Here is a 72,089-nt window from a genome sequence, read left to right as displayed (position 1 = left end):
TATTAAGGCATCTTATTCTACAAACGTTCCTCTGACTTTATGAAGCGGACGCGCGGACGTGATTGAGAACACCAACCGCCAGCAGCTGATCCAGCAGGCTCCATGGAACTCACGTAGTCCCGTTTGTGTTTCTTCATCCTCGAACTCTTGCTAAATTTAAAAAGTATTGAATTGCATATGTCTACAAAATCGACTGGCTTGAAAGTAGACACTTTGGGCTTTACGGGCATATTCATATTTTTATAGAATTCGCTGACCGATAAACTTTTATTTCATGAAAACCTTCCCGAAGCACTGCGCGTTGTTATCAATATTGAATAATTCCTATTAAATTGACCCAAACAGACAGAACCGACGATACAAATGACGAATGCATAATGAAAATGAATCAATACTTTAACGAATGCACATGGTTTGACCCGTGCAACAGCTCGTTTTTGCTTTTAATACACCGATATAATTTTCGAACTAACACAGCCCGGCCATTGACTTTGAGTGACGTGGTCGAGATTATTTACTGTTTAACCTCCTATAAATAAATGACAGAATATCTGATGTATGGGTAAAGCATCTGCTGTTAATATAGATTTATATAGGCTTTAGTGGAATGGTTACGTTTAATTTCTTTGATGTTTTAAGGCAGAATTGGGAATAAACAAACTGGCACTATGCTTCTTGCGACTGTGCTCCATTGTCAGGAAAGTTGCCAACACCTCCAAAGATCTGCTTCTCTGATAATAATTCACGGAATCTGTCAACATTTTCATCAAAGAAACATGATTATCTGATATTTGACGTGGTATTCGCTCAAGTGTGAGTGACAACTATCTACACAAAACTAAACCTATCATTTAACATAGGGCGCATTGATGACATTCTTTTGTTCAGTGGCTGGTAGTCTATAGGAGCGTCGACTGAACAACATGACTACGCGTGAATCAACACATATTTCCCACTGCTATAAATGTTTAATGCGCAGTGATACAGGCTACATTTGTTACAACAGGAAACATTGCAATTGTTTGTTTTTATTTCAGATTTTCATCTGATATTTTTGCCCTGTAGCTCAAACGCCATCTTGGATCCCTTAGTAAAAGTCATATTACTTTTTAATTCATTTTCTGATATTAGGCATTTATGACTGTTTGCAATAAAGTAATTGTGACGTGTTATTTTTCCTAATATATATATATATTCGAATCACAACTTTTTATGTCATACTTTGCAGTTGGTCCATAACGTGACATAACACTGTCAAGCAGGTTTAGGCTAATTGTAGCAGGTGGTGTTTCCAATTTTGACCATTATTCAAGTCGTAGGATACCTAGTTATGCCAATAGCCTACTAGTCATCATAGCGTATGTATTCAAAATCGTATGAAAAATGTATTCAAATTCTTATGGAATAGACTGCACAAAGACGGACCACGACTATACAGTTTTGCTGTATGCTCTCTCTCTCCTTCCTCGCTCTGACCCTTTCTCTTCTCCCTCCTCCCTCTCTCAGATGAGTAGCCTATAAATGCGTGTGCGACAGTATGTGTGGGTTAGTGGGTGAATGAGTGAATTAGGGAGCGCGCTAAATGAACGAATGAATGCGCGCGCACTGTCGTTAGGTTTGTAGTGAAAATTCGTATTCACGCTGACGAGTGCCAACAGTGGTCGACCTCTTTCGGACGTTCATGGCCTCCTTAATCGATATTTGTCAATTTTCTTATGGTCACAGAACACTCAAAAGTGTCAGAAGAAGGGTAGTTCTTCCGTCGGGGGTTGTGCCTAGGGTTTGGTGCTGAAAACAGCACCCAAACGCACTTCTTGCGCTACAAGGCCACTCCCTCCTTTCACCGACAGAGGGACGTCTTTAACAATGGACGGACGGCCTGCTGGGTCAACAGAATCCATCGCATTATTCTTTGATTATTTGAAGACCATAATGAATCAGTAGTCATATGCGCCAACTGTAGGGTTTGTAAATTAATTGACCTATGGCTACTGTAAACATACCCTCACTTGAATCTGTGCAGGATCTACAGCCATTTGTAACACCTCGCAATCATTGCATAATAGTGCCATATTTGGGTGTTTTGCTCGTGTTTCTGATGTAAGGTGTGTTGTGATTGTTAGATGTAAGAAAATTTACAATTATTTATTAATGATGGTGATTGTTGTTAGAATGATGGAATTAGTAATAATAAGTAACATAATTATACATTATTCTCTGTTATTAATTAGAATTTTTTATCAATAATTATGACAGGCATAGGCAATCAAGAACTTATTAACTTATTAACAATGAACTTTTGCAGACAGTGCAGCCTAATGATAAGAACACTGTTAAGAAAACACAATTGTTATTCAGCATTTTTCTTATGACTGTCATGCCCCTATCCTGTAGAGCTATAATAATAATTACATATTTCAAAGCTTGCATATTCAGAAAACAAAGTTCACAATACTTTAAGAAGTATAGGCAAGTCAGGTAGTTTACAATACTTTAAGAAGTATAGGCGAGTCAGGTAGTTTACAATACTTTAAGAAGTATAGGCGAGTCAGGTAGTTTACAATACTTTAAGAAGTATAGGCAAGTCAGGTAGTTCACAATACTTTAAGAAGTATAGGCAAGTCAGGTAGTTCACAATACTTTAAGAAGTATAGGCGAGTCAGGTAGTTTACAATACTTTAAGAAGTATAGGTGAGTCAGGTAGTTTACAATACTTTAAGAAGTATAGGCGAGTCAGGTAGTTTACAATACTTTAAGAAGTATAGGCGAGTCAGGTAGTTTACAATACTTTAAGAAGTAAAGGCAAGTGAGGTCTAAGTTTGCACATATACGTCAATATATTCTCAGAGGAGAACTAAAGCATAGTGTCAGAAATTCTTAGTCTTAGTTACATCTAAATGTATCCCTTTGCCAAATAGTAATTTTAGCCTTTTTATTAAACCCTCCCTGGAGCTGGTGTGCGGTGCCGCAGTCTCAAAGTATTATGGGAAATGTCAATCTCCATGTTGCTCAAGTCTTGTGTGTTTGTTATGTATGGTTGCCATGGAACCATTGTCTTAGGGTGCAAACAAATACAGCAAATTGGATCTACATATATTACGTTATATGAAAAGGTTTCCATCTGAGACCCTCAACTGTAGTTAGATACTCTGTAGGCTTTTGTCACTTTCGAATACATTCAGATGAAGTGCACATGAAAGAGTAAATCAATTATCCTGAAGGTGCACTGTAAAACTATTTTGTTTGATGTTATGTCCTTACACAGTTGTTCTGTGTTCACTCACACGCATGCTGTTACTGTGTGTGTTTACTTTTGACAGTTGTGACAACACGTGCGTCTGTGTGAGCAGGTGACGGAGAACGAGTGCAGCAGCCTGCAGCACAACCCTCATGCACACACACACACACACACACACACACACACACACACACACACACAACGCCAAACAGTGAGCAGTTTGTCTGTATGGGGCACCAGCCAAAGGCTCTCTTTGTGAGTCACTCGACCTTCCTGCCCCCTAAATGTGTGTGTGTGTGTGTGCATGAGGGTGTGTGTGCATCTCCCCCTGAGCTGGGTATTTAGAGCAGGTAACTATTTCCACTGTGACAGCTGTCGCCCCCTCCCCCCCTGACAGTCCCCTTATCTGAAAAGCACCTGTGTGATGTCAGTCAAGCCAGCAGACTTAGTCTGATCAAGACTATTCTAGCTATTATAGTCCATGCCTTTGATCCACGATAAGGATATAACCATTAACTTACCCTTTATTGCTTTTGAGTTGATATGTCGTGTCAGCAGAAGTATGTTTCATTCCAGTTTAACACCGAAATTGAATATATAAGGACCGCTTTCAATTTGATCACATGCTATAACCATTCTATCACAGTGTTCTAAGGAAAGGCCTTTGATCTTTTCATCGTGTAGCAGGTTCCTTTCTAGAGCAGCGTACATCTTAGCTGACATCACGAGCACTGAAAACATTAGGCTACATATTCTACAGCTCTCAGTAAGTTAATGCAGTAAAGTTGTGTGGCCAATGGGCATCTTGTTTTTGGACCAGCAGCTGAGGTCCAATACTGTCAAGGCTTTTTCTCTGTTGGTCATCTAGATGTATCCTAGCTACCTCTTTCAGCACCGATTTGGTGTTGAGGTGAGATATATTGATCATATTTCACTGGAGCGTAGTTAAGTGTTATGAAACCATTCTAATCTTCAGAATTATTTTGTAAACCCGCAGTTATTTACGGAGCCTAACAATGTCATGATGTGTGAGCATTGGTTAAGCTTCAAACATAAAGCTTGGTTGCTGACTGACAGATATCACGACCTGGTTTGAAATAGTAAATCAAATAAAATTGTATTTTTCACATGCGCCGAATAGGTGTAGTAGACCATGAAATGCTTGCTTACAATCCCATAAACAACAATAAAGTTTTAAGAAAATAAGAGTTAAGAAAATATTTACAAAGTAAACTAAAGTAACACAATACAATAACGAGGCTTTATACAGGCGGTACCGGTACCGAGTCAATGTGTGGGGGTGCAAGTTAGTCGAGGTAATTGAGGTAATATGTACCTGTAGGTAGGGGTAAAATGACTATACATAGATAATAAACCGTGAGTAGCAGTAGTATTAATAAAAACAATGAGGGGGAGTGGGGACAATGCAAACAGTCCAGGGGAGCCTTTTGGACCTAGACTTGGCACTCCAGCACCTCTTGCCGTGCGGCAGCCTATTTGTTTTCTTTCAAATACTTAAGGTGCACTTGATTCATATAGCTTCCTGACTTAACAGAATGGAATCAATGGAAAAGTACAAACCTCGCCCATGCACCTTAGATATTTGAAAGAAAACAAATACTTTCTGGTCCCGGGCTTTAGCTCTGAAGTTGGTCCTTGATGTTAACTTTTCTCACCAACAGATGGCAGCAGCCTCCTAATAGGGGCACTAGAACAGTATTAACCTTAGCCTACATATAGCTTACAGTCTAGGGTGACCTCAACCTATGTTTTTCGCCAGGGCAGTCTGGTTTTTAATCTTGTGTCAGAAGGAAGATGCGAGATAGAAAGTAAAATGTAAAATCGCAAATATATGGGCAACTGCTCAGGTTTCTGCCAGTGATAAAATAAGCATTAGTACTGCAGTCCATTAGGGGTGCTTGGGTAAAATCACTGGGGAAGCCAAGCTAAAAATGTATGAAACATTTTGCAACCTATGTGTTTTGATAATTGCGTTGTTTGTTCTATAACTTGTTAGTTCATATGCCTTGCCACCGGGATATTTTTTTTAATTATTTTTTTATTATGTATGTATTTTTTGTAATGATATATAGGCCTAAGGCCGAGACAATAACAAGACATTGACAGAATAAATTCAACCACACCTTTGTTTCATTACAAAACTGGAAAGCAACATCTGTCTTGTGGAGTCCACAAAGCATATTTCATGTAACAAACAGTTACATGACCTGTCTACACCATGGTCAATCAAGTTAATGTTTCTGAAATTTTAGGAAAACTATTTATTTAGAACACCGGAGGGTGTTCCACAAGTCGCAAAAAACAGGAGCTGCCTCTACTATTCCTGCACCATTTCAACTTAAACATTTCAACATCATCAAATCAGCTATGCTTTGTCAAGGGAGGCCAGATGCTCCTAGTCAATGCTATGGGCGGCAACAGTACCATACTCTTTTTGACCAGACAGCATCAGATAGATGGGCTACACATACAGAGACAGAGGGGCGCTGTTTCACTCGCTCGGATGATTTCTCTGCAAGATACATTCAGCCTCTTGCGAAAGGAAGGAAAATTATGAAACACAGAGAGACAATAACTTATTTTATACAGTGCCTTGCGAAAGTATTCGGCCCCCTTGAACTTTGCGACCTTTTGCCACATTTCAGGCTTCAAACATAAAGATTTAAAACAGTATTTCTTTGTGAAGAATCAACAACAAGTGGGACACAATCATGAAGTGGAACGACATTTATTGGATATTTCAAACTTTTTTAACAAATCAAAAACTGAAAAATTGGGCGTGCAAAATTATTCAGCCCCTTTACTCTCAGTGCAGCAAACTCTCTCCAGAAGTTCAGTGAGGATCTCTGAATGATCCAATGTTGACCTAAATGACTAATGATGATAAATACAATCCACCTGTGTGTAATCAAGTCTCCGTATAAATGCACCTGCACTGTGATAGTCTCAGAGGTCCGTCAAAAGCGCAGAGAGCATCATGAAGAACAAGGAACACACCAGGCAGGTCCGAGATACTGTTGTAAAGAAGTTTAAAGCCGGATTTGGATACAAAAAGATTTCCCAAGCTTTAAACATCCCAAGGAGCACTGTGCAAGCGATAATATTGAAATGGAAGGAGTATCAGACCACTGCACATCTACCAAGACCTGGCCGTCCCTCTAAACTTTCAGCTCATACAAGGAGAAGACTGATCAGAGATGCAGCCAAGAGGCCCATGATCACTCTGGATGAACTGCAGAGATCTCTACAGCTGAGGTGGGAGACTCTGTCCATAGGACAACAATCAGTCGTATATTGCACAAATCTGGCCTTTATGGAAGAGTGGCAAGAAGAAAGCCATTTCTTAAAGATATCCATAAAAAGTGTCGTTTAAAGTTTGCCACAAGCCACCTGGGAGACACACCAAACATGTGGAAGAAGGTGCTCTGGTCAGATGAAACCAAAATTGAACTTTTTGGCAACAATGCAAAACGTTATGTTTGGCGTAAAAGCAACACAGCTCATCACCCTGAACACACCATCCCCACTGTCAAACATGGTGGTGTCAGCATCATGGTTTGGGCCTGCTTTTCTTCAGCAGGGACAGGGAAGATGGTTAAAATTGATGGGAAGATGGATGGAGCCAAATACAGGACCATTCTGGAAGAAAACCTGATGGAGTCTGCAAAAGACCTGAGACTGGGACGGAGATTTGTCTTCCAACAAGACAATGATCCAAAACATAAAGCAAAATCTACAATGGAATGGTTCACAAATAAACATATCCAGGTGTTAGAATGGCCAAGTCAAAGTCCAGACCTGAATCCAATCGAGAATCTGTGGAAAGAACTGAAAACTGCTGTTCACAAATGCTCTCCATCCAACCTCACTGAGCTTGAGCTGTTTTGCAAGGAGGAATGGGAAAAAATTTCAGTCTCTCGATGTGCAAAACTGATAGAGACATACCCCAAGCGACTTACAGCTGTAATCGCAGCAAAAGGTGGCGCTACAAAGTATTAACTTAAGGGGGCTGAATAATTTTGCACGCCCAATTTTTCAGTTTTTGATTTGTTAAAAAAGTTTGAAATATCCAATAAATGTCGTTCCACTTCATGATTGTGTCCCACTTGTTGTTGATTCTTCACAAAAAAATACAGTTTTATATCTTTATGTTTGAAGCCTGAAATGTGGCAAAAGGTCGCAAAGTTCAAGGGGGCCGAATACTTTCGCAAGGCACTGTATTTTATTCTTGGTCAATTTATGATACTGCTACAGTCAGTATTAATCAGACACACAGACCAATTCAGTGGTTTTGACCTTCCTGGTCAACCTAGGTTACAGGCATTGAGGATAAATATTCAACCTTCCACAGCAGTTCTGTGATTGCCTGGTTGCCACGGTGAATTGGATTGGTTGTTGTGTCCAGACACTAGAGTACTCTCCACTCTGTTCACTCAAAAAAAAACAAGAGTTTATTATTGCACTACCTCAGCTATTCCAGTTTTACCCTTATCATTGGAAACTGCTTAAAAGGAGCGAGACTTGATTCAACTCACTGAACAAATCTCTTTGCCCTGACACCAAAATGTCAAAACGTTGCATGATATTCTAAACAGTTCAGAACCTCCTATGGGACTTCAACATTGCAGAGATCTTGCAGAGCAATGCAGATCCCATGTGTACGTCTGGGTGTTGGAAAAACCTATCAACCTTGAGCAATTTTTCATCCTGTGAAAAATAACCTTAATGCATTTTACACTGCAAGAATGTGAACTCAAACTATCATATCTGTTTGTGCTCTTCCTCTTCCTCTTCCTCTCTCTCACTTTATTTTACTTGTTTTCACTCTCTTCTTCTCCTCTCCATTCTCCCCTCACTCTCTCCCTTGGTCTTTCTCACTTTCCCATGGTTTCACTCCTCTCCTCTACTGCACCCTCTCTCTTTCTTAATTTTTCCTCTTTCTCCCTCCCTATTCCTCCCTAAAGATTGCATAAAATAGGGCACTTTGGACTAAAACTGTGTCAGTCACTGACCCGATTCATTCGGCTGTCATTTTCATCACACGGGTGATTCCCCCCACTGCACATTAACCATCGCCAGGCATCTGAAAGCGAGAGGGTCAGGCATCATCTATCTTAATTCCCATCATTCAGCTCTGATGACTTTACCCCAGAGAGAGTGATCCCAAAACCAGCTTGTACCTTAATCTCGGGGCCTGTTAGCTGCAAAACATTTTGCAATGGAAAACATAGCGTTTCGTATTGGACAAGTTAATAAAATACCTTTGCTTTTCACTCCATTTAATACGGTTGTATTTCATTCATGACTACTCTTTCCTAATACATCGACTATACAGCTCTTTTCAGCAGCAGTTGCAAAGGCCTTGTTGATTGTGTTCGAGTTCTTTATCTTTCTCTCCTCTATATATGTATCTATATATGTATCTATCTATCTATCCATCCGCCCAACCTCTGCCAGCCTGCCCGCCTGCCCATCCATCCATCCATCCATCGACAGTATTTCTCTCTCTCATTCACTCTCTCCTTCTCCCTATCTCCTTGTCCCTCTCCTTCACTGAGACCCTTAGCTCTTGAATGTTGCAAATGTTATGTAAAATAGTTACTGGTTGTTGGTCTCTTTGTATAATCTGTACCCTTCTGCCCTCTCAAAGAGACTAGAGGAGGGCTGAGTCACAGGCCAGCACATTACTCGAATGAAGAAGGATCCAGGGTGATGGACATACACACACACGTACAGTATTTATATTACTCTAATGAAGGCAGAACTGTGTAATAGATACACTGTACACACACTCTAATGAAGAACAACCTGGTAGAAAAATGCTCATCCATACATCCACCCACCCACAGTAACACTTATAGGCTTGTATATGCTAATGAAGACACTCTTGCTATATGGGGTCACACATACACACACACACACACACACACACTGGATAAATACCTGCTTTAGTGTAGGCCGCACACGTTTAAACTTAGACATCCATTCTACGGAAACACACCATGATAAGCTGCCTTACGGACATTAGGGTCATTAAGCCTGTTAACAGAGTGCAGGCTGACTGGCGGTCTAATTAACGTGTGTTCCTCTCCGCCTGAAAGGCCTCGTTATTCTCCCCCGGGCCTCTGACGTCCTTGTTAAAGACAAACTAACTGGTTGTGTTTGGTCTTTCTATCGAGGTGAATAGAACAAAATGGGGGGCTTAAGTCAAACTCAAGTGAGGGATCTTTCAGTCAGTGAGGCCCAACTTGTGTTTTGGTCTTGAGGGTCCTGATCTCAACAGGACAAGAATGTTAGTTTATAGAAGATTCTATTTTGAGATAGGAAAGGTGTTAGTGTTGGGATGTTTCTGATGCTCCCACAGTTGCTCTATAGGATAAATATTTGTCTCAAGGCCAGATTGAAAGATTACATGAACCACGTTTCCATCCACACTTTTTATGCATGTACAATCATACCATGTAAAAACAAAAAAATCACGAAAGCTGTGATGGAAACGGTATCACTTCATAAATGCCGACAGATCATTTGTTCATTCGACATGGTGTGATCTTTTTGTGTAGGTAAAGTTAATTAAATCAAGAAGTGGCAGTGGAAACGCCATTATGCGCAAATACTGACATAATAACCATTATATCGGCGTTTAAACTTGGAGTCACACAACGATGGTGTGTGGTCCTCCCACTACGACTAGAGAAACCATTCAGTTTATTAGGCTACAGATGAAATAAATGATGATGAACTTCACCGGGTGGTGAAAGTGCACAGTGATCTTGATGCTCCTTCCCAATAAATAACAATGGTCTTATTCTGGTGACATGATGAGCTTGACTGCCGTTTGACAAATAAACATATTATCCATAATAATCTCATCATGTAGACTAGCCTACCGGCACAGCCTAACTGCATTGTATCTGCGAGCTGTTGGCTAGAACACACGTACCAAGACCAGAGAAAGCACATGTTCTATTTAACCAGTAGTGGTGCGTGGGTAATATCACTGAGAAAGCCAATCCAAGCCAGTGAAAAAGCCACATTACAACCTATGTTGTGATATTTACGTTGTATGCTCTATAACCCATTCATTAATACGCCACCTTAACATACAATAAGGCCATGACAACAAAAAGACCACAGTCACATTGGCTAAATAAATTCAACTACACATACATTTGTTTAAATATCCCTCTGGGCATCGTGAAGTTATTAATTACACTATGGATGGTTTATCAATACACCCAGTCACTACAAAGAAACATGCATCCTTCCTAACTCAGTTGCCAGAGAGGAAGGAAACTGCAAGGAGATTTAACCATGAGGCCAATGGTGAAATTTAAACAGGGTTTAGTGGCTGTGATGGATCAAAACTGAGGATGGATCAGCAACATAGTTACACCACAATACTAACCTAAATGACAGAGTGAAAAGAAGGAAGACTGTACGGAATAAAAATATTCCAAAAGATGAATCCTGTTTGCAATAAGGTACTAAAGTAAAACTGCAAAAAATGTGCAGAAGAAATTAACGTTACAGTATGTTCTGAATACAAAGTGTTATGTTTATGGCAAATCCAACATAACACATCACTGAGTACCACTCTTCAAATTTTCAAGCATGGTGGTGGCTGCATCGTGTTATGGGTATGAGGTTTTTAGGATAAAAATAAACAGAATGGAGCTAAGCACAGGAAAAATCATAGAGGAAAACCTGGTTCAGTCTGCTTTCCAACGGCACTCAGCAGCCCGGAGACTGCCTTGCAGAGGAACTATCAGCCCACTGGAGAGGAACACAAGATTGAACTTCGCATCGGAGTAGGATTCTATTGCGCACAACTCAGCCCGTACTCAACACAGACCAGTGCGGCTTAGCCAATCAGAGCTGCAGTAGGCCTATCTGCAAATAGACCATTGCCATATATGGATATGTGCCATTTACTTTGAACTTTTTGGAGATCAAAGCAAAAGCTGCATGTGCACATTGTGCACACGTGTGCACATTGTGATCATATCCTTTGCTAGTTAGTGAGTTATTAACTAGTTAGTGAGTTGTTAACCCAGTTATAGATCATTTGTAGTCAGCAACAGGGGAGCGGTTACAAGAACACCAAACGTGTAAATTTCTAGACATCTTTGAAAAGCAAGTCAGGTAATGAGCATTTTTGTCTTAAAGGGACAGTGTTTTATTTTGAGACAGGCTTGAATAAGCTAAGTAGCCAATAGGCAGAGGGTAGTGTAATTTGTCTGATTCTCTGTACTAATGGTATGGGAATAATAATGCTTTTTATTTTGTAAAGTGGTTTATTGCATCAAACAAAACAACAACATTTTCAGTCACCTCTTTGTCTGAAGGACAAGTGGATAATGTAACGTCTCTCGTCAGAATGAGGATCGGACCAAAGTGCAGCGTGGTAAGTGTTCGTGATAATTTACTCAAAACACTCTAACAAAATAAGGCAAATCACCTATACAGAAAACAACTACCCACAAAACACAGGTGGGGAAAAGGCTACCTAAGTATGATTCCCAATCAGAGATAGCGATAGACAGCTGCCTCTGATTGGGAACCACACTCAGCCAAAAACAACGAAATAGAAAACATATAAATAAAGAAACTAGAATGCCCACCCTAGTCACACCCTGGCCTAACCAAAATAGAGAATAAAAGCCTCTCTATGGCCAGGGCATGACAGATAAACAGGTTCATGTCAAGCCCTGCATGTTTTTTTTCAAAAGTTTCATGGAATTTAGGCCAACATTGAACACCACACACTGGCTGCTACTGTAGGATGAATGACAGGACAGCTATTTCCATGTTAAAATGTTATGGGATGCATTTTCTCCATTGTTTGTGATGGTAGGCCACCCTGGTAGTCCTACATTATGATAAAATAGCCACAGTATCCTACTTGGCCACTGTTGTAACTTTAACTTAAAGCCGGTACAGCCTCAGTGTTCACAGTAAACGCACACTGGAAGTTTTTTTTCACAACTTTCAAGTTTGCTCTCAGCAGACCTGAAATTTGCTCAGCGCCGCAAAAAGATTGAGGGAACATTGCTAGGAGATAAATGCACTTTTCAGCAGGACAATAACCTAACACTCAAGGCCAAATATACACTGGAGTTGCTTATCAAGAAGACATTAAATGTTCCTGAGTGGCCTAGTTACAGTTTTGATTGAAATCTGCTTGGAAATCTATGGTAAGACTTGAAAATGGCTGTCTAGCATGATCAACTACCATGTGCAAATACTGTACAATCCAGGTGTGCATAGCTCTTAGAGACTTACCCAGAAAGACTCACAGCTGTAATCGATGCCAAAGGTTATTCTAACATGCATTGACTCAGGGGTGTTTAATATTCAATAAAAAAAAATATGTTTCTAAAAACATAAAACATATTGAATCTGTTATGAATTCAGGCTGTGACACAGAAAAATGTGGAAAAAGTCAAGGGGTATGAATACTCTGTGAAGGCACTGTACATTCATCTGCCTGGAGAGTGTAGGACTGTGTCATTCAACCAAGATTAGTAGGTTCCCAACATTAGGAAAACGCCCAGTCAGACAGTGCTAAGAGTGCAGGTGTGTGAGCCCACCCAGGGGACCACCCATCAGAGACCACTCCATCTCTCACTGACAGGAGAGAGGCGTTGGTGGGAGGTCATCGGGCGTCATGTCTGACCTTAATGATCTGACTACATTTCACCATACTGTAACTGCTCTCCAGTTCCTGACTTGACATATTCATTTGAGTTTGCTGTGGTGCAAAGGGCCTCAACAGTGCATCTCCAGCAAACCTTGTTCTGGGTAGTTTTCTTGGCTTCACCCCAGGGCGTTCCTGCCTTCTTCACCTCTTCATTTGTCCTTTATTTTTCCCTTTGGGCTCCACTTCCTGAAGTCGACATCTTTCCGGTCATACCTGTGGGCACGATTCACTGTGTTAATGAGGTCTGGATATTGATGTTGTCTAAGATGACGTCTTTAGTCTGAATGTATTTACCAAGAGCTGGAGAGTCACAGTGTGTGGTACAATTACGAGACAAACAGAGAGAGCGAGAGAGAGTCTCTGTCTTGTCACTGGGCCAGAGGCAGAGCAGAGCACCATAGGAGCTGAGAGTTGGCACCGGACTGGGGACAGAGAGGGGATCATAGCTTATTGTTGTCACACATTGATGACCTCATACACCAGCAGGTCATAAATGAGCCACAGCAGCCTTACCACAGCTTTCAATTGGACACTAATACACCAATTCACTTCATAAGGCAGGATTTACTGTATCCCCAGCCATCCTCATTGTCCTTAAGAGAAGTGATTATGATGTATGCATTCGTGAATAATAATGTGTTCTCTGCTAAGGGGAGCTCCATCTGAAATAGGTCTGGTAATAGCACTGCTCCTACCACGGCTGTCCACACATGGGGTTACGAGTCGCCATTCATCAATCTAATGTTCTGACCCTTATGTTCAGGCCCCCATACAGCGGTCTCTTTGTCATTTGCATTCATTATGCATGGGATTAACATAAAAAAGGCTTTGTACTGGTATTACTTATAAGGATCTATTGTACGCCAGGTATTTCTGCCGAAGTGTTATTGCAGTGGTATTAATTTGTGTGTTACTACGGAGGGGGATTCGGTATGCCATCCAAACTCTGTCTCTCAGTTATGCGTGCCTGTTTGTGAGTGTGTGTGTCCGATTGCATGTGCTATAATGTCAAATCAAATTGTGTTGGTCACATGCGTCGAATACAACAGGTGGAGACTTTACAGTGAAATGCTTACTTACAAGCCCATTCACAACAGTGCAAAGTTAAAAAGTAAGACATGTATTTGCAAAAAAAAGGAAATAGTAACACAATAAAAACAAGTACCAGTACTGAGTCAATGTGCAGGGGTACGAGGTAGTCGAGGTAATTGAGGCAATACAGTATGCACGAAGGGGTAAAATTGACTAGGCAATCAGGATATATAATAAACAGAGTAGCAGCAGCATATATAAAGTGCTTGTGTGTGTGTGTGTGTGTGTGTGTGTGTGTGTGTGTGTGTGTGTGTGTGTGTGTGTGTGTGTGTGTGTGTGTGTGTGTGTGTTGGGTTAATAATCGTGTATGTTTTGGAGTGTCAGTGTAGTGTGTGGTTAGTCTTGTGAGTTTGCATAGAGCCAGTGTAAGGGAGTCCAGGCAAAACAATTAAGATAAATAAATAATATAGGGGGCAATGTAAATTGTCCGGGTAGCCATATGATTAACAGTTCTGCAGTCTTATGGCTTGCGGGTAGAAGCTGTTCAGGTGCCTTTTGGTCAAAGACTTGGCGCTCCAGTACTGCTTGCTGTGCGATAGCAGGGAGAAAAGTCTATGACTTGGGTGGCTGGTGTCTTTGACAATTTTTAGGGCTTTCCTCTGCCACCGCCTAGTATACAGTGTCTTCGGAAAGTATTCAGAACCCTTGACTTTTTCCACATTTTGTTACGTTACATACAGCCTTATTCTAAAATACATCATTTTTTTCTCTCTTCAATCTACACACAATACATAATGACAAAGCAAAAACAGTTTATTTTATTTTTTTGCAGATTTTTTGAAAATAAAAAACAGAAATACCTTATCTACATAAGTATTCAGACCCTTTGCTATGAGACTCGAAATTGAGCTCAGGTGCATCCTGTAACGGTCTTCTTCCTCCTCTGACGAGGAGTAGTAGGAAGGATCGAAGGACCAATGCGCAGCGTGGTAAGTGTCCATATTTTTAATAAAGAAATTGAACACTGAACAAAAACCAGAAAGTGAACGAACGAAACCGAAACAGTTCTGTCTGGTGCAGAATACAAACACTCAAGGGTGAAAACAGGCTACCTAAGTATGGTTCTCAATCAGGGACAACGATTGACAGCTGCCTCTGATTGAGAACCATACCAGGCCAAACACAGAAATCCCAAATCATAGAAAAAAGAACATAGACTGCCCACCCCAACTCACGCCCTGACCATACTAAAACAAAGACAAAACAAAGGAACTAAGGTCAGAACGTGACACCTGTTTCCATTGATCATCCTGGATATGTTTCTACAACTTGATTGAAGTCGACCTGTGGTAAATTCACTTGATTGGACATGATTTGGAAAGGCTCACACCTGTCTATATAAGGTCCCACAGTTGACAGTGCATGTCAGAGCAAAAACCAAGCCATGAGGTCAAATGAATTGTCCATAGAGCTCCGAGACAGGATTGTGTCGAGGCACAGAACTGGGGAAGGGTACCAAATATGCCTGCAACGTTGAAGGTCCCCAAGAACACAGTGGCCTCCATCATTCTTAAATGGCAGAAGTTTGGAACCACCAAGACTCTTCCTAGAGCTGGCCGTTCTCCCATCCTCTTCTGTGGAGATGGGAGAACCTTCCAGAAGGACAACCATCTCTGCAGCACTCTACCAATCAGGCCTTTATGATAGAGTGGCCAGACAGAAGCCACTCCTCAGTAAAAGGCACATGACAGCCCGCTTGGAGTTTGCCAAAAGGCACCTAAAGACTATCAGACCATGAGAAACAAGATTCTCTGGTCTGATGAAACCAAAATTGAATTTTTTGGCTTGAATGCCAAGCATCACGTCTGGAGGAAAAGCTGGCACCATCCCTACGGTGAAGCATGGTGGTGGCAGCATCATGCGGTGGGGATGTTTTTAGGAGGCAGGGACTGGGAGACTCTGGAGAGACCTGAAAATAGCTGTGCTGCAACGCTCCCCATCCAACCAGACAGAGCTTGACAGGATCTGTAGAGAAGAATGGGAAAAACTCCCCAAATATAGGTATGCCAAGCTTGTAGTGTCATACCCAAGAAGACTCGAGGCTGTAATCACTGCCAAAGGTACTTCAGTACTATGTACTGAAAACTTATGTAAATGTGATATTTCAGTTTTCTATTTTTAATAAATTAGCAAAAATGTTTTTTTTTTTATTAACAATAAAAACTATTTTTGCATTGTCATTATAGGGTATTGTGTGCAGATTGATGAGGGGCAAAAAATATTGAATACATTTTTTAATAAAGCTGTAATCTAGGGTCAATGTTGAGGCTGTGTTGCCTACCCTCATCACCTGGGGGCGGCCAGGATCCAGTTGCATAGGGAGGTGTTCAGTCCCAGGGTCCTCAGTGATGAGCTTGGAAGGAACTATGGTGTTGAACGCTGAACTGTAGTTAATGAACAGCATTCCTTTTGTCCAGGTGGGAAAGGGCAGTGTGGAGTGCAATAGAGTTTGTGTCCTCTGTGGATCTGTTGGGGCGGTATGCGAATTGGAGTGGGTCAAGAGTTTCTGGGATGATGGTGTTGATGTGAGCCATGACCAGCCTTTCATAGCATTTCATGGCTACAGATGTGAGTGCTATGGGGCGGTAGTCATTTACACAGGTTACCTTGGCGTTGTTAGGCACAGGGAGTATGGTGGTTTGCTTGAAACAGGTATTACAGACTGGGTCAGAGATAGTTTAAAAATGTCAGATGAAAACACTTGTCAGCGTCCCGGTAATCTGTTGGGCCCTGCGGCCTTGTGAATGTTAACCTGTTTAAAGGTATACGGAGAGCCTGATCATACAGTCGTTCAGAACAGCTGATGCTTGCCTCGAATTGAGTATAGAAGGCATTTAGCTCTTCTGGTGCTTGTGTTACTGTGCAGCTCTCGGCTGGGATTCCCTTTGTAATCAGTGATAGTTTGCAAGCCCTGCTGCATCCGACGAGCGTCAGAGCCGGTGTAGTAAGATTCAGTCCTGTATTGAAGCTTTGCCTGTTTGATGGTTTGTCGGAGTGCGTAGCAGGATGTCTTATAAGCGTCCGGATTTGTGTCCTGCTCCTTGAAAGTGGCAGCTCTAGCCTTTAGCTCAGTGCAGATGTTGCCTGTAATCCATGGTTTCTGGTTGGGGTACGTACGGTCACTGTGGGGACAACGTCGTCGATGCACTTATTAATGAAGCCGGTGAAGATGTGGTAGACTCCTCAATGCCATAGAATGAATTCCAGTCTATGCTAGCGAAACAGTCCTGTAGCTTAGCATCTGCTTCATCGGACCACTTCCGTATTGAGCATGTCACTGGTACTTCCTGTTTGAGGTTTGCTTGTAAGCAGGATTCAGGAGGATAGAGGGTGGGGGAGAGCTTTGTATGCATCTCTATGTGTGGAGTAAAGGTGATCTAGATATTTTAGCTCTCTAGTTCCCTCAAACTCATCTGGATCTTGAATCTAGTTCCACACAATGTGTTTCCCTCTAATCAGGGACTGATTTTGACCTGGTACACCAGTGTGTTGAATTAATATATGAGGTTGTACAGAAAACCAGCAGGCTCTGGAACTCATAGGGTGAGAGTTGAATACCCCTGCTCTAGTTGCACAGGTGACATGCTGGTAGAAATGAGGTAAAACGGATTTCAGTTTTCCTGCATTAAAATCCACTAGAAGCGCTGCCTCTGGATGAGCATTTTCTTGATCCATTCCGCTCGTTGAGTGCAGTCTTAGTGCCAGCATCGGTTTGTGGTGGTAAATAGACAGCTATGAAAAATACAGATGAAAACTCTCTTGGTAAATTATATGGTCTACAACTTATCATGAGGTATTCTATCTCAGGCGAGCAGAACCTCGAGACTTCCTTAATATTGTTAATAAAGAGACGCACACCGTCACCACTGATCTTACCGGACTCTGCCGTTCTGTCCTGCCGATGCATAGAAAAAACAGCTAGATTTACATGATCCATGTCCTTGTTCAGCTACGAATCCGAGAAGCATAGTATATTACAGTTCTTAATGTCCCGTTGATAGGATAGTCTCGAACGGAGCTTGTCCAGTTGATTTTCCAGCGATTGCACATTCGCCAATAGAACAGAGGGTAGAGATGATTCATTCATCTCACCATGGTGCCTGCACGCCGGCCACTGTGGCACCGTCTACAAGTGTCGGCGATTAGGGCCCTGTCTTTTGCATCCGAAACATTGAAGTAGAAGTCCTCGTCCAAATCGAGGTTAGTGGTTGTTGTTCTGATGTCCGGAATCTCTTTTCGGGCACAGGAAACGATGGTGGAAACATTATGTACAAAAAAACTTTAAGATCAATGCAAAAAAATACAGAAAATAGCATTATTGGTCAGGAGCCTGTAAAACGGCCGCCATTCCCACCATTCTAATTACAATGTGCATCCTAGTGTGTTTGAGTGTGATGTTTATTCACATTTGTCTGTTACAATATGTGATAGGCCTGCATGTAGATGTATGCATATATTCCTCCTGTTCATAAGTAGCTTAAGTGTTGAATTATTCTGTCTGTCTGTCTGTCTGTCTGTCTGTCTGTCTGTCTGTCTGTCTGTCTGTCTGTCTGTCTGTCTGTCTGTCTATCTGTGTTACAGATGTGCCTACGTGCATCCGTATCTGAGGCCGCAGTGGAGCTTATCCTCTCTCCCTCTCCAAGACGCCCTCCTTGCAGTGAGGAGAGGAGCTACAGCCAGTGGCCCCTCCTTCTCCGGTTCTCATTGGCCGAGAGGAGCCACCTCCCTCCTCTACCTCATTGGCATGCAGGCAGTGCAGTGTGAGTGAGTGAAGAGAGAGGAAAGAGAGAGCGAGAGGGAGCAGTCAGTGCTGTAGGGAGGAGGAGAGTGAGTGAATGAGAGCTGCTGGATCTGCTGTTTGATTGTTATGCTGGGCTGCCTCCTTCCACACTGTACTGGCACAACAGAGTACCCTGCCACCACTACAGACGCTGCTGATTACTCTGCTAGTTAGCCACACTGCTAACAGGAGAGCCAGGGGCCACCAGGAATCAGGCTAGCTGGGGACGTAGCCACGTCGTGGAGTGTAGGGGGCTAACACTACTGTTTAGGTACCCGCTTCTACTTCATCCAAACATCCCTCTCCCCACCACCACCACCAGCAGCAGCCCGCTCGCTCCTCTCTATGCCCTTGTCCTCGGCGGCTCCTCTCAACTCCCTGGCCAGTATATGGATAGAAGCTCTCTGTTTCAGCTCATACAAGAGCAGGTAAGCAAGCAAAGCAGCGATTGGGGGTTTCTATGGTTACCGTCTCCTGCCAGCAGCCAGCCGCTGTCTGTCTATCTAAAGATGTAAGTCAAGAGGCATCAGTGAGAACTGCTGCTAGGGGAGAGGGGAGTGGGAAAAGGGGCATGTCGGCACACTGGGGTGGAAAGTGTAGTAGACTGATGCTACTGAGGAATACTCAGGCAATATAGGGTCATAGAAGAGTATAACTTTGAAGGTGAAGTCAGATCATGGATCACAGTTTGCTGAGGTGGCTGTGGCGTATTTTCCTGGTTTACCTGTGCAGCAGTGTTATGAATTAATTGATTGTAGGTAGCGGTGGTAATGAGGTCATTTACCTGGGGATGGTTGGTCCTGACCTGATGATTTTACTGTGATCAGTGGGTCACTCATCTGGGCACTAGTTTTGGTTGTACCTGTGTTATTGTGTGCCATAGGTCTGTGGTCATAAGTCTAGTCTTTTTCCTAGTCCTTGAGTATCTCAAAGACACTCAGAGATGTTACTCTTGGCCAAAAAATAACCCAGAGGCGATGCTGTGCTCTGCAGTATCAAGGTCCAGCACAAAGACAGCCACAGACAGCCACAGCCTCAAGCACCCTTTCAGCTCTCTAAGGAGGCATTTATTCATCTTTGAACATTCTTCACATTTTTCAGTTCTAGTATTTAAAGTGTTTTGTTAGCTAAATCAAAGCCTACTTTATTGCTTTGTTTTATCAACTTTGTGTGTGTGTGTGCATGCTAGTGTTCATCTTATCAGTCTGCCCCCCCTAACCCTAACCCCCCCATCCCTCATTCATGTTATTAGCTGACTGGACCATCCCACTGTTCTGAGGCACCAGTGGGGGATTTGCCTGATTGATAGATAGAATGGGCAATCATTCTGCTGAGAGGGAGGCATTGATTATCTGCTGCAGGGTCTAAGGGTCACGAGGGGCCTATCTGTAACACATTGATCAACAGACTTAGAGGTGTGTGTGTGTGTGTGTGTGTGTGTGTGTGTGTGTGTGTGTGTGTGTGTGTGCGTGCGTGCGTGTGCGTGTGTGTGTGGATGCCCGTGTGTTTTACCTGACCTTTTTTCAATATGTGTGTGTTTATGTATGACAAGGAGAAAGCCACCAAGGAATATTGAGTGAATGTGAATGTGGTTAAAGGATGTGCTGTGGTCATGGTGGTGGTTTTCAAAGTTCGCAAGTAGCAGCAGGCATAGTGAATCGTTTATGAGCAAATCCTCGAAGATACAAAGGTGATAGCGTGATCATTTACTTGTAGCTTTAATGTGTGAGGTTTCAGTGGAGAAACACTCTTTATGTTAGAGGGCTAGTTGCAGGCACCTCTTTCATATTGGGCTGCTACATCAGGCTCTGCAGAGAGAGAGAGAGCGAGAGAGAGAGCGAGAGAACGCTACATGAGTGACTTTATTAGTCTTTGTCTGCAGGAGGTAGCTGTGCTGAGCTCAGGCTGTTTCTGCCCCCCCCCCCCCCCCCCCCCCCCACATATATTTATTTAAATAGCAATGACACTTAATAAGGAAACTGGGAGCTAGAGCTCCACCATCACTGAGCCATGCGATCATTAGTTGATAAATATCTCCTCTGCGATTCCCCTCCTTACAGAGTTATTTTCACCTGCTACATAAAGGACAGGGTTATACCGTTTTGACGTATATATGCCAACCACAGCATGGATGAGGTTCTTATGTTCCCTTTCCTTTTCCTAGAGGTCTGATACCGTCAGTGTGGTGCTTTTCATGCGCGGCATTTGAGGAATGTCTCTAGACGTTTTTTTGTGTGATGTGTAAATGGAAGAAAATGTAGTAATCGGTTCGAGAGAAAGCTGTTGTGGTGGCCTGGCTGCCACCATCTTGCAGTCAGTCAGTGCCACAGTAGCCTAGAATGCTGCAGCCGTATGATAATTACAGAGTGGCCCAGTCAGAGAACAGCTGGGAATACCTGGTTAGCTCAGACACTAGCGCTATGCTAATAAACTGCCACGCAAGTACTACTGAAACACTTATACTACTCTGAAAATACTGCAATACTCAGATGCTTCATGTGTACTACTACACTACTACACCACTCTAATACTACTACAGTACTATACTGAGTGTACAAAACATTAAGGACATCTGCTCTTTTCATGACATAGACTGACCAGGTGAATCCAGGTGAAGCTATTGGTGAAGCTATTGGTGTCACCTATTAAATCCACTTCAATCAGTGTAGAGGAAGGGGAGGTGACAGGTTAAGAGTCTTGACCCTTGAGACAACTGAGACATGGATTGTGTATGTGTGTCATTCAGAGGGTGAATGGGCAAGGTAAAATATGTAAGTGCCTTTGAACGGGGTATAGTACTAGGTACCAGGTGCACCAATTTAAGTGTGTCAAGAACTGCAACTCTACTGGGTTTTTCATACTCAACAGTTTCCCGTGTGTATCAAGAATGGTCCACCAACCAAAGGACATCCAGCCAACTTGACACAACTGCGGGAAGCATTGTAGAGTCCACGCCCCTACGAATTAAGGCTGTTCTGAGGGCAATATTAGGAAGGTGTTCTTAATGCTTTGTACACTCAGTGTATATTGCTGCACTCCTACTACTACAATGCTAAATTAGCACACTCATGTTACTACAGTACTACACTCCTACTACTTCATAGATAGGCACTGCACAAATAATTACTGAAAGTACCTAGAACTTCCTTGTTTTTATTTATGGCTGCGGTCTGTTCCCAGGTCAGGGTCTTCTCCCCTTCCCCACTGTAGTGCTGGTTGCTCAGTTAAGTGAGGTCTGCACTGGGGTCAGCCTCAGTGGCTGGTTGCTCTGCTGACGGTAATAGAGGTCCTGGGGGTTAACAGAGAGGTCATTCCCCTGCAGCCTCCTTCTCATCCACACTATTTCATCCCCCTATCTTCATCCATCCTCTTCTACTTGCCCCCACTATATTTTTCTTCACCCTATCTCATCCTCTTTCTTTTCGTTAACCCTTTCACCCTCTCCATTCCTAGGTACTGGTGTCACCCCCCCCCCCCCCCCCCCCCTTGGGCCCTTAGCCCTCCCCTCTTTCAACCTCCCTTTTCCTCATCCCATCCTTTTTTCCATTCCCCTCATTATCTCTCCAACCATCTATATCTATCTTTTCCTACTCCAGTGCTCCACCTCCCCCTCTAACCTTTCTTCATCCTCTCTCTTCCCTCTTTATCTCCTTCCGTCTCTTCTTCATACACACATATATTTATATAGCCATGACACTTAATAAGGAAACTGGGAGCTAGAGCTCCACCATCACTGAGCCATGCGATCATTAGTTGATAAATATCTCCTCTGCGACTCCCCTCCTTACAGAGTTATTTTCACCTGCTACATAAAGGACAGGGTTATACCGTTTTGACGTATATATGCCAACCACAGCATGGATGAGGTTCTTATGTTCCCTTTCCTTTTCCTAGAGGTCTGATACCGTCAGTGTGGTGCTTTTCATGCGCGGCATTTGAGGAATGTCTCTAGAATTTTTTTTGTGTGACAGTGCTGGATGTGTAAATGGAAGAAAATGTAGTAATCGGTTCGAGAGAAAGCTGTTGTGGTGGCCTGGCTGCCACCATCTTGCAGTCAGTCAGTGCCACAGTAGCCTAGAATGCTGCAGCCGTATGATAATTACAGAGTGGCCCAGTCAGAGAACAGCTGTGGATACCCGGTTAGCTCAGACACTAGCGCTATGCTAATAAACTGCCACGCAAGTACTACTGCAACACTTATACTACTCTGAAAATACTGCAATACTCAGATGCTTCATGTGTACTACTACACTACTACACCACTCTAATACTACTACAGTACTATACTGAGTGTACAAAACATTAAGGACATCTGCTCTTTTCATGACATAGACTGACCAGGTGAATCCAGGTGAAGCTAGGATCCCTTATTTGTGTCACCTGTTAAATCCACTTCAATCAGTGTAGAGGAAGGGGAGGTGACAGGTTAAGAGTCTTGAGACAATAGAGACATGGATTGTGTATGTGTGTCATTCAGAGGGTGAATGGGCAAGGTAAAATATGTAAGTGCCTTTGAACGGGGTATAGTACTAGGTACCAGGTGCACCAATTTAAGTGTGTCAAGAACTGCAACTCTACTGGGTTTTTCATACTCAACAGTTTCCCGTGTGTATCAAGAATGGTCCACCAACCAAAGGACATCCAGCCAACTTGACACAACTGCGGGAAGCATTGTAGAGTCCACGCCTCTACGAATTAAGGCTGTTCTGAGGGCAATATTAGGAAGGTGTTCTTCATGTTTACTACTACAATGCTGAATTAGCACACTCATGCTACTACAGTACTACACTCCTAAGGGTCTTCTCCCCTTCTCCACTGTAGTGCTGGTTGCTCAGTTAAGTGAGGTCTGCACTGGGGTCAGCCTCAGTGGCTGGTTGCTCTGCTGACGGTAATAGAGGTCCTGGGGGTTAACAGAGAGGTCATTCCCCTGCAGCCTCCTTCTCATCCACACTATTTCATCCCCCTATCTTCATCCATCCTCTTCTACTTGCCCCCACTATATTTTTCTTCGCCCTATCTCATCCTCTTTCTTTTCGTTAACCCTTTCACCCTCTCCATTCCTAGGTACTGGTGTCACCCCCCCCCCCCCTTGGGCCCTTAGCCCTCCCCTCTTTCATTCTTCCTTTTTCCTCAGCCCATCCTTTTATCCATTCCCCTCATTATCTCTCCAACCATCTATATCCATCTTTCCTACTCCAGTGCTCCACCTCCCCCTCTAACCTTTCTTCATCCTCTCTCTTCCCTCTTTATCTCCTTCCGTCTCTTCCTCATGCCCCAGCACTCCTAAAGGGGAAATGCAAAAGCATGTAACCATGGCAATGATGTGGCTTGTCAACGCGTCATCCTCCTGCTGTTGGATCGCTTCAATAACAGCGGCCTTTCTGCACCATCCCCTCCCTCTTCTCCTCTCTCACCCCTCCTCCCTCTCTCTGTTTTTCCCTATCTCTTTTCCTTTCTTCCTCTGTCAGACAGTCAGGAACCCCAAAAAGGCTCCGCTTACAAGCATCATTCACGCGACTCCGTTTTCCTAATTAAATGTATTGATTGTTAATAGTTCTAATTACCAACAAAGACCAATCCTTCACCGCCTCTTCACCTTCTCAGAAGATGGTTGCTCCTGGTACTTGTTAAACCAAGCTGGCGTCACAGACTAGACGTAACATAGTAAACAAAAATGCGGGATATTCAAATCAGTGCGATATGTTACGTTTGGTAGGCTTATATAAAGACATACGTTTACTTAAGGGAATAATGAAAAGAGAGTTGCGTGTTTGAATTTCATCACGGACAACTTTAGCATTTTAGCTATTTAGTAACTTTTCAACTACTTACTACTTTTCTACTACTTAGCTTGTTTGGTAACCGTAACCTTAGAACTTTAACGTAACTCCTAACCTTAACCTTAACCCTAAACCCTAGCGTAGCTTACATTAACCCCCTAGCTAACGTTAGCATTAGCCACCTAGCTAATGTTAACTCCCAGTAAATGATAGCAAAAATCTTTGGTTAAATCACATTATCTGGTGGAACAATCTGTAGCTAAGAGAACTGGTCATCAGCAAAGGATGGGAGAGGTGTTCATGATGAAATTGCCATTCGAAAGAAACATACAGTAAGTTCAGGGAACCCTGTGGGAGAAGTGTTGTCAGATCAAACTGCCATTCAGCTCATCTTGAGTCATCTTCTGCTTGAAATCCCGCATATATCCAATCCACCGAGAGGGAAACAGTTCTGCTACAATGACACACGCAGGCAGAGGAATTATGTTTCTCTACATGTATCCACACCAGGAAAAAGCCAAGGCACCACACAGTATTGTCTTCTAAAACAAAGAATATAATAAATTATACTTAGAGTTTGAACGACAGAGGAACTGTGCCAGCATGACAACATTAGGGTAGACTAGTTGAACATGCATACATGTGTACAGGCTCATAGATTACATTTAGATATCTAGCCTAATAGACCCCTGTCTGTGTTTGTAAACATTGCTGCAGGAGGGCGACGTGCGTAACTTGGTGGCAGAACAAAGGGGAGTTCTTATAGAACGGCAAAAAAAAGAGCCTCTATTTACATGTTGCTTATAAGTGCATTTCGCACTACTTTTGGATTTCAAGGCTCGTGTGAATGTCCTACTTAATATCATGTTTTTGTCATCATCGCAAATCAACTGCATTATACTTTAAAAAACGATCAAAACATAATTGTAAGCGTATGAGAACCCCAAAAAGCTATTTTGTCTAGATGTAATTTAAACATAAATCTAGGCTATGTTGAATGGGCGCAGATGGCGATGGCTTTCTCACTGCCGTCAAGAGTTGCACGCATCTGTGTGTGATGTCAGTGTGGTGGGTACTAGAAAAGGGTCTATAGAAACATGGCATAACTCTCAACCTTTTGCACAGTGACCAGACTGTACAAATGTACCTAGGTAGTTAGGCAGACAGTATCTAGCTACAACCATGTCTATCAGACATGCTTAGGCAAATATATTTTTATATAGTAAAACCAATTTATCAGTTTTAGAGATTTGTTGTTTCTACTCACTGTTAGCTAGTAAACTTAATAATTGTTATTTACATCTGTGATTTTGAAATCATAACCAATGTCAACCCTCATCAATTATGTTACATGTTACACAGCTGGCTAATACAACTATTTACAGTTAATGATACACGTTTGCTAAAAAGTTACAAACGCAAGGCCTGGCGCATAGTAACAAGTTAGCAGGTGCCAGGCTAACTAGCTAGCCATCTCCAGTCGTGCTAACGTTTGCTGGTCAACCTAGCTTTAGGTGGCTGGTTGTAACGTTGTAGCTTGCTGTTTAGTAGCTGGCCATATCTACAACTAAAGAGAGAAGAGGTTTTACAATCGAGATACAATAGATCTCCGATTGTACAACTAATCTACTTTTAGTCATAGACATGACTACCTGTAGTTGTTTAGCTAACTTAGCAAGCTAGACTAGCTAGCTACCTACCTAAGTTAGCAAACATAAAAATGATGTGTAACACGTGTTAAGTTAGCAAACAGAAAAATTAACTGTAACACATGTTAGCCAGCAATACACAATATGAGTTTCAGTAGATAAACTAAAATTAGCTAGCTAGGGGGCTTGCAGGAAAAAATAAGTTACTTAGCAAGCCACAATATTTGTGATCTTCCCTCTTGGTGCTGCCATTGGCTGTAGCTGAGCTTTTAGCTAAATTAAACTCTTTGTTTCAAATCCTCTTCGCTATATTCCGGTTGAAACATGTATGGTTGAATGTGACCATGTAGCAACAAAAAAAGGCTCCATTGTTGAATTCATGTTGGTGAGAGGAATCACTTGAAGCCATTGCGGTCTGGCCACTTTTTTCAGTTTTGACCAAAGGATTGTGTTATTGGTGTACGTCTCCCTTTCAAAAAAGCCTGCATTAGTGGAGGGACAGGGCAAGAGCACGAAGCACCACCCCACACCACACGGGCTGTAGTCTTTCAGAGACGTGAGAAAGCTGTCAGCTTGTATATCTAGCAATGAATCCGTTGATAGGAACATCATCGAAAGACTTCCAATGGCTCTATCAAACAAGGACAACCATATCAAGGACAAGGACAACCATATCAAGGACACCAGAAGCAGTCATAGGGTGTATCAGTCAGCGCGCAAAGCCCAGACCTTCCTCCTGGGCAGTTATGTGTGAAACACATTTCACTGACCTAGAAATGCCTCAGACATGATGAAAACAAGCCCAGATTCTCCCAGGGTGAAATTCCCCTTTAATGTTTCACAACTTTTATTTGTATGAAATTCACTGAGTAGGATGGTGATCCCCATCCTCTTTTGAGGAGCCTCCTGGATGAAGGGCTCTGGCTAGTATTACGTAGCCAGCTAGAAGGATGAATCAAGAAGCTAACGTTAAACGGAGCCTACCTTAGCAGGCTACTAAGTTCTCATAATAACTTTGCTTTACAGAGAATAGACTACTGAGACGGAAAGTGATGTGGCGCTCAGTGGTGAAGCTGAGGTAGGCTGCAATGCATGCAGAAGGAAGCAGAGGAGACAGAGAGAGAGAGGAATCAAGCAGAGAGAGAGCTTAGTACAGTGGTTCCCATACTTGGGGTCGGGGCCCCATGTGGTGACACCTGAGAAAATCTGTACTAATCTTATCAAACAAGTTAGGGGAAAGATACAGTATGTTTCAATATGAACATCTCCACATAGCCTATCTTCCCTACATTAAGATGCAAACAAAGTTATAAAAATGTTTTGGTTTATATCAGTGGTTGTTTACCTCTATATCACTGATATTAATACAGAATAGTAAGTAATATCCTAGAAATCAATGTGTATGTGATAATACGATCATCTCTGTGCTCCATTGATGTGTTTGTGCAGAGCTTGATTAGTAATGCCTCGGAATACAAACGTGAAGGCTATGTAGTTTGAGAAAAGAGATATCTATGTAAAGAGTTGAGGATTTTATGCAATTCATCATTACAACTGACTGAACAGTCGCTGATGCTATACGTGTCAGTGTGAATAATTTCTCATATTTCCCTTCTTTCAGGGAGAAACATTACATCTGTATAGCTAATAGGCTACGTGTTTGTAGATTGATTGAAGTGAATGAACCTACAGCAGCCAAGGTAATAATGGCTGGGGTAATGTTTGCTAACTTTTGCTGTTTTTTTTTCTCCCCCCCCCCCCCCCCCTTCCGAACCTCACTAAAACTCAAACCACGATTATGGTCATGCCCTCCCTTTCTCCCCCTCCTATCATCCTAGTGTCCTACACTCAGCCTGTGTAAAACGCTGGTTGTATCTGCACCCCTTCGCTCTCTCTCCTCGGCACCGGGGGCAGAATCGACTGTGATTCAACAAACCTCCATGAAACACACAGTAAGGGGATTAAGTAAAAATAGATCTGAGCCTTCTTTCTTTCTTGGTTCATTTTCATACATGCTTTCACTTTAGCTGCATTTCAGGAAGCCTCATACAAGCTCCAGGTGGTCAGGTCCAGCCAGTGAGGGGCCCCGGCGTTCAGCAGAGATTACCCAGTGTGTGTTATGTCACGAGTTGACTGATTACCAGTTTGTGTGTGTGTGTGTCCGTATCCGCGTGTTTCAAATCAAATGTTATTCGTCACATGCGACGAATACAACAGGTGTAGACCCTACAGTGAAATGCTTGTGTCCGTGTCCACGTGTGTGTACATTTGTACATGTGCCTGCCTGTTGGGATTAAAAATAGCTTTTACAACAAAGTGTGATAATGAAAACACAGGCATTTACAGTCATTGCTGCTATTAGCATTCAGAAAGGGTAGGGCGCTAACATTTGATTGCTAGTATCAACAGAGCTAACATGCTACCATCTGACTTGAACCATCATCAAGCTTACACACTAGTACATGACTGCTAGTACCCTGCCCCTGGGTTAATAAATAAATAACAAGAGACCTGGGGAGGGTGAACAGTCGATTCATTTGAATTAAAGAGTTGGTTTTGTTCAATTAAACAGCTGTAAACGCTGCTGAAATCAGTACAGTGGACGAGGAAAATAACTCCACAAAGAGAGAGTGATAGGCCTTCAGAAAGTATTCATACCCCTTGACTTATTCCACATTTTGCTGTGTTTACAGCCTGTATTCCAAACTTTTTTCTCTCACCCATGTACACACAATAGCAATAATGACAAAGTAAAAATGTTTTTTTTTTAGAAATGTTAGCAAATTTATTGAAAATGAAATATAGAAATATCTCATTTACATAAGTATTCACACCTCTAAGTCAATATTTTGTATGCACCTTTGGCAGCAATTACAGCTGTGAGTCTCTAAGAGCTTTCCACATCTGGATTATGCAACATTTGCCCATTATTAATTTTCAAATTCTTCAAGCTCTGTCAAATTGGTTGTTGATCATTGCTAGACAACCATTTTCAGGTATTGCCATAGATTTTCAAGTAGATTTAAGTAAAAACTATAACTTGGTAAGCAACTCCAGTGTAGATTTAGTCTTGTGTTTTAGCTTGTTGTCCTGCTGAAAATTGACTGAACCAGATTTTCCTCTAGGATTTTGCCTGTGCTTACTTCCATTTCTTTTTTATCCTGAAAAACTTCCCAGTCCTTAACGTTTACAAGCATGCCATAACATGATGCAGCCATCACTATGCTTGAAAATATGGAGAGTGGTACTTGCTAATGTATTGGATTTGCCCCAAACATAACACTTTGTATTCAGAACAAAAATGTATTGCTTTGCCCACATTTTTTGCAGTTTTACTTTAGTGCTTTGTTGCAAACAGATGCAGGTTTTAGAATATTTGTATTCTGTACAGGCTTCCTTCTTTTCACTCTATCAATAAGGTTAGTATTGTGGAGTAACTACAATGTTGTTGTTCTCCTATCACAGAAATTATACTCTTCAACTGTTTTAAAGTCACCATTGGCCTCATGGTGAAATCCCTGAGTAGTTTCCTTCCTCACCGGCAACTGAGTTAGGAAGGACTGGGTGACTGGGTGTATTGATACACCATCCAAAGTGTAATTAACTTCACAATGCTCAAACAGATATTCATTGTCTGCTTTAGGTGCAATAAGTTCCCTTTGTAAGACAATGGAAAAACTTTCCTGGTCTTTGTGGTTGCATCTGTGTTTGAAATTCACAGCTCGACTGAGGAACCTGTGTAGGGTGGGGTACAGAGATGGGGTAGTCATTCAAAAATCATGTTAAACACTGTTATTGCACACAAAGTGAGTCCATGCAAGTAATATGTGGATTGTTAAGCACATTTTTACCCCTGAACAAAGAGGTTAAATACTTATTGACTCAAGACCTTTCAGCTTTTCATTTTTTATTCATTTGTAAACATTTCGAAAAACATAATTCCATTTAGACATCATGGGGTATTGTGTGTAGGCCAGTGACCAAAATAAATCTTTATTTAAGCCATTTTATTTTCAGGCTGTAACACAACAAAACACACACACACACACATACACACACACACACACACACACACACACACACACACACACACACACTATGTATAAGGCACTCCCAAGGATTTTCTGATTGATCTTCCTTGCTAAATTGAGCTGTAAAGCTGTTGAGCTTGTGGCAGCTGCAGTATAGACTGGTACTGCCAGGCTCAGTGTTTATACAACCACTCTCCACTCCTGATCCTGAGGCAGTCAGAGAAATTACCTCTGCCCACTGAGTCACAGGGCCATCTATATTCAGAACGAAAGGGCCCAAACCACAATGGGGAACATTGAGAGTCCCTCCTATCTTTACACAGACTAACATGATACACACTGTGGGTGACTCCAGAGTGATGCAACAGCTGAAAGACCACTGTTCCGCCCTGGAGCGACAAGGAGCTGTTGGTTTACTCTCAGAAGACTAATGAGTCTACGTTAGCATTACAGGAAACATAGTAAAGGGCTAGGCACTGAGCGGTCGTCCCATATGGTCTGTTTGTGCTGGATGGGTTTGGCCTTAGGTAAACTCATACACAGGACTAGACAACTTAAACTAGACACCCTAATGAAAAACTAGCACGGGATATTAATGAGCCATTGAATCAAATTAAATTGAATATTTAAAACAGGAAGGAAAATGGGCAGTTGATGACGGATAGATACAGTACAAACATAAAAACACAGTCGGACGAGGGCTCATACACACTGTACACCACACGCACATACACACCCTATACTTTATGGGCCATTTTTAACCGGCACTATTTCGGACGGTTAAACTCTGGCGATTTTTATGACACTCCCCCGCTTAAATTAATCACGGGTAGACCGAGGCGTGCGAGCTTCAGCGGTAGTAACCCACAGGGGCCGGTCGCCTCACAGTGAGAGTGGTGATTAATGAAAACCACACTGTCCTGATTGGTCCACAAATTCAGCTAGAACGCGACTCACTAAACTCATTAGAAGGAAAAACTGTGACTTCGACTCCAAAATGAAAGGAAAGACTCCAGAGAATCTAATGCTCTCTACTGATTTCATTCTGTACAACGACATATGGTGACAGCGGTGGGATTTCAGTCGTACAATGGGTTCAGGTCACGGTGTACCATTTTGACACGTTGGCCCATTTTGGTTATCAGTCCTGCCAAATGACTGATGTTATCAGCCTGCTCTTTTCTTCTCGCCTGCCCATTTAATTCGAATAAATACAGCTAGCTAGTGTTCTGTTTTTAAGGCTGGTCTAATTCTTCCATTGACGTTTCCACTGAAAGTATGGCTTAATTAATGCTGCTCTCATTGACAGACTCTTCTCTCTTGGCTCCGTTACTCTCCATTGTCCTGGTCTGTCTGTTCTATTGTCTGTCTGCTGTCGACTGTTGTCTATGGACTAGTTGATAACCACAGTACCCCTCTACATAACTGTTGTCTATGGACTAGTTGATAACTACAGTACCCCTCTACATAACTGTTGTCTATGGACTAGTTGATAACTACAGTACCCCTCTACATAACTGTTGTCTATGGACTAGTTGATAACCACAGTACCCCTCTACATAACTGTTGTCTATTGAGCGCAATGTGCTTTTAAAAAGCACTGCAGATGAGATGTGTTTTGTATATCAAGAACGGGAGGTAGAGGAAGATAATTATTTGAAATGAACAGGATTCATTCCCTTTCAATTTACTCAACGTAGGAAAGGAATGTCACTTTTCAAATCTTGAGTTCCCTGAATTGAAATGGAATTGAGCCGATCCTTGCTATTAAGCCCTACTACTAGAATCGTCAACAGCAGCATTCTGATCAGCCTGCACTGATATTCATGTGTTGTTGTGTTTTGCCAGCTGGACCCAGACAACACCGGTTTCATTGCAGTGGAGAACTTCACTAGTCTGGTGGAGCACCATGAGCTGCAGCTGGACCCCTCCAAACTGGACATGCTGTTTGCCCTGGTGCAGAGCAACGAGGATGGACAGGTGTGCTACCAGGAGCTCATCGAGCTGGTGAGTGACAGGGAATGGACACACGCACGCACACACACGCACACACACAGAAGCACGTATAGTACGCACACACACAGAAGCACGCACGCACACACACACACACACGCACGTATAGTACGTGCACACACTTGCTACAGAATGATTTGAGGTTCATGATGTCAAAGTGTACCTGCCCATTGCAATCTTTAGTTCTTCAGAAAGAGGTTTGATCTTTCTAATTAAATGTAATTATAAATACACACAAACCAAATGTAATGATAAATAAATACACACAAACAAAATGTAATGATAAATAAATACACACACAAGTGCCACACACACACACACACACACACACGGTTATACATTATACTGTATTAGCTGTTGGTAGAGCAAAGGGGAAAATCCTGCCTCAATGTCTTCTACTGAGCAGTGTTCTGAGTTCTGATGCTGCTAGGAGGTCAGAGATATTCTTATTCATTCCTCTTCACTTAACCTGTCTGTGTTTAGACCTTTGTTCCGATATATCGAATTAATGCAAAGCCTTTTAAAGGGGCTGAGGTGATTCTTAGTCTTGAGTGTAGCTGTAGACCAGAGCATGTTTCTTCTCCTCGCAGCATATGGGTTTAAGCAGCGTGATTCATTCAGCACTATGCAATTCATGACATGTTTTCACTTCCCTAAGCTGGTTCCTTCCTTCGCTCTGTTCTGCTCATGGTTTGTAATGAAAGCTGTTCCATTTAGTTCCCCTTCCAAATGCTCAGGTCTAGCTTCTAGTGTGTGAGCAGCAATGCAGATGCAGGTGCTCTCGCCCGACATTCCAACCCCTTCCTTTAGTTTGCCCTTCTCCTATCGTCCACCCCTCCCTTTTTGGATCTTCATGCCTCTTCCTTCTGTTACTCCCTCCATCCCAGATGTGATACTCTTCCCTCCGACTACCCCCTTCTGCAAATCTTATCCTCCTTTAATAGTATCCCTTTATTCATAACGTACCCTTCTCTCTCCCCAATATCACCCCCCCCTTTCCTTTAGCCCCCCCCCCCCCGCTCAGATTTTATTTTCTTCTTCGTCACCCGTGTAGCTCCAGATCGTATGTTAAAACCCTCCCCAGGTTTAGGGCAGCATCAGCGAGACAGTTTAATATTCACCGTCAGCCAAATGCAAATGGGGTTCGATCAGCCCAGCATTGGTAGTAGCAGGCAGTGATCTAAGGTCATTTGAGAATGCTCAGCCTCACAGAGATATCGACATCCATGTCTGATTGGTAAAGATTTGTCTGACAAACGTGTGCGCACACACAGTTTGCATCCATTTTTCACCGGATGGGCACAGACGCACACTCACAGAGGACGTGCACTTGCTCACTAACACATGATCAGGGAGGCCAACACATACACACACAGACTCATTCACCGTACACACGCTCAGCGTACCGATTTGCTGACTCATTTGGATGATATTCAAATGCTGACGGGAATCTGTTCTCTTCTCTGTGTGATGTGTGTCTTATAGGAGCAGGTCTGGTTTAGTTTGTCGGGGAGAATATGCAAATGTAGCGTGACATTTTTAACCAGGTCATAGTCAAGCTGACACCAACCCCCCCCCCCCCCCCCAGCCTTCCTCTGGTTGTCTTCTTCTCTTTCTATCACGCTTTATTTTTCCTTCTCTCTTCCTCCTTTTGTCCCTTCTTTCTTTCTCTTTCCATCTCCTTCACTTTTCCTCTGTCTGCCTGCCTCTCTCCCTCCCTCTCCTTCAGGGAGAATTATAAGGGGGACACCACTGACAGTATGTGTCAGATGAATGGTATTCTGAGTTGGGAAGCGCACCGCTGCCATTATATTACCACCAGTGTCTAACGTCTGCCGTATGGCCTGAATTAAGACCTGGCAAAGAAGATAAAACACCCCTGCCTGTGGAGCTGGAGCAGTGTGTGTGTGTGTGTGTGCGTGTGCGTGTGTGTGTTTTCACACATCTGTGCACTCTACATACTGTACATCAGCAGTTATGTCTAGCCTTTTGGCCCCGAGGCGTGGGACTTTCATCCTGTTAGTCTGCTGAACAGGGATGTTCAACTTTCCTTCGCTCTATTGGTCTTCGGGCTCGGTGTGAGTTGTTGATCCACACATACTGTCTCGACGTGACTGGGTGTAAATGTGTCGGAAGCGAGCTCTTGGCCCACAAGTTCAGAAGCGTATGGCTGCGTGAGTGTGTGAATGTGTTTGACTTCCTCCGTGTTTTTCATGCCGGCTGATCGGAGCCAGAGAGCTCCATCAGACCAGCCTGGGGGGGGTAACTCATGCTCCGCTAAAGCCTCTCAGGGGGATCGCAGACTCCGAGAGGCCCACACACACTTACAAACACACATACACACACACACACTTACAAACACACACCTCATTGTCAGGTGACTGTGTTCAGGAAAAATCCCATTCCCTAGTCATTGTTCCTCCTTAATCGGAGAGATACACCAATACGGATCCCACTGCTGCCACCATCTGTCAGTGTGCGTTGTGATTTAGTCATGGCAGACAAATATAGAAAATGCTAGGCGAACTTTACCAAGCATGCTTCAGTCAACTACAGTACATAGTGAAGTGACAATATTTCCGGTTTTCTATTTAACATCAATATTGCTGCAGGGATTCTCTGTGTTTCTGCTTTGCTTGAAGAGGGGATGAGGTTGACACCCTAAGCCCAGAGCTCCATTTGTCACCTGTGACCTGACTGAAGCTCTCTTTGGGAGTGTTTTGTGTCCCCAGCAAGGCCATTTGGGATATTTAGTGGCTCCAGTGTGGTCGTTCTAGTGTTTTGAGACTTTAACGGAGTCGTGCTGACAGTGTTTAGTGCCCAGGGTGCATCTGTCTTCTGAGTTGACGAGCAGGGTCTCACTGGAGGGAAAGACAAAGAGGAACAGATGCACCTTATCATCCCTGTCTCACACACACACACACACACACACAGTGGCTGTTCATCAGCTCCACACACACACACCCTCGCAACACACAAACACACCCTCGCAACACACACACACACCCTCGCAACACACAAACACACCCTCGCAATACACACTACAAACTCAGGCAAGCACCATGTCTCTTTTAGGTGGGTTGCTGGCTCTAAAGTGGTGCACTTTGCTTAAGTGTCGTGGAGTGAAGGTTTTTCCAGTTTAGGTCCTGATGATTAAACCATGAAGGAGGGTTATGGCTATGGGCTGCTTGGGAGATAAAGGTGGGCTCTCATTTTAAAAGGGTTTTGGTAGAATGGCTCTGAGAATCTGGGTCAGTGGAGAAGGTGGGCGAACACAGTGATTTAGTTTCTCTTATATTACTGTGTGTGTGTGTGTGTGTGTGTTTAATAGCTTAATAATGCATTATTAATGACCAGTAAATGAGAAGTAAATGGTGTGCTGTTCCTGTTTAACAGAACTAAGTGATGGTGAGTCATTTACTGCATTGGTGATTCAGGACTTTTTTATTTAACCTTCATTAGGACATTAGGATTCCAACCTGGTTCTGCACAGTATGTAGTAAATCATTTAGTAACATTCATTGAATGAGTTCTGCATTGCTTGCTGTTTGTGGTTTTAGGCTGGTTTTCTGAATAGCACTATGTGGCAGGTAGCCTAGTTGCCTAGTGGTTAGACTAGTAACCGAAAGGTTGCAAGATCGAATCCCCAGGCTGACAAGGTAAAAAATCTGTCGTTCTGCCCCTGAACAAGGCAGTTAACCCACTGTCCCTAGGCCGTCATTGAAAATAAGAATGTGTTCTTAACTGACTTGCCTAGTTAAATAGGTGAAAAAAGTGATATCTGGAAAAAAAGGGCTTTATTAATACATTTGATTTGATTATTCATCTAGCTAGCATTTAGCAGTAGGACTCTCTGACTCTACACATGAAATAAATTCAGCTCACATTGTTTGGTGAGCATCAGGCCCAACTTTGGAAATGTTCTGGAATGGATAGCCTGAATAATTTAGAATGACTCTATACCAAACTCAATATACACATGTACCTCTATAAAGAGATGACTATGGAACAAATAGCATCTTTATGTTTCATTATTAATTCAAACTATTGAGCAGTACAGTATTGACCAAACACCAGTACTAATTAAGTCATGAAGGACAGAGTCTGGAGCTGAGCTGAGTACCAACATGTACTGTAACCACCTTGCTGTTTTAAATACACACGACTGGACACACACGTATACACACACCGATGTCAATTAGGTCCAATCCGGTCTCCTTGGAAGGGAATTCTATCTAAAGCTCCATCCTCAGACTTATCCTTAAATATCAATTATTTTCCCTGGCAGACGTCTCCTTCTTGTCAGGGGAGTTTTAGCAGTGGACCATGTTGATGCCAGAGTCTGAGGTCCTCGTGAGTAGTGATGGGATGGGATGTGATGCTAGCATGCCCTGCTAGAGTGCTCCTACTGAGTTTCTCAGGGCTCGCCAGTCAAGTCGTCAGCTCCCACGCTAACGTGCTTTATTGTCTGCCTCCCTCTCTCACATCCCGAATTTCAAAGGCCGCGCTTAACGCTCACGTTAGAAGCGGCGGTCCCTCGTGTCGGATGGAGAAGGCGGGGCAGAAGGATAAGTGTCTATCGGGAAATGTCTCCCGGGAACATTCAGGAGCACAAATGTCAGCGAGCGCGATGAAACGTAACACTAAGAGGAGAGGCAGCAGGTGTTTTGGGAGAACAAACAGATGAAACACTGGAAACACAGGCATCGTTTAGAAAACAAATCCCACAGAGAAGGAAAAAAAGACATTTGTGTATACATCAACCCCAACCACGCACAAACACCTTCCTTTTATCTTAAGTCTTCTAAGAAAGACATTATTGAAGACGGGTGGAAACACCCTAATTTCCCTTCCCTCCCTGGAAACACCCTAATTTCCCTTTCCTTACTTCCTAATGTCTCCCACCCACCCCCTCGCTTCTGCTTTCCTCTCCCTCCTAGCGCACGTACAGTATAATTACATTCCCTGGCCTGGGCTCGATCTCCGTGCTAAAATATGCTGTGGTGCTTCCACGGGAGGGCCGGCAGCGCCTCTCGCGCTCACGCTGGTTATCGCCATGCCACAGGCCCACACTCGCTCATTGTTCAACCCCGGCATCGTAATGACTTAATACGTGTCTCGCGGCATCCCGTTCCACTAAACTTCCCCACCACCATCCACCACTGCGCTACAGACGAACTATATTTCTGTTATTATTAAATGATTTACTTTAATATCCTCAGACGGCTAAGATCCATTTGTATGTGATTTGTTTGTTTATATATTTCTTAGTCTCCTTGTTTTTCTTTCTTTAATTAGCACTGTATTGATATTGCCCCCGATTTCTTTCATTATTATTATGCTCCCCACAATGTCCGGATGTAATGAGCCTGCACACAACAGCACCTAATGAATTACGGTTGGTTTGCTTTCGCTGCCTGTCTGGTGGAGTCTGTGGGGACTCTGACAACTGCTGCAGTACAGATGGATACAGTAGGAATGTGGCTTGCAATATTGCCTGTGTATCATCTTGGATTGAAGCATTTCTCCATTGTATAGGTAAACGCGGATCGGTTTTCAGATTGATTTTCGCTATAATATTTTGTATTTTAAATCTCACCTTTATTTAAGAGGACATTCATTTTCTTCCAGATGCATGATACAATATGTGTCTTATCTAGTAATATTTAGTGATATTTTGGGCTTCAACTGTCAGAGTGATGGTTGCACCAGGGTGTTAGCTCAAGGTCCTACCAAAGCAGCAAACACACATGGTTCCGTGTACCATGTCACGCTAGCCCCCAGCTGTGCCGTTACTGCTCACTTAGCAAACCTGGAGTCTCCATGATAACAGGAGCCTGTCACCCAGTCTCCCCACCGCATTCTCCTTCCCTCCCCCCCAGGCAAAACAGCTCGACTCAGCAAAGCTTTGCCCCTCAATGGCAAAATCGCGCGTTTATTTTGAGTGAAGAGAGGCGCCATGTGTACCTGTCAAGGCAAGGCAGCGCTGAAATAATCTCCTCCACTTTTAGCACTGAACGGTTCAAGTTGACGTACGTCTTTACTCTCCTATGGAAACTGGAGGAACGGAGATTCTCTTTGTTTAAAGTTAGCACGTTGAATGTCTTAGCCTCAGCTAGGCTACATGGCTTTTCGGTTCTCTGTGCCTTCAAAAGTTTGCTTCAGCACTTTTGGAAGACATGGGGTTACTGCAATGGTCGTGTTTCAACTTCTTAAAGCAGTTAAAGGTATTTAGCATGCCAATTCTAATTAGCAATCAAATTATAGCTTTCTTTGTTAGATTCAAAGAAATCCTAAAATCTTTCTCTCTCTCTCTCCTTCTCGCTCACTCCTTCTCTCTTTGTCTCTCTCTCTCTATCTTCCACCCTCCTCAGATGAGCAGCAAGCGCTCCAGCAGTTTCCGACGAGCCATCGCCAATGGCCGCCGCACACTGCAGCGGGAGATCCTATTGGACGAGACGGGCCTGGGCGTGTACAAGCGCTTTGTGCGCTATGTGGCCTATGAGATCCTGCCCTGCGAGACAGACCGGCGCTGGTACTTCCACCAGAACAGCTTGTGTCCTCCTCCTGTCTTCATGGCCATCATTACCATCATCCAGGTGAGAGGTCTAAGACGACTGAGATGCTCATTGTTAAGACCTTATTGCGTTGTGACCCACACGAAGATGTTAGTATTGACTTATGACCTTTAAAATAAGCAGTACAATGTTTCTGGCATAAAATATCTTTAGCTTGAGGAATGAGGAAATGGATGTGACCCAATAATGGGCACTGGGCAGTCTGGACACTGACCCACGCTTTGGTAAACAGTGGTTAAGGGTGCGTATATTCAATGCCAGACCTCAAAGGCAACACTGTCAAATTGGCTTTCATGTTCGGATTCTTGGATTCTTATCAGCAACTGATGTCGAACTGGGCAACCAAGCCAGTGGAATATTCTCTGGCCAGTTTAGTGATATTAATGGAACAATTTAGTGACGGGAAAATGAAGAAAACCACCAGACCACTTTAGCCCGGGTGGCCATGACTTGAATAGGCAATGCTATAAAGCCTTCTGCTACTCAACGAAGCCACAGCACTTCCTCTTCGAACTCACTGTCATTCTGAAGAAAGCCAAGTACTGTAAGTGCTCTTAAATGCTTCACAATGGCAGGGAACGGTCTGTAACGACAATTTGGCTACGATAAAGACTATTTCCCGTTCATTTAAATTCATTGAAATGATGATTAATTGATCTATGAAAAGCAGCTAATGGAATCGGACCAGCTGTGTGTGTCTCTCTCTCTATGTGCATCGCCTGTCGGTGCCAATGGAAGTCTTCAACCAACGCAAGGCCACAAAAAAATGAAAAGACAACATTCAGGGCATTTATTAGCTGAATCCCAATTGGCTCTCATAACAGAACTCTGTACTATGTGATATACAGTAAATGAGTGTCTGAATGAAGAGACGTGGGCGTGAACCCAGCGCGTGTGTCGCCTCTCCCGTCAGATCGTTGTGTTCATGTGCTATGGCATCATGCTGAATAAGTGGGTACTGCAGACATACCAGCCAGACTTCATGAAGAGCTCCCTGGTGTACCACCCCAGACACCGCCTCCAGGTGTGGCGCTTCTTCAGCTACATGTTCATGCACGTTGGGTAAGAAACCACCCCACCTCATTCACACACACACACACACACACACACACACACACACACACACACACACACACACACACACACACACACACACACACACACACACACACACACACACACACACACACACACAGTGCAAAGCAAAACGTAATTGATACTGCATTGACAGATAATAGACGGGGTTGATGGATAGACGGTGATAGATGACTTCTGTAGATACCTTTGATGAAGTGTCTAGACCAAAGGAGCTGATTTAAAACACTATGCATTATTCCTTTGTCATTGAGACCAGTGTCCACAGTGTCCACTGTTCACTGTGTCTCTCAGGTTGGAACAGCTGGGGTTCAACGCTCTTCTCCAGCTGATGATCGGCGTTCCCTTGGAGATGGTCCATGGCATCCTACGCATCAGTCTGCTCTACATGGCTGGTGTAGTGGCAGGTGAGTGTCACTGTGTTAGCGTCATTGGTTGATGTGATAATATCGTGGGTTAATGTGTTAGCCATCACTGTGTTGTACTGCGGGTAGTACCCTATTTTGGTACTTTGGTGTTTTAGTTTTGTGTTGGTGTGATGTTGTGGTCCCTTTGTGTATTAGTCTGTTCCCCATGGCTGATAAGTTAGCCATAAAGGGTAAGTGTGCACTACTGTTCTCATCCAACACAGTGGCTTGTATAAGTGTTTTAGTATGTGCACTTCAAAGATGACGTACTGTCGTGGTCTGTTTGATCCTTTTGATATATGAGACCGACCGGCTCGATTCGGTCTTATGTAGCAAAACTTGTATTGGTGTTTTCTACATTGGATAAAAGTAGAGACTCATTGAACATTGCACATCGTACACTACAGTTGAGGACTAATGGGAAAGCAATTCTGCTTTGAAAGTTGATCAACTTGTAACCCCACATTTGAGAAAATGGCCCTTGAATGTATTGGTATCCCTACTGGAGAGCTCTTCTTTGTCTACACCCATTCAGCATGGTTCACACGCTCTTAAGCCTTAGCTCCACCTGTCTCTTTAAGGATTCACATGTGAGGCCATGTGCTAAACAGAGTGAGTGCGGTAGTGTACTAAACAACCAAAGATTTCAAGACTAAAGTCTTGTTTTTACTACGTCTATCCACATTGTCTGTAGCTGTACAGTTGTCGCAGTGACATCAGTGACTACTCGTTTCAAGTCCTGCCACAACATTTCACTTGGGATTAAGTCTGGACTTTGACTAGGCCCTTCCAAAACTTCAAATGTGTTGTTTTTTAGCCATTTTATGTAGACTTGATTGTGTGTTTTGGATCATTGTCTTGCTGCATGACTCAGCTGTACTTCAGCTTCAGCTCACAGACGGATGGCCTGATATTCTCCTGTAGAATTATCTGATACAGAGGATAATTCATGGTTCCGTCTATTAAGGCAAGTCATCCAGGTCCTGAGGCAGCAAAGCATCCCCAAGCCACCACACTACACGATGGTGGACGATTCTTAATGTGGAATGCAGTGTTTGGTTTTCGCCAGGCATAATGGCATGAGAAACTCATACCAACGGTCAAGCATGGTGGCTGGATTTTCTCCATCTCCTTAGCTGTCATACTCTGCTTTCACTGGACATTCCACTGATGTCAAAACGGGGTCCTCCAGAAAGCAGAGAGCAGTTCTCCGGGATATCTTTCAAAAAAGCAGCGTTAGAAGGATTAGCTACCTACACATACCAAGCAGCTCATGTTAGACAGAAGCATGCTCCATGGCAGACCAATCTGAATTAATCTCTCGGCATGTCCAGCCTATTCATTATCTTAGCCAATCATGGCTAGTGGGAAGTTTCCTGTCTTTTTCTGTGGCTAAACCAACTAGGCTCGTAATTTAACAATTTAATTCGTATTTACAGATGGCATACAAGTTTGTTATTAAGGCACATGAAAGTTCACATGTTCCAGAAGGCATTTCTGCCAAAAAACGCATTTTGATTTAAAAAATGTTTTTACGTTCAAATGCCTCTCCTGTGAAGTAGGGATGTGCGACATATGCCTAGTTTCCTGAAATGAGTCACATATACTGAACAAAAACATAAAACGTAACATGTAAAGTGTTGGTTCCATGTTTCATGATCTGAAAAAAAAGATCCCAGAAATGTTCCATACGCACAAAAAGCTTATTTCCCTCAAATGTTGTGCACATCTATGTTAGTGAGTATTTCTCCTTTGCCAAGATAATCCATCCATCTGAAAGGTGTGGCATATCAATAAGCTGATTAAACAGCATGATCATTACACAGGTGCACCTTGTGCTGGGGATAATGAAAAGCCACTCTAAAATGTGCAGTTTTGTCACACAACACAATGCTACAGATGTCTCAATTTGAGGGAGCGTGCATTTGGCATGCTGACTACAGGAATGTCCACCAGAACTGTTGCCAAATAATTAAATGTTCATTTCTCTACCACAAGCCGCCTCCAACGTCATTTTAGAGAATTTGGCAGTACGTCCAACCGGCCTCACAACCGCAGACCACGTGTAACCACGGCAGCCCAGGACCCCCACATCCGGCTTCTTTACCTGCGGGATTGTCTGAGACCAGCCACCTGGACAGCTGATGAAACTGAGGAGTATTTCTGTCTACTACAAAGCTCTTTTGTGGGAAAAAAACATATTCTGATTTGCATGGCCTGGCTCCTCAGTGGGTGGGCCTGAGCCCCTGCCCAGACATGTGAAATCTATAGATTAGGGCCTAATGAATTTATTTAAATTGACTGATTTCCTTATATGAACTGTAACTCAGTAAAATTGTTGAAATTGTTGCATGTTGGGTTTTAATTTTTGTTCATTTACATAGCCTCTGTGAGTCCAGGTCACGTAACTGTATACTTGAACCACTTTTGTTCAGAGCAGGAGCTGACTCACTTGAAGGACTGTTGACAACAAACTTCCTTTCTTTCCGTCCTCCTCATTGGCAGTGTGGAGATTGAGGCCTATGAATCCACTTTGATTCTGTGATGATGTGGTTTCCGTTGCCATATCCCACCCCCACTACTGCAGAAATCGTATCGACTCTGACGTGCAAAACTATTGTTTCCATAGCTCTATTTCATCTGCATTCTGCATTATTTTGTTTTCTGACTTCGTAAGCCTAATTCCAATTTTGCGATATTCATACATTTTGTTAGACCTGTATAATTTCACGGACTGTTTCTCAATTGTCTACTAAAAACACACATTCTTTCACTACCCCAGTTTTCCTCCTAGCGTACAGGATCTTAATTTGAGCCAGTTTGCTACAGCAGCAAAATAATCCATCAACAGGAAATATTAATTATTATGTGGGTTATAACTAATAGATATTTTTGTAGGGGTTGATATATTTTTCATAAGAGAAAATCAAGTCTGTAATTTCAAAGTGGAAATTCTAAACTTCAGAAGCCTTTTTTAAACCTCAAATACACTGCATGTTTTATATTTCCTGCATTGCAGTAAAGTTCTCCAGCAACAGTGTGATCAAATTAAGATCCTACATCTGTAAGCTTGACTAAATGTCGTTCAACTCCTTGTACTCCCTGAAAATGACGCACGCACACACACACACACAGTACATGCTTATGAATTATTGGAGCTTTGATTTAATTTTTTTTTTATGATGACAGAATCGCAGAGAGGTGGAAAGAGAGAGAGAAAGCGAATGAGAGAAGCTGAGTAATGCAGGCTTCGTCTACCTGGTATTGGCATAAGAGCAGACGAGATTCTGGGATTTGAGATGCAGTCAAAACAAGAAGGAGGAGGAAAAGCAGTGCCAGACCTTTTTTGAAGCAGGTGGAGCAGTGCCCGGGGAGTTTGGGGTTCATAGGCTCAGCCGGGGCTCAAAATCACAGGTTCAGGTAGGGTTATAAGGGGGGCTAATGATGAGAGGTACACGTACTAACAGGGGAGTTGTGAGAGAGCGAGGATTGACTTCCAGGTGAGAGGTCAATGGGGCCAACCGCCGCAGCTCTAGGCACAGTGGGAGGGTAATAAAGACACGGAGCCCCGAGCCCTCTTGCCTTCGGCTAACATTTTCCATGAAAATAACAGGCAGACATCAAAACAGGGGGGGGGGGTGACGCTCCGTCTGGAGTTTTAGTGCGGTTTATTTAATGGCAGACACGATATAGCAAGCCTTAAAGCTTTATGCTGTTGGAATACATTTTCTGTGATATGAAGTTTGAGTTTGGGCCGAGCAGCAGCCCCCATTAACATACCGTAGGCGATCGTAACAATACATTTTCTACTGTGCTTTCCATGGGTTATTCCAATATGTCTATCTTTTGTGAAGTTAATGCATACCTCAAGGAGAACAACCCTGTGACGTTGAGTCTTCTTTGCATTCAAGTCTCTGTTTTTCCCAGAAATCTCCTCTCTTTGATTGTTTGTGAATGATATAAAAGTTGCCCAGGGATACAGATGACTGGAACTCGGTTTGTAGCCTCATGTTTATATTCATGTTTTGTCTTGCTTATGAGTTCAATCGTGTCAGAATGTGTTTGTTTTTCTTGGAGAGCAGTAGACCTCACAGGGTTTAGTCGTGCTCTCTGATTACATCCTCACAGACCTTCAGCAGGTAGTGTGTGTGTGTGTGTTCGCGCGCGGTACACAAGTTAAAGGAAGTCGATTATACACAGTAAACATGTCCAATCTATAGTTATTTTCAGGTTTCTCTGTTGAGTAAATATACCATCAGTTCTTTATTAAATTATGTGGAGGATGATGAAGCCTTGCTAATCCATGAAAGCTGCACTGCGTGCCTGTTTTCAGTATCCACCAGAACATAGCCTAATTAATTAATTATTGTAATAGAAGGTCACTGCACAAAGCCTTGTATTTCCAAGTGTAAATACGCTTATACTTTCATTAGTGTGTGTGCATTAGTGTGTGGGTGTTGCCCGAAAAGCAGTGGACTTTGTAGGCCCATAGGGACCAGTGGCGGCTGGTGACCTGAACAATTTAGGAGGATGGGAGACCCACAAATTATTTTATGACCTTAAACACTTAACAAAGACATTTAGAGTAAAATATGATGGGGAACGGGAATGAGAGGCCTACTTACAGTGTTTGGAAGGGATCACAGCAGTGACTGAATGGGGGTATGAGGCATGACTGGAGCTGTTCAGAGACTTGACTTCAGTGCAGGACAGGCTCATCGTGGTTGGATGGTGCTGGAGAACAGCGCCACACTTCCACTGAGGGCAGGACAGGATTGAACTGGGAAGTCAAAATGCAAGAACACAACACAGTTAGACAAAAAAAGCTAAGAATGAGTTTGTCCAAGCCAGGATTAAAAACACATTGATGTGTATGTGTAATAATGTGATTGTGTTAGTGTATATGATTGACTCGACATTGACAGGGTTTCTTACAGTGCTTGGAGAGGAAGGTCAGGTCATATCAGGAGAGAGTTGACACGTAGTGGAGTGGACATCCCTTCTTAATCAGGGAACGGGAGGGGACTGTAAATATAAATAGCAGATCCATTCCATTAGAGCAGCACCATCATAGGTTTGGGCAACACGTTTCTCCATGAAGTTAAACTCAGACATCTCAGACTTCACAAAGTAAAACATAGACTGCGCATCAAAGTAGCCAAATAAATGTTCCCGAATAAAGCCCTGATCGTCCACATAACAGACACTAACTAAGAACTGCGAGCGACAGCTGATGTCTGGGATTTCTCCCATTTGCCATGCGAGAAAATGTGCTGCGCCAACCTCTCTTTTAATCTCACTTGCAATGGAAGCTATCAAATCATCCTGAATTGATTTTGACTGTAACAGAGACGCAGGAAGCAGGTGCAGTCAGTGAGTTCAATAGGAACGACCAGAATGAATACAGAACCATGAACATGAAAACAGGAAACAATACCACCTAATGGGTGATGCAACGGAGTGCTAGATAAAGGGGAAGTCATCAGGGAGTGATGGAGTCCAGGTGTGCCTCATGATGGGGCGCAGATGTGCGTAATAATGGTTGCCAGGACCGTTGGTTAGTAGACCGGCTACGTCGAGCTCTGGAGTGGGGGACCGGGAGTAGACTTGACATCGACATCCCAGAGAAGACAGTAGATACTTCCATGGCCCGAGCAGCCGCACACAAGCCTAAGATCACCATGCGTAATGCCAAGCGTCTGCTGGTGTGCTGTAAAGCTCGCCGCCATTGGACTCTGGAGCAGTGGAAATGCGTTCTCTGGAGTGATGAATCATGCTTCACCATCTGGCAGTCTGACGGACGAATCTGGGTTTAGCGAATGCCAAGAGAACGCTACCAGCCCCAATGCATAGTGCCAGATGTAAAGTTTGGTGGAGGCTGTTTTTCATAGTTTGGGCTAGGCCCCTTAGTTCCAGTAAAGGGAAATCTTAACACTACAGTATACAATGACATTCTGGACGATTCAATGCTTCCTACAGTTTAGGGAAGTCCCTTTCCTGTTTCAGCATGACAATGCCCCTCATGCACAAAGCGAGGTCCATACAGAAATGGTTGGTCGAGATTGTTGTGGAAGAACTTGACAGGCTCAGAGCCCTGACCTCAACCCCATCGAACACCTTTGGGATGAATTTGAACGTCGACTGCAAGCCAGGCCTAATTGCCCAACATCAGTGCCCGACCACACTGATGCTCTTGTGGCTGAATGGAAGCAGCAATGTTGTGGCTTGTGGCTGATGTCCCCGCAGCAATGTTCCAACATCTAGTGGAACGCCTTCCCAGAAGAGTGGAGGCTGTTATAGCAGCAAAGGGGGGAGGGGGGGGGTAGGGGGGGGGACCAACTCCATAGTAATGTCCATGATTTTGGAATGAGTTGTTCGACAAACAAGTGTCCATATACTTTTGGTCATGTAGTGTATGTGGAAAAATCCATACTGTAGCTCCGATATCAACATATTAATTCAAACAACAATATGGCTTTGCAGTAATGCTGATTCTCAATTCGAATAATGGTTTCAATCCATCATTGAGTTCTCTCTTCATGAGTTTGATTCAGGAGCATTCTGTTGGGCATCCAGTTGTCATTGTGATAAAAACCTGAGATGGGTTTGAATCCATTTTCTTGTTTTCTCTGTTCTTCAGTTTTGTAGAAATCGCTATGATATTTCCACAAACCGCCTTGTATTTTTTTTTGAAAATATTCACATTTCTTTGCAAGGGACCCGTGTGGGTTGACAAGTCATTGTCAATTTTGTCTCATAGTTCCATCATGTCATGGATACACATTAAATCGGTATTAAGGAGTCCACATTGTATTTCCCAAAGGGGAAATTTAAGGCATAGGAATTCGATGCGCCATGATATGAGATGGATTAGCTATTCTTTGTATTTGAAATAATTGTTTTATCTGAATACAATGTTAGAATCTTGGCCCTCTTTAATCTCTTCCCAGGAAGTTGATTTGTATGAGTGTTGTTGTGGATACCTGGTATGGCTGTCGTGTTACAGAGGATTCCGATCAGACAGTTATTTTCCCTTTTCTGAGGCCCAATGTGGGAAAACTTTAAGCCAAGCCTTTAGAGAGAGGGAAAGGGAGAACGAGAGCACAGTGGAGGAGTAGAGGAGAGAAGAGGGTGCAGAGAACACAAGGCTAGATAAATCACCTCGGGTGCCAGGGAGAGGTGACTCAGGGCGTGACTCGGACACCCTGACACTGAGGCTCTGACTCCAGGTGGAAGGATATTTAATATTCACTGTGGTCTGATTTGAGAGAGAGGAGACACTCTTTTGGCTTATGTAGTTGTCAATATGGCTTTGCTTCTGCTAGTTGAGTCACTTGCTTTATTATACGTTTGGTTCTGGGAATTTATGAATGGTGTTCTACACTACACAGTACATTAGTAGTATAACCTGTACTGATCTCTGTTTAACCTGTATTTCTTATAAACCCTGGTGCTGCATTAAGCCCCTGGCCTTGTGTGTAGTTCTGTGGCTGTGAGCCCCTCGATGTAGTCTCCCGGTGGCAGGGTAGTGTGAATCTACATCGAGAAAGCAGGCAGGGTGACCTTGGCGCGGTGCAGTGGGTGGCTGGTTCATTGGCTGCCGGTGTGATTATGGTAATCCCCCAGCCCTTCTCCATGGGGCCCTTCTCACCATCAACCCCACCACACAATGTGGCACCATCCAGGCTCACTTCCTCTCCCAGTCTTCCCCCTGCGGCCTCACTGGTAATGACACCAATGATAACGGATGGCTTTAGTGTAGTGCAAGTTGTTCAACCTCATCCGAGGATCCTGGACGTGTGGGGGAGTCGCCCATCTCATGCTTGGTTGTAATGCAGCAACACCCTCCATTTTGTGCCAGAATTATTTCTGAAGTGTTGTGGTTGTCCCAAATAATGACTTTATATTCTATTTCTGTGGGTTGTTCAGTCTAGTCCAGTTACATTCTGTTTGTTTCCATTGGACACTGAACAGTGGCTCCATAACCTTGAGCAAAGCACAGGACTGTATTTCATGGGTGTTTTCTTGGCAATCTTTTTTAAAAATTGGAATCATTTTCTCCCAAGGTCATTTGTTGTGTCTGTTTGCTGAAAAGTAGCCGTGACTGAGAACGACATTGGTTGTGACCAGAATCTACACTCTCAGGAAAAAAGGAGCTATCTATAACCTAAAAGGATTCTTCGGCTGTCCCCGTAGGAGAACCCTTTGAAGAACCCTTTTTGGTTCCAGGTAGAACCCTTCTCCCATGGGGACAACCAAATAACCTTTTTGGAACCATTTTTTTAAAACAGTGTTTTCAAACACATACCAGTAGCCACTCATACTTATCAGCACAGGCATTCACACACACCCAGAGACACAAACAGTACAAGCAAACGCCATAGTATACACCACACTTACACTCTCATTTGCTTATGCCCCCCACCCACCCCTCTTTCTATCTCTCTCAATCTCTCAGAAACACACAAACACACGTGCACACCACACCCAGAGGTGAGATGTGATTATATCTGGCCTCTGGCAACCGGTGCTGTGTTGAATGGTCTCTTCTCTCAGCAGCTCTGAGGATGTGACTGCTGGAGACTATTGATTTAACTCGATGCCCCCTGTGCTTCCGGGAAACATAAATATTATCATATTTTTCCCAGCCTGACATATTTGGACCGGGTAGAACGCTGCCTGTGATAGAATTAACCCAATCTCCGAGGAGACCAAGGGCAAGGTGTCTTTGGACCGGGTGTTTTAGCACAGCGCAAATGTTCTGCATTTTATATCTCTCTGTGGGATGATTTGAAGCGCTGCTCTCGCATCGCACTCATGTTGTTATTGCTGTTTTGGTTTTTATAGAGTAGCGTTTAAGGAACCCTCTGATTATGTGGAACTCCGTGTTTAGACTGGGCTGTTGTGTTGTTTGTATATCGAGCTTAAATGTTGTCTCTGTCTGGCTAATATGACCAAACATGCACTCACTGACACACACGCTCACACAAGCTCAAAACCACACGCAGATACACTCCCGCTCACACACATCCACCCCACACATGACTCCATGACTACTTCTACTGGACTCCTATTTATTATTACTACACAATGACTATTTATTATTACTACACAATGACTATTTATTATTTCTACACAATGACTATTTATTATTACTACACAATGACTATATATTATTATTACAATGACTATTTATTATTATTACTACACAATGACTATTTATTATTACTACACAATGACTATTTATTATTTCTACACAATGACTATTTATTATTACTACACAATGACTATATATTATTATTACAATGACTATTTATTATTATTACTACACAATGACTATTTATTATTACTACACAATGACTATTTATTATTACTACACAATGACTATGTATTATTACTACACAATGACTATTTATTATTTCTACACAATGACTATTTATTATTACTACACAATGACTATATATTATTATTACAATGACTATTTATTATTATTACTACACAATGACTATTTATTATTATTACAATGACTATTTATTATTATTACTACACAATGGCTATTTATTATTACTACACAATGACTATTTATTATTTCTACACAATTACTATTTATTATTACTACACAATGACTATTTATTATTATTACTACACAATGACTATTTATTATTACTACACAATGACTATTTATTATTACTACACAATTACTATTTATTATTTCTACACAATGACTATTTATTATTTCTACACAATGACTATTTATTATTACTACACGATTACTATTTATTATTACTACACAATGACTATATATTATTACTACACAATGACTATATATTATTACTACACAATGACTATATATTATTATTACAATGACTATTTATTATTATTACAATTACTATTTATTATTACTGCGAAATATATTTCACAACTCCCCGGCACGTGTAAATATCCTACTTCGTCTGAGCGCCTTCTTGTGTTATATTTGAGCTACATTTGATCCTATTTTTATTAATTGAGTTTGTATTGTTATTATTCTTTAGACACTTACTTGCTTCCCTATTGTTGTTGCATTGTCTAGTGGTGAACCTGCAAGTTAGCATTTCGTTGCACTGTGTACTCCATGTGCATCATGTGTATACAGTATGACAGAAAACACACTTGGAACTTGATATGGGGACTCTGGTGGTTGGTTGTGACTGGATGTCCAGGTGTGTTTTGAAAGGACTCACTCCCTTGGTGACCTGGTATGTGTGAACTGGGGATGATGAGTAAAAGGCCTCAGTCTCCTCTTTCCGTTAAGGTCATTCGTCGATTTCAATCTCTTCCTCTGTCCTCTGACTCTACACCGAGCCAGGGAGATGGATTGTGGTGGCAGACTGGATGGGGACTGATTGTAGATTGTTTGGCTCCCCTTGGAGAAAAGCCACAGAGAGGAGGATGAGGATATTCCCCTTGTCTTTCCGTGCCCACGAAGGACCAGAGAAGGGCTGGCGGGGAGAGGGAGCGTTTATCTCTATCCCAGGAAACCTCCATATTTTAAACAAACTTTCCCAGATTGACAGGACCATTGCAATTCTATTGGGACTTGAAAATGGACTCCCGTCAAGTAAATTACCTTTGGCGTTATGACCATATCAAATAGAGTAGACAAAAGCGCATGTGAAAGATGGCTAGCCTCCAGTTATGCCACCCCATCCACCCTCCTCTTGCCCACTCCTGTCCGCCACTCATTATCAAGACCAGGCAGTAGATTTCCCATATGGCCTCATCCTGTTGCGTGTGGCTGTTGTTGTGTAATGACTGCAGATACCACCCCATCAGAAATCTATTTGACCAAGGAACAAAAGTGCACCACTTTATAGATCTGTGCTGTATAAGGTTCAAGGCTAAGGTTAGGTTTAAGATAAAGGCTGTGTTTGTTTCCTTGCAAAGATGATCCATGTGTGCTTATCCCAGTGTAACAGAACAATGTGTTGACCTTCTGACCTAAGCTCAGTGGCAGTCCTGTCATGTGCACCACTTGTGATTACTCCTTCCCCATTGCAGTAAACTTGTGTTGATTTTAGATTGTCAAGGTTGCTGATTACAATTTCCGAGCCAGGTTTACCGTGGCTGCCTCTTCTCTCAACCTTGTTCTCTGCAGCACTGCAAACAACACACTAATTAATCTCTGTCTCGTTAAAGGATGCCAGTTTCACAGTGGTTACTCCTACTCCAGGTAAACCCCCACCCCTCGAGAAAGCACACGCCTGCCTTTGGTTAAGTTTCCTGCCCCCATGCACTCTCTCTGCTCTCTCTCACTCTCTCTCTCTCTCATCCACTTTCTCTCTCACCCCCTTTCTCTTTCTCTCCCTCCATTTCTGCTTGGTAAATAAATCTGATCAGGCATTTCCTCAGTTTATTAGCCAGGCGAGGCAGCCTTTCGAGTGGGAGAGTGCTGACTGCAGCACATCTCACTTGCAGGGCCGGGAGATTTAATACATAGCAGATGTGTCTGTCTGAGGCGAGCGTGTACAAACTGAGCAACCGGAACTTCGACTAAACAATCCTCTCAGAGGATAGAAATAGCTTCTATTGAAAAGAGCTTTGAAAGGAAGAATTCTCAAGCACCTGAGTTCGTGTTTAAGGCTGAGGCAAAGTGGAGTGCAGTACATTTCAACTGTTCGCTATTGATTATAGACACACATCAATGATGATTACATTTTTTTGAAAAACCAGCTGTCCGTGTATGCAGTTTAGTCTGGGTAATAGCAAACTATGTGGGATCAGATATCAGACACGGTCATCGCCTTTCCGTGAATGGAGAGCTCTGGCGATGATGAGTTAACTGACAAAATGTTTTATATCCTTCCTTTCACAGTGAAGGATTAAAAGGAACAAGAGAATGTGAATCATGGAGTGTGTGAATCACATGAATAAATCACCACTCATTGTCCTTGCAGCGTCCCTTTCTGATTCACTGATTGACTGGCCAATCAGGAAATGCTGCTCAATGCATGTTAATACTCTGGGCCAATTAGTCAATTGGTGTCCTTAGTGCTCCATATAGTTTGGGTCATATAATAAAATAGGTTGACAAATCCCACATGTTTTGGTTAAGCTCTTATCTGTCCAAAATCACCTAAAATGTGTTAACGCTACAACCATACTTTAACCTGTTCCACCTACAACTGTTTAACCCTGCTGTGCTGTTAAAATACTCTACAAAAGCTATCCTTTTGAAAACACTAAGCATGTTTGCTCCGAAAGCACGGAGGTGGGTGTATAGGCAGCCAGATTCGCTTTTTTTGTTGTTATTGCATAATTTTCTGTTCTGTAGCTGCCAGTTGAGCCACTGGAGTGACTCCCTTAGGCACTCAGCTCTGGTCTTGGATCAGTTGTCCCTTGGTCATGGTTAGCCATTGCTTAAGGGCATCATCTACTAACGTCACTGCCAATCTGCTTGGTTTAGTTTGACAGGCAAAACCAGAGTCAGTCGAGTTCGCCCACAAAAGAGGATCTGTAAATGTATAGTGTATATAGTGTAAAAATGCATTCTATGCATTACAAGATGAGTCATACTGTAAACATATTGTGCGCACATACTGTATATACACACACACACACACACACACACACACACACACACACACACACACACACACACACACACACCCACACACACACACACACACAGACCGGGGGGTGAACTTGATGATGCTTAGAAAATCAGCACAGTAAATGCATCTGCGCATGAACTGTAAACTGCCAACACACAGAAATAATCTGAGACCTCACGTCTGGGCTCCCGATGAGTGAGATATCCCTAAATCTCCAACGCTCCGTGAACAGGAGAGTCCAGATGACAGGCCCTGGTTAATATTCACATCTAAAGCCCTTTAACCAGCGCTGTGCTAGCAGGAAGAGGGAGCTGTGTGAAAGACTTCTGTCCTCCCCACGGACTCCTTCGCTTCCCTTTCAGGCCGGGGGTCTTTGGGCCCCCTCCCTCCCTGCTCCCCCCCCCACATTACTACAGATGCGGCTTCCCGCCAGCGACTAGTGTCATGTGGCCCTGGGCCGCTGGCTGCTTAAGAGGATGTCGCCGTAGCGATGTGGCAGCTTGCCGCACTAGTGCTAAAACAGTGCAGTGTTGTTATGACAGCCTGCCAACTACATTACATCTCTGTGCTGTGTTCTGAAGGAAACGCATTCCTAGTATGAGTATCATGAGTTACTCTTGCATGTGTACTGTGAATTCACCTTTGCAGTTCAAATGTACATGAAAGCTTCACTTACAGTTAGTCTTAACTGGAAAATAAATCCTGTATTGAAGTAATAATTGAACCATATTGAATTAATATTTTTTGAGGAATCGAGGAACACATCTGAGAGTAGCCTGTGTGAAATGTGCTCCAATTCAATTTTTTCCCCCGCGACTTTGAAGAGATCAGAGAGCACTCGGTATGTAATTGTAATTTCTTGGAACCACAAAAAAAAAATATGGGGCAATATGGATCTTTACAAGTCTTCAGCTGCTGCACTCACTTCATCAAGAGTCGAATCCTCCAGAAATCCATGTAAAATAGAACCGTGAGTGTCGGGGGGGATGAAGGACTCAGGGAACACACTCTGATTTCCATCTGTCATCTGATGATGATCACCACCGCCACCACAGGCTGACAGGGCACTCTTTAAGGAGCCACACACACACAGGCACAGGCACACGCACACACACACACAGGCACACACACACACAGGCACACACACACACACGCACACAGAATATGAATGGAATAGGCATTATAAATGAATGCCCACACAATTTTATTTCACCCACCCTTTTTCATTTCTGCTCATTTCCATAATTAGTGAAGGCTGACGGTGTCCTTGTGAACAACTGCCACTGTGATTAACTGCTTAAAATTCTGTCTTCACTTTGGCGGGTACAGTAGAACAACAGTGAGGACACGCTGTGAAATGTTGTAGTATGATTGCGATATCTGTATAGATTGCACGGTTTAAAGAACACATTTACCACAAAACCAAGTTTTACTTTGAAATTCGAGACAATAATTTGATGGGGAGAGGTTTTATAATTTTTTTTGCTGTAAATGCTTTGACAATGTGCGCCTACACAACTAGACAGTACCTGCTACCCATATAATTACGTATAAATATTGTGATACCCCACCTCCCGGGTGGCGCAGTGGTTAAGGGCGCTGTACTGCAGCGCCAGCTGTGCCATCAGAGACTCTGGGTTCGCGCCCAGGCTCTTTCGGAACCGGCCGTGACCGGGAGGTCCGTGGGGCAATGCACAATTGGCCTAGTGTCGTCCGGGTTAGGGAGGGCTTGGCCGGTAGGGATGTCCTTGTCTCATTGCGCACCAGCGACTCCTGTGGCAGGCCGGGCGCAGTGTGCGGCTGGCTTCCGGGTTGGATGCGCGCTGTGTTAAGAAGCAGTGCAGCTTGGTTGGGTTGTGTATCGGAGGACGCATGACTTTCAACCTTCGTCTCTCCCGAGCCCGTACGAGAGTTGTAGCGATGAGACAAGATATTAAAACAATTGGACACCATGAAATTGGGGAGAAAAAGGGGTAAAAAAAATATATGTATATATATATATATATATAAAAAATATAGTGAAAAAGGGAAGAGATACTTCACGTCTACATTTTTTCCACTCTCTGTCTGGCCACATTAGCTTTTTGACCCCGTCATGTACTTTGCCGGTGTCTGAAACGCCTTTACTTAACCAATCAGGTTACGTTCACAGTCTAGCAGGGGAATTGGCCCATAGCCAAGCTATGCAGATTTCTAACTAGACTGTTCTTATGTACAGGACCAGATAGTCCCAAAGAAAATGTGAATAAAATTGTATTTGTCACATGCGCCGAGTACAATTGGGTGTAGACTTTACAGTGAAATGATTACTTATGAGCCCTTTCCCAACAATGCAAAGTAAAAGTAAGAAAATGTAGCAAATAAGGCAAAAAAAACTAACTGTAACAATAAAAACGAAATAACGAGGCTATATATAAGGAGTACCGGTACCGAGTTAATGTTCAGGGGTGCGAAGTAGTTGAGGTAGTTGAGGTTACATGTACATGTAGGTAGAGGTAAAAGTGACTAGGCAATCAGGATAGCTAATAAATAGAGTAGCAGCAGCATGTGTGAAAATGTGTCTGTGTGTGTGTGTGTGTTTTGTGTGTGTGAGTGTATGGAGTGTGTGTGTATGTGTATGCATATGTGTATGTGTGTGTTGGAGTGTCATTGTAGTATGTGTGTGTGTGAGCCCAGTGATTGTGCATAGAGCCAGTGCAAGAATGCAAGTGGGGAAAAAAAGGGGTAGCCATGTGATTAACTGTTCAGCATTCTTATAGCTTGGGGGTAGAAGCTGTTCAGGAGCCTTTTGGTCCCAGACTTTGAGGCTCCAGGACTGCCTGCCGTGCGGTAGCAGAGAGAACAGTCTATGACTTAGGTGGCTGGAGCCTTTGACCATTTTTAATGGCCTTCCTCTGACACCACCTGATGTACTGGGCCGTACGCACTACCCTTTGTAGCGCTTTGTAGTCAGATGCCAAGCAGTTGCCATACCAAGCGTTAATGCAGCCAGTCAAGATGCTCTTAGCGTTTCAGCTGTAGAACTTTTTGAGGATCTGAGGGCCCATGGCAAATATTTTCAGCCTCATGAGGGGGAAGAGGCACTGTTGTGCCCTCTTCATGACTTTGTTGGTGTATTTGCGCCATGATAGGTCCTTAGTGATGTGGACACAGAGGAACTTGAAACTCTCGACCGTCTCCACTACAGCCCTGTGAATGGGGGCGTGCTCAGCCCTCAGCTCCTTTGTCTTGCTGACGTTGAGGGGGAGGTTGTTGTCCTGGCACCACACTTCCAGGTCTCTGACCTCCTCCCTGTAGGCTGTCTCATCGTCGTCGGTGATCAGGCCCACCACAGTTGTGTCGTCAGCAAACTTAATGATGTTGTTGGAGTCGTGCGTAGCCACACAGTCGTGGGTGAACAGGGAGTACAGAAGGGGACAAAGCACGCACACCTGAGGGGCCCCAGTCAGCGTGGCGGATGTGTTGTTGCCTACTCTCACAACCTGGGGGCGGCCCGTCAGGTAGTCCAGGATCCAGTTGTAGATCTCAGATTCCTTAGTTTAGTGATGAGATTTGAGGACACTATGATGTTGAACTCTGAGCTGTAGTCAATGAACAGAATGATCATGTAGGTGTTCCTTTTGTCCAAGTGGAAAAGGGTAGTGTGGAGTGCAATAGAGATTGCATAATCTGTGGGGCTGTATGCAAATTGGAGTGGGTCCAGGGTGTCTGGGATGATGGTGTTGATGTGAGCCAAGACCAGCCTTTGAAATCTTTTCATGGTGTTGGGTTCTGAGAATAGGAAATATACTTATTCATGTCACTGAGGGAGAGAGGGTAATGTATAACGTTTACATTATGTCAGGGATCCGATTGAAAGACTGAGTGCAGAGAAGCGATCACATGTGGCAGGTATTGATGGATTAGTGATGAAGGGGGGTCGAGGTCAGGTCATATTAAGGGAGGAAGAACAGTTTATGGCCCATATCACTACGTGTCCTGCCTAGCAGTAAAATATACAATGTTTATACCGATGTGTAGGAGGAGACTCAGCCTAGGAGGAAGGGTTAAATACCAGTGCTTGTGTGAAAATGTTTTTGTCCTGTGCAGCTGTATTGATCCTCATGGAAGAATAAATGTGGTTGAGCTTTCATGGTGTCCGGTGAGTTTTTTACTCTGAGAATTAAAACCTAACAATGGCTACAGATGTGAGTGCTTCAGGTCGTAAGTCCTATAGACAGGTTACCTTGGCGTTCTTGGGCACAGGGACTATGGTGGTCTGCTTGTAACATGTTGATTTTACAAGCTGGGTCAGGGAGAGGTTGAAAATGTCAGTGAAGACACTTGTAGGTTTCGATCTTGGTCCTGTATTGACACTTTGCCTGGTTGATGGTTCATCAGAGTAGGATTTCTAATAAGCGTCTGGATTAGTGTCCCACTCCTTCAAAGTGACAGCTCTAGCTTTTAGCTCAGTGCGGATGTTGCCTGTAATCCATGACTTCTGGTTGGGATATGTACAGTGCCTTGCGAAAGTATTCGGCCCCCTTGAACTTTGCGACCTTTTGCCACATTTCAGGCTTCAAACATAAAGATATAAAACTGTATTTTTTTGTGAAGAATCAACAACAAGTGGGACACAATCATGAAGTGGAACGACATTTATTGGATATTTCAAACTTTTTTAACAAATCAAAAACTGAAAAATTGGGCGTGCAAAATTATTCAGCCCCTTTACTTTCAGTGCAGCAAACTCTCTCCAGAAGTTCAGTGAGGATCTCTGAATGATCCAATGTTGACCTAAATGACTAATGATGATAAATACAATCCACCTGTGTGTAATCAAGTCTCCGTATAAATGCACCTGCACTGTGATAGTCTCAGAGGTCCGTTAAAAGCGCAGAGAGCATCATGAAGAACAAGGAACACACCAGGCAGGTCCGAGATACTGTTGTGAAGAAGTTTAAAGCCGGATTTGGATACAAAAAGATTTCCCAAGCTTTAAACATCCCAAGGAGCACTGTTCAAGCGATAATATTGAAATGGAAGGAGTATCAGACCACTGCAAATCTACCAAGACCTGGCCGTCCCTCTAAACTTTCAGCTCATACAAGGAGAAGACTGATCAGAGATGCAGCCAAGAGGCCCGTGATCACTCTGGATGAACTGCAGAGATCTACAGCTGAGGTGGGAGACTCTGTCCATAGGACAACAATCAGTTGTATATTGCACAAATCTGGCCTTTATGGAAGAGTGGCAAGAAGAAAGCCATTTCTTAAAGATATCCATAAAAAGTGTCGTTTAAAGTTTGCCACAAGCCACCTGGGAGACACATGTGGAAGAAGGTGCTCTGGTCAGATTAAACCAAAATTGAACTTTTTGGCAACAATGCAAAACGTTATGTTTGGCGTAAAAGCAACACAGCTGAACACACCATCCCCACTGTCAAACATGGTGGTGGCAGCATCATGGTTTGGGCCTGATTTTCTTCAGCAGGCACAGGGAAGATGGTTAAAATTGATGGGAAGATGGATGGAGCCAAATACAGGACCATTCTGGAAGAAAACCTGATGGAGTCTGCAAAAGACCTGAGACTGGGATGGAGATTTGTCTTCCAACAAGACAATGTAAAGCAAAATCTACAATGGAATGGTTCAAAAATAAACATATCCAGGTGTTAGAATGGCCAAGTCAAAGTCCAGACCTGAATCCAATCGAGAATCTGTGGAAAGAACTGAAAACTGCTGTTCACAAATGCTCTCCATCCAACCTCACTGAGCTCGAGCTGTTTTGCAAGGAGGAATGGGAAAAAATGTCAGTCTCTCGATGTGCAAAACTGATAGAGACATACCCCAAGCGACTTACAGCTGTAATCGCAGCAAAAGGTGGTGCTACAAAGTATTAACTTAAGGGGGCTGAATAATTTTGCACGCCCAATTTTTCAGTTTTTGATTTGTTAAAAAAGTTTGAAATATCCAATAAATGTCGTTCCACTTCATGATTGTGTCCCACTTGTTGTTGATTCTTCACAAAAAAATACAGTTTTATATCTTTATGTTTGAAACCTGAAATGTGGCAAAAGGTCGCAAAGTTCAAGGGGGCCGAATACTTTCGCAAGGCACTGTATGTATGTTCACTGTGGGGAAGATATCGTCAATGCACTTATTAATGAAGATGATGACTGATGAGTTAAACTCCTCCAAGCCATCAGATTAATCTTAAATCAAATTCCAGTCTGTGCTAGCGAAAGAGTCGTGTAACTAAGTATGCGCTTCATCTGACCTTTTCCGTATTGATACTGGTACTTCCTGTTTGAGTTTTTGCTTGTATGCAGGAATCAGGAGGATAGAGTTATGGTCAGATTTGCCAAATGGAAGGTGAGGGAGAGCTTTGTATGCATCTCTGTGTGTGGAGTAAAGGTGATCTAGTGTTTTTTTCACCTCTAGTTGCACAGGTGACATCCTTGTAGAAATGAGGTAACACAGATTTCAGTTTTACTGCATTAAAATCACCGGTCACTAGGAGCGTCGTCTCTGGGTGAGCATTTTCTTGTTTACTTATGGCACATACAGCTCGTTGAGTGCGGCCTTAGTGCCAGTATCGGTTTGTGGTTATAAATAGACAGCTCTTGGTAAATAGTATGGTCTACAACTTATCATGAGGTATTCTTACTCAGGCAATCAGAACCTTAAGACTTCCTTAATATTAGATTTTGCGCACCAGCTGTTGTTAACAAAGAGACGCACACACCCTCACCTGAGCTTACACAAAGCTGCTGTTCTGTTCTGCCTATGTATAGAAAAACCATCTAGATTTATATTTTCCATGTCCTTGTTCAGCCACGACTCGGAGAAACATCGGATATTACAGTTCTTCAGATCGCGTTGATAGGATAGTCTCGAACGGAGCTCTTCCAGTTTATTCTCCAGTGATTGCACGTTCGCCAAAATAACAAAGAGTAGACGCGGCTTATCCACTCTCCGACACAGTCTCATCAGATGTCCCGCACTCTGGCCTCTATAGCACCCCCTCCTCCCTTTCTGAGTGTCGAGGATTTGGATCTGGTCTGGGATAGTGGTCTTTTGCCTCCGACTCATTGAAGTAGAAGTCCTCATCCAAATCGGGTTAGTGACAGCTGTTCTGATGTCCAGAAGCCCTTTTTGGTCATAGGAAACGATGGCGGAAACATTGTGTACAATAAAAGGAAAAATCAGCACAAAATAATACACAAATAGCAATTGGTTGAGTGCCTGTAAAATGTCCGCTTTTCCTTCCAGCGCCATTATCATTATCTTTTATGGAATTGATTAAATCATCCAACTGACTGGTCTGTGTAGCATGTACGATGCCTTCAGAAAGTATTCATACCCCTTGACTTATTACGCATTTTGTTGTGTTACAGCCTGAATTCAAAATGGATTAAATATTGTAAAAAAAAAAACATCTTAACGCTAAACTTTGTGGTAACAGTTAGTGTAAACTTTCCTGTTTCAGCATGACAATGCCCCCGTGCGCAAAGCGAGGTCCATGCAGAAATAGTTTGTCTGCACAGAGCCCTGACCTAATCGAACACCTTTGGGATGAATTGTAAGACCGACTGCGAGCCAGGCCTAATCGCCGAACATCACTGCCAACCTCACTAATGCTCTTGTGGCTGAATGGAAGCAAGTCCCCGAAGCAATGTTCCAACATCTAGTGGAAAGCCTTCCCAGAAGAGTGGAGGCTGTTATGGCAGCAAAGGGGGGGGGGCATATCCATATTAATGCCCAAATGTTCGACGAGCAGGTGTCCATATACTTTTGATCATGTAGTGTATCAGAAGCCAATGCTTCAGTATAATCTACATAGGATCAAGAGGACATTATAGTATCGTAGCAAGAGTACGTCATAGGTAAACCCTCCTATTATGGTCTCCTTGTGGTATGTGTAGATTATTCTTTGTAGCTGTCCAATTTAATAAGTCTAAGTACAGTATATAAGATAACATTTGTGACTATGGTATTTTTTGTTTACCGTGACTGTTCTGTTTTATGAGCCTGGTGGTGGTGCTGGCAGCTATAGTGTAAACCATGTGCACATCAGCACAGAAGAGAAAAACAGTATGCGGGTGTATAGATATAAAGAGGGCAAGTCGAGGTCAACTGACTACAGACACACAAGGATGTGTTCTTTTGGGTTCAGGGGGATGCTGGGAGGAAGGTGACTGAAATTGCTATGGTGATGATGAGTAACCTAACCTCTCTCTTTTTCCTCCATCTACCAACATTTTCCTCTATATTTTTCACTCACTTTCTGAACATTGCGCTCTATTTCTGAAAATTGCTCTCCTTCTGTCTCTCTTTCTCTCTTTCTCCTCTCCCCCTCTTTCTCTCTCACCATTTCTCTCTCCCCAGGTTCCCTGACTGTGTCCATCACAGACATGCGTGCTCCAGTGGTGGGGGGCTCCGGGGGTGTCTACGCTCTGTGCTCGGCGCATCTGGCCAACGTCGTCATGGTAACTGCCGTCATCATCGCCTTCATTGTCACACTTGATAACAGTATCAATGGAGACCAAAATGTCAGAGAAATCACGTTAAGAGAGTTCTCCTCCACACAACATCCTTCTGTTTTCTGTTTTGTGTTTAGATAGACTCTTGTGCTTGCCCTCATCAAGCTCTGCAGGTGTGAGTGGGATGTACAATGGGAGCAATGCGCTTTAGCAAGGATTCCATGCCAGAGAGCACACACAGAGAGTGGGTCCCTATCAATATGATGTGATAAGGACTTTTTATAACCGGCTAACAAGCACTTTTTTGGATAAGAGCCATCGAATATTCCAGAACCCCCATGATCATAGCTTATCAGAAAGGAACTCTGCATTTGGGCTATTGACTTAACTTGAAAGGCTGTTTTGATTCCTCCCTTGATCTGTTATTCGTTGTTTTCCTTTGTAATTTATTCTTAACACTTCTCTATTTAGAAGTGCCAAACTCTATGCATATGGGAATATTAAAGGCTATGTCAATCTGTTCCTCAGTACTCCCTAGGTGCCTGGTCTGCCAAATGTCTCCGCAACAGAAAACATAAAATGTGCGATCACACTGTCTGTGTGTGTGCGTGCGTGCTTGCGTGCGTGCGTCAGCATCAGTTTGTCTGGATGTGCGATGTCTCAGCACATTCTGTCAGAGGACTCAGGGCTGTGTAAGATCTGATGAATCACTCTTAGTAGAGAAGGCCTTCACTACAAGCAAAAGAGATGCCAGCAAAAGTCGAACTCAAAATGCATCAGCAGCCCCAGAGTAAAGAGTTTAAACTTTGACCCCTCCTCCCAGAAAACTAAGCGTCTGTTGTTTATTATGCCTGGCCCCCGGGTTTGTTTTTTCTTCTTTGCGTCTCAGGGGGCGGAAGTGTTTTTACTCCAGTAGACCTCATCTATCTGTCCAAAAGCTTTTATCGTCAGTTATTTGGATGAGACGGTTGAACAGAGGTTTTGTCTCACTGCTGTCTAGGCCATCAAAATGATTTATGTTAAATCGGCCAAATGCTTCTTCATCTCTACATTAAAGTTCAGACTGAACAAGAAATCTGCACCTGTCCTGGTTGAATTAACACTTTAAAATATTTCAAAATATATGTCAAAATATTTTTCCACCAGCAAAGGTTTCATAAATTCACAAATAGCGATTAAATATTCACTTACTTTTTGAAACTCTTCCTCTGATTTGTCATCCAAAGGGTCCCAGCTATAACATGTAGTGTCGTTTTGTTAGATAAAATCCTTCTTTATATCTCAAAAAGCCAGTTTAGTTGGTGCCATCGATTTGAGTAATCCACTCGTTCAACATGCAGAGAAAGGAATCCGAAAATCTACCCCTAAACTTTGTTTCAACAAGTCAAAATACATTTCTACTTACTCCTTAGATACCCTAAAATGTAATCAAACTATAATAATTCTTACGGAAAGAAGTATGTTCAATAGGAAACCAATTTTAGCAGGTGCGTCCTGTCTTCATGGCGCGCTAACACGAATTTCCAAGACTGTGCACATGTACTAAAACTAATATATCTTATTCGTATTTGAAGTTACACGCGTGAAACCTTGAACATATACTGCTGACACCCCGTGGAAGCCATAGGAATTGCATCCAGGGAGCTAATTTTCAATATGACCTTATACTTGCCATTCTAAGAAGATGGTCTCTCAAAAACAAAACATTCCGGTTGGTTTTTCTTTGGATTTTCTCCTACTATATCTATTGTGTTATATTCTCCTACATCATTTTAACATTTCTACAAACTTCAAAGTGTTTTCTTTCAAATGGTACCAATTATATGCATATCCTGTTCTTCAGGGCCTGAGCAACAGGCAGTTTACTTCGGGCACGTCATTCAGGCGCAAATTGAGAAAAAAGGGGCCTAGCCCTAAGAAGATTTATTTAAAATAAAAAACATGTTTTCCCATCTCGCGAGGTTAAATAAAGAAATGACTATAGTAAGTGCATATTAAGTGCCAAATATAGTAACAGGGTTGCCTGTAACAGGGTTTAAAACTTCATCTTAAATCATCCTTAACTCCACCTCGTGACAGGGGGAATGGAAGCCTGTTGTGTTCAACGGGGAGGGGCAATTAAATGCAAGCTTCACACATTTTTATTTTATTGTTAAAACATTTCTAGCCTGTCCATCAATGGTAACAGGGTTGACGTTTTATGCTCGACCCGCTCAGTTTTCCACCACAAAACACAAGAAAATTTACAAAAAGTGTAGAACCAGCTCACCTGCTTTTACGCTATGATTTCACTTTTATTTTTATTGAGCAACAAGCTAAAGAAAATAAATAGGATGAAATGAGATTAGCACTTGCTCATAAGAATGAAGACCTTTTGAAAACAGACATTTCTTTTCGGAGCTAATGTAAAAGATGTACCACTTCCTCTCGATTCGGCCCATACCTGGCACGAGCACGAACACGTGACCTCTGCCTTAAAGACCTGTGACTGCCCTCCTCAAGCGTCTTAGCCAAATGCGCCACCTCAAAAGCAAGCTAATGAGGCAATGCAAGCGGGGACACTTAATGTCGAGGAGTAGGTTTCACATGTGCTACACTAACATCGTCTTGATGTAGATGTAGAAATTCCAAAGAAAAGTACTCTGTTTTTAGAATACTGTACAAAAGCACCCCATTATCCCCTTGTCTCAATGGAGGTACAGCTTCATTTAAATCCCTGAGCTTAGTATTGATAGGCAAAATGGAGGATACACTTCTCTCCATTGAGAGCATGTAAAACAAACTTCAGCAAGGAAAAAAATAAGGGAAAGTGAGCGTCTCTCTCACGTGAGTGCCCCCCTTCTCCCTTCCCTTATTCATGCTGCTTGGTTGACCTCCCCCGTACTCTGACACTTGTCATTTATTTGTGCTATTACTGCACTTTCATGAGGCCCTGCCGTCGCATAGACGAATAGGCTGAGTTGTGTGTATAGGCCTGCACTTTATTGACTTTCTTCAGGATCTTTAATCTTGCGTGGCGCTCGGCTTTGCCTGCCTGGCTTCCTCTGCAAGGGAGCAAAACACTACTGCTTCCTCCCGGGTCTCCCAGGACCTAGAGGATATGAAGAGGGACGAGATTGGTGCAATCCTTCATCCTGGGTAATAAACATGTTATTCTGAGGCAGAAACCTTTTGTATTATCCCAGGAGGAACACAGGGTGTTTTATTGGGCTGTTCTCACCCTCCGTAAAGCTATCTTAACCCTGATTAATAGAACGGGCAGCAAGGTGGATCCACCGATTGGAGACCAGCCAGGTGTATAACCATGTCTCTGTCTAGTAGGCCTGTCCTCATCCTACTTGTATGGAAGTGGATGTCTGATCGCTGTGGTTCACACACGTTCCCTACAGCATGCAGAGATGGTGGAGATACTCACTGTGTAAGCTGTAAATATACAGGTCTTTGGAGCTGACTGTTTGTGTTTGACTTGCCGCTCGTCTCTGTGTTTTGCAGAACTGGGCCGGTATGCGGTGTCCATACAAGCTCCTCCGCATGATTCTGGCACTGGTGTGCAGTAAGTTTCCTACTATATCCATATAGCCATTCAATATCTACACTATTTTCAAATCAAATTGTATTGGTCACATTTACGTGTTTTGCAGATGTTATTGTGGGTATAGCGAAATGCTTGTGTTATAACTTGAGTGGGCCTTGTAAAATGAGTTGAGGTATTGCTTCAAGTGCAATGGGGAGGAGTGAGTGCAGATTGGATATGTAGTATTTAGTATTGTAGTATGTAGTATTTCGTTCAGAGGATATGACTGATGCTGTATGGCAGTGACTTTTCCCAATTCACTACGACTTTCGTCAGTGTGCAATATGTCCCGTCCGTCTGTCCCGTGTTGGACTTCCCCATACCTCAGTCTAGTGTATCCTTAGCCAGCCCATCTCTTTAAACATAGCCTTAGCCTTAGCAAAGCCCTAGTCTTGGACTCTACTCAAAACCCTATCTGCCAAATCCCACAGTTCCACTCATATTGATGACTTCTTCCATTGCAGTGAGTTCGGAGGTGGGCCGTGCCGTGTGGCTGCGCTTCTCCCCGCCCTTGCCCTCCTCGGGGCCCCAGCCCAGCTTCATGGCCCACCTGGCGGGGGCGGTGGTGGGCATCAGCATGGGCCTGCTCATCCTGCGCAGCTACGAGGAGAGCCTGCAGAAGCAGTGCTCCTGGTGGGTCATCCTCTTCTCCTTCATCACCTTCCTTCTCTTCGCCATCTTCTGGAACATCTTCGCCTACGAGCTGCTGGGGGTGCAGCTTCCACCCGCTCCCTGACACCAAGAAGCTCTCTCTCTCTCACTCCATTACATTTTCCCTCTCACTGTCACATGTCAAGACCCAGCGCCTTCGCCGTATCCTTTTCCTGTCCGCTCAGCCAACCTCCCCGGCAACACCATTCAAAACACAGGAAGTTATTTAATTCAAAACTGTACAGAGCAGGAATAATTTTTCCCAATGTACCCATATCATCATAGAATGATCTCTGTTTTGTGGTGGGAGGGAATTTGGTAGCAATATATGCAGGTGAAAGATGTGTAGCTGTCTTTATATTCTCATTGTGGAGCATCCCTTTTGTCTTTTGTGTTGAAGCTTAACCCAGCTTCAGGTCGAACCTGTCAGAGAGCCATTATGATTAATACCATGCAGCGTCAGCTCTCCTTTGCGTTCAGAGTGGGTTTATGACCCTTGAGGTGCTTCTTACTGGACAGATGTGTGTTCTGTCGGTATTCCTCACTGCCCCTTTTAAAGACATGAGGCAGAAGGACACCAATGTTCTACTGCCCAACATGCACCTAAACACTAGATCTACACTGTGGAATAAGAATAGGAATTCACAGGATTAGGTATTACATGTAACAAGGCATGCAGCTAGGAAGGTGGAAAAGACAGAGAAGAAAATAAATCAATGCTGAAACCGTGATATCCTATTTCCCCACCATCACCACTGTGGTGCTCATGTCCCTAGTAGCCATTGTCACTCTCATTTTCCACCCAACCTAAATGCTTCAGCAGGTTAGCATAATCTCTAGCAGTACCATACCCTAGCCTGCTAAAGCACCAGCATCTCATCTAGCCCATGCTCTAAGGTCCAAACTGAGACGTGTGCTCTTTACACCCCCGGACACACCAACCCGCACCCTTCTCCTGTGTCACCGTCTCCAAGAACAACCACTGCCTGATGCTGTAAGTCAGCGCGGGAACGCAAAGCGAGCGACACAGGCCTCTCTGTCTATTCTCACTCTAACAGACGGAACTAGGGAGGGCAACGGACATGTCATCATCGCCTGACCTCTGACCTTCGTGTCCCAGCGGGCATTGGGTTCAGTCTGTCAAAGCCCAGTCTATACCTCAGTGTCTCATTCTTAGAGACTGTATACTTTTGTAAAGGAATGTACACATAAAAAAAGGAGTGTTAATCATTTATTTCTGTTTCTTTCTTGTTTGGGAAAACAAAATAATAACATTTCAAATGGTGCAGACGAAATGCGATGATTGTTGTTCTTATGATATCTCCTACTATACAGCTTTGATCCTCTGAAAGTGATTCGACAGCAGACACCCCTGGTTACTATGATGAATGAACACCAATGAAGCAAGTTACACTCATCTTTATAAATCTTAGTGCTTTACAGAGTAAGCCATAGAAGAACCCATTCGACGTAGAAATGGAAAACAAAGGCAGAGTGAAAACAGTCAGTGACTGTTTGCTGGTATATGCTTCGGTGAAATTTCTGCCGTGTGGTCCTCAATGGTAATGTCAAAGCTGATAATAACACGTGTCATATGAGTTATGTGGCAAATGAGACCGGATGACAAAGCCAAACTGTTTGTGCAAGAACATGCTTGAGAAACGCTGGACTGTCGCTCTCAGGCGACATTAGATATTTGTTGATAAACACATCTTAAAACCTTGGTTGCCAGATAGAATATTTAGACACACGTTACTACATGGTTGCCAGATTCTAAATCCCCCCCAGTGTGGTGATGCCTGACGACAGTATATTTTAGTTAGTGACACATTTTGGATAGAGAAACCTGCCACAAATTAGCTCATTGACTGAATCAAGAAATTGCTAAGCTTTGACTAATCTTGAAATTCCATTCACTTATTTAATTTCTGTATACTTTTTTTCTTCAGTCTGTAGTCTATTTAATTTGGAAGATGTCTTCTGACTGCTTTAGAAAACTTTTAGAGTTGCCAATGCTGTCAATTGGTCTTAGACATAATCCTCAGCATACATGATTATGTCACTGACAGAGGATACAGGCATACTGAGTGTGCCATAACGAATAACTTTATGAAAGGTGAATTCTATCTAAGAGGAGGATAATTGTGCCTCGTAAGCTAAAGAATCCATAGCACATTAACCCAGAAAAGGCATAGGGCTGATGAAAGGGCTATAAACTAAATACCGATGTTATTGTAAAACACATAAAAAACTGTTAAAAGGTCCAATGCAGCCATTTTTATCTCAATATCAAATAATTTCTGGTTAACAATTAAGTACCTCACTGTGATTGTTTTAAAAATGTACTTCTTAGCAAAGAGCAATATCTCAATAAATAATCTGGCTAGGACTGAGTGGGGAGTGGAAAACTGAAAACTAGCTGTTATTTTCAGAGCGGTTCTTATGGGTCTATTAACGAATTGACGTCACCAGGCAGGCCAAAACTCCATCCGACCAAAACAGGCAGACATTTCAGGTGGTCTTTTCAAACAGCTCTTACACTAAAAAGACATTATCATAATTTTCACAGTATTATTCCAACCTCATAGCGTGGAAATATACTGCATATAAAACAAAGGAGAATGGGGTTTTTGACTGCACTGGGCCTTGAATAGGAACCTTCCAGGAAATGAAAACTAAACGACTAAAGGGGTGACAAAAGCTGTACAAGTACAAGGTACAAGCTTCTATCTCCCCACCCTTAAAAACGCACCCAGGTCCCAGTTCAAACAGGCTTTTTAATTGTATTTTTAAATCACTGTATGTCTAATAAATCCCTGTACAGTGGGGCAAAAAAGTATTTAGTCAGCCACCAATTGTGCAAGTTCTCCCACTTAAAAAGATGAGAGAGGCCTGTAAATTTTCATCATAGGTACACTTCAACTATGACAGACAAAATGAGAAAAAAAAAATCCAGAAAATCACATTGTAGGATTTTTAATGAATTTATTTGCAAATTATGGTGGAAAATAAGTATTTGGTCACCTACAAACAAAAAAACAAAAAATTATTATTTAAGAGGCTCCTCTGTCCTCCACACACACACATTTTTTTCCAACAATTGTTTACAGACAGATTATTTCACTTATAATTCACTGTATCATAATTCCAGTGGGTCAGAAGTTTACATACACTAAGTTGACTGACTTTACACAGCTTGTAAAATTCCAGAAAATTATGTCATGGCTTTAGAAGCTTCTGATAGGCTAATTGACATCATTTGAGTCAATTGGAGGTGTACCTGTGTATGCATTTCAAGGCCTACCTTCAAACTCAGTGCCTCTTTACTTGACATCATGGGAAAATCTAAAGAAATCAGCTAAGACCCCAGAAAAATAATTGTAGACCTCCACAAGTCTGGTTCATCCTTGGGAGCAATTTCCAAATGCCTGAAGGTACTACGTTCATCTGTACAAACAATAGTACGCAAGTATAAACACCATGGGACCACGCAGCCGTCATACCGCTCAGGAAGGAGACGCCTTCTGTCTCCTAGAGATGAACGTACTTTGGTGCGAAAAGTGCAAATCAATCCCAGAACAACAAGCAAAGGACCTTGTGAAGATGCTGGAGGAAACAGGTAAAAAAGTATCTATATCCACAGCAAAACGAGTCCTATATCGACATAACCTGAAAGGCCGCTCAGCAAGGAAGAAGCCACTGCTCCAAAACCGCCATAAAAAAAACAGACAACGGTTTGCAACTGCACATGGGGACAGAGATCATACTTTTTGGAGAAATGTCCTCTGGTCTGATGAAACAAAAATAGAACTGTTTGGCCATAATGACCATCGTTATGTTTGGAAGAAAAATGGGGAGGCTTGCAAGTCGAAGAACACCATCCCAACCGTGAAGCACGGGGGTGGCAGCATCATGTTGTGGGGGTGTTTTGCTACAGGAGGGACTGGTGCACTTCACAAAATAGATGGCATCATGACGGTGGAAAATTATGTGGATATATAGAAGCAACATCTCAAGACATCAGTCAGGAAGTTAAGGCTTGGTCGCAAATGAGTCTTCCAAATGGACAATGACCCCAAGCATACTTCCAAAGTTGTGGCAAAAGGGCTTAAGGACAACAAAGTCAAGGTATTGGAGTGGCCATCAAAAAGCCCTGACCTCAATCCTATCGGAAATATGTGGGCAGAACTGAAGAAACGTGTGCAAGCAAGGAGGCCTACAAACCTGACTCAGTTACACCAGCTCTGTCAGGAGGAATGGGCCAAAATTCACCCAACTTATTGTGGGAAGCTTGTAAAAGGCTACCCAAAACATTTGACCCAAGTTAAACAATTTAAAGGCAATGCTACCAAATACAAATTGAGTGTATGTAAACTTCTGACCCACTGGGAATTTGATGAAAGAAAGAAAAGCTGAAATAAATCACTCTCTACTATTATTCTGACATTTCACATTCTTAAAATAAAGTGGTGATCCTAACTGACCTAAGAACAGTGACTTTTTACGAGGGTTAAATGTCAGGAATTGTGAAAAACTGAGTTTAAATGTATTTGGCTAAGGTGTATGTAAACTTCCGACTTCAACTGTATACAGTGCCTTCGGAAAGTATTCAGACCCCTTGACTTTATCCACATTTTGTTAGGTTACAGCCTTGTTCTAAAATTGATTAAATTGTTTGTTTTTTTCATCATCAATCTACATACAATACCCCATAATGACAAAGCAAAAACTGGTTTGTAGACAATTTTGCTAATTTATTAAAAAATAAACTAAAATATCACATTTCCATAAGTATTCAGACCCTTTACTCAGTACTTTGCTGAAGCACCTTTGGCAGCGATTACAGCCTCAAGTCTTCTTGGGTATGATGCTACAAGCTTCGCACACCTGTATTTGGGGAGTTTCTCCCATTTTTTTCTGCAGATTTTCTCAAGCTCTGCCAGGTTGGATGGGGAGCTGCACAGCTATTTTCAGGTCTCTCCAGAGATGTTTGATCGGGTTCAAGTCTGGCCTCTGGCTGGGCCACTCAAGGTCATTCAAAGACTTGTCCCAAAGCCACACCTGCATTGTCTTGGCTGTGTGCTTAGGGTCATTGTCCTGTTGGAAGGTGAACCTTCGCCCCAGTCGGAGGTCCTGAGCGCTCTGGAGCAGGTTTTTATCAAGGATCTCTGTACTTTGCGCCGTTCATTTTGCCTCGACCCTGACATGTCCTTCCAGTCCCTGCCGCTGAAAAACATCCCCATGCTTCACCGTAGGGATGGTGCCAGGTTTCCTCAAAAAGTTCAATCTTGGTTTCATCAGGCCAAAGAATCTTGTTTCTTATGGTCTGACAGCCCCCAAGCGCTGCCCCCGTGCTGCAGAAATGGTTGTCCTTCTGGAAGGTTTTCCCATCTCCACAGAGGAACTCTGGAGCTCTGTCAGAGGGATCACCTCCCTGACCAAGGCCCTTCTCCCCCGATTGCTCAGTTTGGCTGGGCGGCCAGCTCTAGGAAGTGTCTTGGTGGTTCCAAACTTCTTCCATTTAAGAATGATGGAGGCCACTGTGTTATTGGGGACTTTCAATGCTGCAGAACATTTTTGGTACCCTTCCCTGGATCTGTGCCTCGACACAATCCTGTCTTGGAGCTCTATGGACAATTACTTTGACTTCATGGCTTGGTTTTTGCTCTGACATGCACTGTCAACTGTGGGACCTTATATAGACAGGTGTGTGCCTTTCCAAATCATGTCAAATTAATTGAATTTACCACAGGTGGACTCCAATCAAGTTGTAGAAACATCTCAAGGATGATCAATGGAAACAGGATGCACCTGAGCTCAATTTCGAGTCTCATAGCAAAGGGTCTGAATACTTATGTAAATAAGGTATTTCTGTTTTTTGGTTTTAATAAGTTAGCAAACATTTAATTATGGGGAAATCATTTTATTTAACCCATTTTAAAATATGGCTGTAACATATCAAAATGTGAAAAAATTCAAGGGGTCTGAAGGCACTGTATATTATACATATATATATATGAGTGGAACCATATATATATATATATATATATAAATACAGTTTATACAGGTTTTATACCAATTTTCTGTATAAATAGCCTCTAAAATAGACCATCGAAATGTTTGTTTACTTGGAAAGCTGTGAGTGCTATAATATGATACAATATCAGTACTTGTTGAATTTACAACATAACTGATTTCAGCCAGTGTATGGCTGTGGATTGACTGCATTGTTTGAATGGCAAACTGACAGTTCATTTTTAAATTAATGTAATCATTCCTCTAAATCTGGCTGGCTAGCTAGCTAACAAACATACAGTGCATATAAATTCTTCAAATTCCTTTTTTAATACCAAATCTTATCACAGCACTGGCAAACCATGGTTGACTGTGATGTCACGATATGGGCCAAAAACTCCTTCC

The 72,089-nt window shown here is 42.9% G+C and overlaps 2 protein-coding genes across 2 annotated transcripts in view; one reads left to right on the top strand and one right to left on the bottom strand.

Annotated features, from left to right (window-relative positions):
* LOC139368155 (H1.0 linker histone) overlaps positions 1-10 on the bottom strand; it is a 1,443-nt gene extending 1,433 nt beyond the window's left edge. Inside the window, exon 1 of the mRNA XM_071106754.1 lies at positions 1-10. This exon is cut by the window's left edge and continues 1,433 nt beyond it. The gene's annotated coding sequence lies outside the window, so the exon portion shown is untranslated.
* Positions 11-32,217: 32,207 nt separating this feature from the next.
* LOC139367504 (rhomboid, veinlet-like 1 (Drosophila)) lies at positions 32,218-65,830 on the top strand. The gene is made up of 7 exons (XM_071105737.1): positions 32,218-32,301; positions 38,682-38,906; positions 39,799-39,947; positions 40,275-40,387; positions 61,350-61,450; positions 64,937-64,997; positions 65,483-65,830. The coding sequence occupies exons 1-7, from the start codon at positions 32,236-32,238 to the stop codon at positions 65,752-65,754; spliced, it is 987 nt and encodes a 328-aa protein (XP_070961838.1). The 5' UTR covers positions 32,218-32,235; the 3' UTR covers positions 65,755-65,830.
* The last annotated feature ends 6,259 nt before the right edge of the window (positions 65,831-72,089 follow it).

This window comes from Oncorhynchus clarkii, chromosome 16 (genome assembly GCF_045791955.1).
Source record: "Oncorhynchus clarkii lewisi isolate Uvic-CL-2024 chromosome 16, UVic_Ocla_1.0, whole genome shotgun sequence".
Taxonomy (NCBI): Eukaryota; Metazoa; Chordata; class Actinopteri; order Salmoniformes; family Salmonidae; genus Oncorhynchus; species Oncorhynchus clarkii.
This window is presented reverse-complemented; position numbering and strand designations above follow the sequence as displayed.

Excerpts from the sequence above, each read along its gene's own strand:
- LOC139367504 (XM_071105737.1), top strand. The coding sequence starts at position 32,236 with ATGCTGTTTGCCCTGGTGCAGAGCAACGAGGATGGACAGGTGTGCTAC. Across the intron at positions 38,907-39,798 it reads CCATCATTACCATCATCCAG|ATCGTTGTGTTCATGTGCTA; the intron begins GTGAGAGGTCTA and ends CTCTCCCGTCAG. Across the intron at positions 64,998-65,482 it reads GATTCTGGCACTGGTGTGCA|TGAGTTCGGAGGTGGGCCGT; the intron begins GTAAGTTTCCTA and ends CTTCCATTGCAG.